Source organism: Solanum lycopersicum, chromosome 4, assembly GCF_036512215.1.
Source record: "Solanum lycopersicum chromosome 4, SLM_r2.1".
Classification (NCBI taxonomy): domain Eukaryota; kingdom Viridiplantae; phylum Streptophyta; class Magnoliopsida; order Solanales; family Solanaceae; genus Solanum; species Solanum lycopersicum.
In genome coordinates, this window is record NC_090803.1 from 44,378,032 (window position 1) to 44,450,120 (window position 72,089).

The 72,089-nt window shown below is 32.1% G+C and overlaps 3 protein-coding genes and 1 non-coding gene across 13 annotated transcripts; all 4 read left to right on the forward strand.

The window, feature by feature from the left end:
- Positions 1-1,315: 1,315 nt before the first annotated feature.
- LOC101252978 (membrane steroid-binding protein 2) lies at positions 1,316-12,939 on the forward strand. Of its 10 annotated transcripts, none has more exons than XR_011220691.1 (4): positions 1,406-1,839; positions 4,302-4,684; positions 11,784-12,551; positions 12,625-12,939. XR_011220691.1 is itself a non-coding variant. In XM_004237479.5 (2 exons), exons 1-2 carry the CDS (start codon positions 1,565-1,567, stop codon positions 4,513-4,515), a joined length of 489 nt encoding a protein of 162 aa, XP_004237527.1. In that variant the 5' UTR covers positions 1,316-1,564; the 3' UTR covers positions 4,516-4,859. The 10 variants fall into 10 exon arrangements, 1 of the variants encoding a protein (XP_004237527.1); XR_011220689.1 differs by having other exon boundaries at positions 11,784-12,263; positions 12,373-12,939; XR_011220688.1 differs by having other exon boundaries at positions 1,420-1,839; positions 10,721-12,263; positions 12,373-12,939.
- Positions 9,679-9,814, forward strand: MIR10541 (microRNA MIR10541). Its single transcript, NR_161784.1, has one exon. It is a non-coding gene; the product is annotated as a microRNA MIR10541 (primary transcript).
- A 10,858-nt stretch (positions 12,940-23,797) lies between the features above and the next one.
- On the forward strand, positions 23,798-24,999 carry LOC101253376 (uncharacterized). The gene is made up of 2 exons (XM_004237621.1): positions 23,798-23,941; positions 24,619-24,999. Exons 1-2 carry the CDS (start codon positions 23,798-23,800, stop codon positions 24,997-24,999), a joined length of 525 nt encoding a protein of 174 aa, XP_004237669.1.
- A 2,876-nt stretch (positions 25,000-27,875) lies between these two features.
- LOC138348122 (uncharacterized) lies at positions 27,876-28,372 on the forward strand. Its single transcript, XM_069296733.1, has 2 exons — positions 27,876-28,055; positions 28,130-28,372. The coding sequence occupies exons 1-2, from the start codon at positions 27,876-27,878 to the stop codon at positions 28,370-28,372; spliced, it is 423 nt and encodes a 140-aa protein (XP_069152834.1).
- Positions 28,373-72,089: the final 43,717 nt, after the last annotated feature.

The following is a 72,089-nucleotide window of genomic DNA, read 5'->3' on the forward strand; positions in this document are numbered from 1 at the left end:
TGGACTAATTATTTATATGTACTTCATAAATTTGCATTATAAGCACACTGTCATGGCTTTAAAAATCATCATATTTCCATGACACACCTCAACATCATTTTGAAAGATTAAGTGTACCATCACTTTATCTTCCTGTATCACGATAGAGGATTTATAAACTTGTCAAATTATTGGGTTGACAACATTCACAAGTCTAATGACCTTTCATACTATTTTGATAATAAAAATTGCCATCACATTTTGAAGGACTATTTGAAGAAGTCATAGTGTTCTTCCTTTTATCAGTACCACAATGATGACTATTATAATTCTGTCCTCCACGCCCTTATTCATATCATTAATTATTTGTCATCTTTCAGACTAATCATTCACTGCTACCACATTCATATGATTGAATGGAGCAAGTCAACAGGCATATTTCAGAGTTATTACATGTTGCTACCACATTCTTTTCAAGGAATGGAGCAAATTCAATATAATGAATTTCAAGACATTTATTCAAAAATATATTATTTTTCGTAGTCATCATTTTTTCATCGGTATGGTGCATTGGCTCAAACTCAATGTCTTACCCATATAAGGCGTGTTACGCCATAATTCTATGGGACTTGAACCCAATCACGATGCATCAAAACTCTAATTGATGTCTTACCCTTTTGGTGCGATAGAACTTGAATCTATCGTCTTATCCTCAAATATTTTTCATTATGGTGCATCCGGACTTTAACCTGATGTCTTACCCTTTTGGTGCGATGAAACTTGAATCCATCGTCTTACCCTTTACCAACGGTATAATAAATCGAAGTACAACATGATTTATTCTGAGTCTTTCAAAACAATCAAAATAATATTCAAACTCATGCTATTAAAATTTTTACCTTCTTCCATTTAAGAAGTTTTGTATAGCATGTCATATTCAACCAATAGTAGTATATGTCTGATTTTATGCATATAATACTTTGATCTTCATAACGAGATCAACCAAAATATGAGCTAAAGTAAAACAAAAACTCACTCTCAATTGGATAGAGTCTCGTGCTGATAACGTGTTATAAAATCAAGCTCATAAGAATATAATTATAAAGAGAAGAAGACAAGAGAAGTAGATTGAAGAAGAGGAATTTTCTTCTTATTCTAGTATATACAATGGTGAATGATATGTCTATTTATACTGTTGAAATATCATAGTCAAAGGTCACCTTGGAATTATACATAGTTATCATCAAGGTTCATATTACCTTGGAATCTTTATCACATTGAAAACATTAATACATGAATCCAATTAATTGTTGGATAACTCTAATGAATCATCCACATAACACAATAGATTTATAGCAGAATAGAATTAGTAAATATTGATTAATTATATGAACTCCTAACTTATTAACAAGACTTTAATTCCCATACAATAGATACAATAAGAGAGTTTGATTCTCCATATTGTAATGTTCCAGCTAGAAAGAATTTATTTAAACCTTTTTTTCTCATCTCTAGCTGTTGCGGGTAGCATCTTGGAGAAACGATCACCAACTACAAGTCCTTGACCGTTTTCTCCACCAAACTAATGGCGACGGTATGGGCAACGACGACCGAGATCATCTTCGAGTACACAGGGTTATCGGCGACGGCGTTCTTCACCATTTTAGCGATGATGCTGGTGACTTACAAAGTGGTTTGTTCCATGTTCCTCTCTCCTGATGACTTTGTCCCTGTCAAAAAACAGTCTCTCAATCTCGGCGACATGACGGAAGAGGAACTTAGGGCTTATAATGGTTCTGACTCAGAAAAACCTTTGCTGATGGCTATTAGAGGGCAGATCTACGACGTCTCTACCTCCAAGTTAGTCTCTCTCTCAGAAAAATTATTGGATTTGATTTGAGCGCATTTGCTTTGCTTTGATTGTTTATACACTTTCTGAAATTGATGATTTGAGTTAGGGTAAGACTTGCGAGAGAAAGAGGCAGTGTAGTTCTGTATATTATTAATATTAGAGGAATCTGAATTGGTTCCCAAACACAATTGGCTAACTGGTCTAACTCAAGCACAAAAAACTTATCATTAGAGATGGAGAGAGGTATTGGAAACACCAACTTGGCGTAGATTATTGTATTCATCTTCTACTTAACTAAGTAAACTAAATAACACCCCGATCAGCCACATGAGACATGACATATGAAGTGGTCTCAAACATTTGTAGGAGAATAAGGTCTTAATAAAAAGCTAAGAGAAGTGTTGAAAGCACTTCTAAACATGACGAGAATTTAGAGGTATATTTCATCATGTTGCAAGGATTGGGTCTATTTAAGTGCAGTAGACTGTCAATAGTTCGAGGATGAAACTAATAATTTGCATCGAGTTTAGGGGTGTTTTCAATACTTTTGTCTTAGAGATGTTGTATGCACTACCACTAAGCATCAACCTACTTCAAAGATTGATGCTCTGGTCCATGATTGGAATGTGCTAAAAGTTTGATGTTCTAATCCATGATTGGAATATGGTTCTTTAAGGACTTACAACAGGGAAAGTTACAAATACACTAATTCCAAGGCAAACTTCCTCTGATGATCAAATAGGGCAAGTGACCTAAATCTTTAATTTTGAATTGGGACCGCACGAAACACTGCATAGACTCTTGCACAAACATCATTTGCAGCTAACACAAGTCTCCTTAGTCATTCTTCGTCGTAAGAGAAAATAGTCATATAGGATATAGAGATGCATGCCATTGTGTTAAGACCCCTTGCGAAATCCCGTTAAGGGATTCTATCAATTTGCAAAGCAAGAAACGGTGGAAAACAGCGCGGTCTCATCTATGCTTAATCATCAAGAGACAATGTAAAAAAGTATTACTTGCGTCAGGTGAAAGAGAGGGCAAGATATTCTTGCTGTAACTTCCTGTGTTGTCAAAGACTCATTTAAGGAGCACTGAAGCTCAGAAAACTCAGCGAGGGTGTGTGACAAAGGGACTCACTCCCACATGCCTTTTCTATTACTTTGAACAGTCAAATAAAAAATAAAACTCAATTTAAATGACAATAGCTACTGCAGAATCTAAGTACTGGAATTGAGAATACAAGGATAGATAGAAGGGAGATGAAAAGCTTAGACTCGGAATGTGGATGAGAGGCACATCCTCAGAATGGTGAAGAGAGGAAACAAATACTTTACTCAACAATCTGCATATTCCTCTGCTTCCATAAACTGATAAATATAGTAACTATATTTCCTTTGTCTAGCAATGGTGTTTATCAAGAATGACTTGTGGATTCTAAGGAATGATGATTTTTAGCCGTACTTGGTGCCTTGTGTAGAAGAGAAGTATGTACTATACATCTAATGATGCAACTATAAAAACATTCAAAGAAATAAAATATCGTTGGAATAATGTATTTGTGTTGCACTTTCACAAGTAGAACGTTGTTTTATTGGCTTCTTGTTGTGTTCTCTTTATATATTTTAAGTTCCCTTAGTGAAACCCCTGCCTGCTTCCACCGATGGCATGTGTTCTTCCAGTCACATGCATCTACAGTTAAGAAAAGATACCTCCAAGTCCTTTCTTCCTGCTAATTTAACGAGGGAAATCTTAAAACTATGTTGCTTTGACTCTCTAAATGTTGTCACACTTGTGTCAGGTCCTCCAAAAATGCATTACTTTTGGCCTATCCGTCACAAACATATTGCTTACCTTAAGAAAGAGTCAACCACTTGCCTTAGTAGTCTCAAAAGAAGGCATGCGGGCCTGCCTAACCAACTTGTTTTCGATTACGATAAATTGGATCAAATTTGGCTTCTTTTGTTTTTCTTTGACATTTTTGATGTGTCTGAACAACAGTCTTAAAAGTATATGTCATTGCTAACCTTAGAAAAGGATCTGTTCTTTCTGCAGTAGCAGGATTTTGTTGGGCCTTAAATAAGTACACAAAATTCATCTAGGCTGATGTTTAAAAATCTGCAGCTTCTGTTATAGAATCTCATCCTATGTGTTTAAAGTTGCTTAGAGTTGACGGGATCCCATGTCTTTGAACACTAGATAGTCAAACACTGTATAGAAAGAATTAGTAAAGGGACCATGGTTGATTCTTCTGAAGTATAGCTCGGATATATTTCTGTTTTCTGATTCGCATCCATCAGTATACATTCTCTGAGTGTACTAATCACATGATAAACGAGATGCCTTCTACAGTTTTTTGGAACTTTGTTGTCAAGTTAAAGAACTAAATGAATGTTAGACTGGTTAGAGGCTTATTTTGTGCTTCTTGTCTGTAAAACCTACTTATTTATTTTCTTGGCTGTGCAAATAGGATGTTCTATGGTCCTGGTAGTTCATATGCAATGTTTGCTGGAAGAGATGCAAGCCGAGCCTTGGCTCTGTTATCATTCAAACCTGAAGATATTAATGGAAACCTTGAAGGCCTTGGTGATGCTGAACTTCAAATTCTGCTAGACTGGGAATGTAAATTTATGGAGAAGTACGACCGAGTGGGGCAGCTTGTTCTAAAGAAAACACTAACCTAGAATATAGAAGATGCAAGTACTTGTGGGATGGGATATAAGAAGTGCTGAAGGCAACGAAAGCAATTATGTTGCTGGAGAGTAAAGTTTTTGAAGAATATGGAGTAGAGCAATACAGCCACCTATGACTTCAAATTCTTGCTGCTCTTTTGTACAGACTTCAAAATGCGATGTAAGTAGTTTTTGCTTTCTTTAGTGGATACCTTCAAAAAGTATGTGCTTATACATTCAAATGTGTTAGAGACTGAATCATTTTAAGAATTGATCACCTCATATCCAACAACTGGATATGAGATACGTATCCAACAGTTTGCAAGCAGAAAATCCTTTGCGAGTTTCTTCAAGAAGAGGTATGTATCAGTCACTTAGATTTCATTAATAGATGAGAGAATGGATCAAAACTCTCCTAAACTAATAGATGAGAGAATGGATCAAAACTCTCCTAAACTATCACATTTATATTAGTTTCATACTTAAACTATGCCTGATTTACGTTATAACTTTCAGGTGCTAAATTTTCCTAAACTATCACATTTTATGTCTAGTTTACGCAACCCCTTAAACTGACTTTCAGGTGCTAAATCATCCTGCTCATTACGTGTTATGTACTTGTGTTCACCCTCCCAAATAGCTTTAAATGCTTTTTTTTTTTTTTCATATTTCGTTTAGATCAGTGATGGTTTTAATTACTACATAATTAAGTTAAACTGAAGAAAAACTAAAGTAAAAAGTAAAAATGAATTAAGTATCGTGAACAAAATATCCTAAACATTGAGAGTTTGCAGAGCATATCTTGATATTCACAAGTTCTTTCTTTTGTCTCCTTTCATTATTTTGCTAGTCCATGACTTTGACTTTTATTTGGTTTTTCATCTGGTGTTTAAAGCTCATATTGAAGCCCCGGCTGTATTCAGATCGCGCACCACAAAACTCATTTTGGGTGGCGCTTCAAACATTATTTTTTTATACTCAGAGCTTGAACCCAAGACCTTTGATTAAGTATTGAACAGTTTATCACTACACCACAATCTATGTTGTTAGTCCATAACTAAGAGTCTGTTTGGATTGACTTAAAAAGAGCGACTCTTAAAAATTAGTTTTTTTTTAAAGTGTTGGAACTTATTTATAAAATAAATAGTTATGTCTTTGGATAAAACTGTTGCAGTTGATAAAAAATTGATGTGTTTGGTAAATAAGTGCTGGTAAACACTTTTTTTTATCAAAATATTTGAAATACTATTAAAGCTGTTAACATGATAAAAAGTTTATTAATTCAAGATTTTTATACTTCAAAAAATTAAAATAAAATTAATTTATATTTTACATCCATAAGTAATAATATTTTTCTTTCATTCACATATTTCTTTATCATTACAAATTATTTATAAGAGGAATATAAAAATATCATTAAGTTAATTTTATATGTGCAACTTATTGTAAATTTTAAAAATATATAATTTGAATATGTCAAAGGAAAAATTTAAGATTTATTTTAGTTACATTCATAAGTAATAATAATTGTCTATCATTCACATGTTTCTTTATCATCACAAATTATTTATAAGAGAAATATAAATTTATTATTTAGATAATTTTATATGTGCAACTTATTTTAAATTTTAAAAATATATAGTTTGAATAGATCACTTGAAAAATTTAAGATTTATTTTAGTTTCATTCATAAGTAATAATAATTGCCTATCATTCACATGCTTTTTTATCACCACAAATTATTTTTAAGGGGAAATATAAATTCATATTTGAAAAATAAGTTATTTGATTCAAATACAAATATCAAAATGATAGAGAATACTTCACTAATATAAAAGTGAAAATACTAAAATAATACAAACATCAAACATTACCAATTTCATTAGAAACCATGTCATAAAGCCCCATCCATTAAGTATACCACTTTGTTCTTTCATATTTTCTTCTATATTGTTAGTGCTTGAACTTCTGTCAACTGATGGAATATATCTCTCATCCTCAGTCGTTTGGAAGGCATCATATATATTGAATTTTTGTTTAATATAATTGCGAATGACCATAGTAGCAAGTACAATGTCCTTTTGAGTGTCAATGTTATAACAAGACATACCTCACACAATAGACTACTTTGCTTTCCAAACACTTAATGTGTGCTCTACTATATTTCTACATGAATAATGCATATAATTAAATTTTTCAATGTGTCCTCTTGGCTCACACAATTGTCTTGTTGCTACACGACGATAGTCAGGAAGATGATATCTCACATTGTCTCCTTTGTATGAAGCCATATATCTCTTCATATGTGCATATCGTGCATCCACTAAATAATATTTGTTTCCTAGAGGATGTGAAAAGTTAAGTTCACTTCTACGAAGAGCTTACAAAATATACGACTATCATAAGCCGATCCTTCCAACCCAACCCATGCAAATATGAAACACATATTAAAATCCACAATAACAAGGATATTTTGAATCAGATAACTTTTACGTTCAATATAAGATATTTGTTGACCTTGTGGCAATCTAGCTTTGATATGTCTGGTATCAAGTGGCCCAATACAATAATATAAGCATGTGAGCTAAAAAAATATAGCGAGTCATACTAGAAAAGTATAGCAAACTAAAATTGTTACTTACCTGGCAAATATCGTTCATTACAATAATTTAAATGTGGTTTAATAATGTCTCTTGCAAGCTTAGAAACAACTTTAAAATACTATGAAAGTGTCTATGAACCGTCTCCTCGAATGTTGAAAGATATCTTGTATCCTTTGGTTTTCCGTTCCATGTGAACAAGTCATTAAGAACATGCCTAACATTTCATGTATAGACATTCCACGAGTAGGCTTAAGTCCATTTTTTCGTTTAAATTTTTGGATAGATCAACAAATACCACCTTCTTCAATTGCAAATTTTCATAATAACGAGTTTCATTTTCTTGTAATATCTCTTAAACAAATATATACCCAAAACGCCTTGATATACGACAATGTTCTTTGAATATGTATTTTTCATAATACATTAAAATGTATTTAACTGCTATCCGATATAGAGTCATCCATTCTTTTTTGTTTTGCTCTCTCCTACTTTGTTGTAGTTCTTCATCTAACAAAATCACTTAATGGGGTGATATGGTAAAGTCCAAATCCTCCTTTTATAAAAATATCTCCAATTAAAAATATTAAGTGTACAAAAGTTTCATTATTTCACATGTGACACATATTTTACTTACAACATTTTTGAATCCACAATAATTATTTCAATTCTACCACTTTGTATTAGTAAAGACATTTGTATAAATTCAATCACAACATGCATTTTTCTATAAATTTACACAGTGAACACTTATATATAAATGTACACACAAACACATATATAAATTCAACACAAAAACACATATGTATAAATTTAATAAAATGAATACCTATTTTTAAATTCAACACAACAAATACATTTACATAAATTCAACATAACAAAATCAAAGATAATAAATAGAGTTCATGCGTACAAGCATAATATCAAACATAAAATAATGTAACTACTTTTTCCATTCTTCACACTTTCTTACGGTACTACTGATAGTTATATACTACTGATAGTTATACTGTATCTAAAACTTTCGAGCTTCATCCGTAGGCATCTTAAGAAACACTAGTCAAATGTCTTTTTTAAGGAACATATTCACAAAATATTTGTACATGTCAATCTTTTCAAAAATATCACGAGTGTTCGCCGAAAAATCCATACACTTATCAATGGTGGGATCATCTACTGTTTGAGATGTAGTAGTACTTTTGTTAGACATTAACTCTACTAAAGACTGCATATTATCTTTTAGTGATGCAACTGTAGATTTTGTCGTACTTTTTTCCCACTTGATTACTAGTTTCAATACCATCAATTGAAATTGATCATTTTAATGATGATTTAGGAAACACAGTAAAATTCATATCTTGTGGATCATCACTTTTATCACCCCCTTCACTATTAGTATTAGTAAAGTGTTCCATATAATCATTATCAGTATCATTTGGTCTTTCTTCGTTAGAATCTATCTCAATTAAAAAATTGCGATTGATTTGAGGCACGTGCTCTTGCCCCTGTAGTAACAATATCAGAAAATAATATTTCATAAGGAAACCATATGAGTGAAAGATCATTATTTTTAAATTTTCTAAATCGAACATCCTCCTGTAACAAAAGATGAAGCAACAAATATAAGTAAATTAAAATGTAACAATAACAGAAATAAAAAGACACATAAAACAATGTCATAAGTGTACCTTAATTTTTCCGCTTTCACCAATCATCATCTGCTATAATTGCATTTTTGGTGGAATCTCATCCTATACTTGTATCTTCTCTCATCAATTGCTTAGTTTGAGTTCACTCGGCTTTCATGCCATTCCAATGATTTTTCATTTGTTTTTTATAGCGTCTTTCCGTTTTTTATTGAATGCTTTAATCGTATTTTCCATCCATCTCTAGATAAATGAGTGTTTGGTCTATTTCCTTTCCTAATCTCTAATTCACATAATTCTATAAATTTGAGATGAGCATCATCCTCCCACTTAGCATTGATATTAGTTTGTTTCTAACATGGTGTAACTGATCTAAAGATGAGAATTGATAAGAATATTGAAAATAACTACGTTAATGATTTTATATAGATGATAAATATATACTAAACACAATCAAATTATATATACATAATCTAAAAATAATAATAAATAAATAAAAAATGCACAAAACAAAATCATCTATAGAAGATGCACAAAAAAATACATGATAAAAAAATATAAATAAACAGATAATCAAGAAAACTTCAAATTTCATGCTGATTTCGTTTTTCCTACATCTGATATTATTGCCATCAATCGAGAAAAAAGGAAGAAAACTAATAGAAAGATAACTTACTTCAGGCTTAAGATCTTCACCCTTGAAATTGGGAGAAAAGAAAGAAGAAGCTCAGCAGCCGCACTATGTGAAAAAGAAAATTGGGAAAATTGACGTTAGGGGTTAATTCAATATGTGCAATTTGAGAATTGTGTAAAAGAATTCAGGGCAAAAAGGTGATATACTTGGTCAATATAAAATGACTTTTAAGTTAAAAAAAATACCCTTCTCCCTACTTTTAACTGTTAGCTTAAAATAAGTCATTTTTGACTTACAATAAGTCACTTTGATGATTGTCAAACACTATAATAAGTGAAAAACTGATTTTTAAGTCAGTTTAACCAACTTAAAAGCCAATTCAAACGAACACATATTAAAATGTTTGACAATTATCAGAGTGACTTGTTTTAAGTCAAAAACACCTATTTTAAATCAAAAGTTAAAAGTAGGGCTCGGGGTACTTTTTTTTTTTTGCAACTTAAAAATCATTCTATGTTAGTCATGTATATTATCTTTTTGCCCTTAATTCTTTTATACAATTTCCAAATTGTGTATATTGAATTAACCCTAATATTTCTCTCCCCAATTTTCTTTTTCACGTAGTACGACGGCTAATCTTCTTCTTCTTTTTCTCGTAATTTGAAGGATGAAGATCTAAAGCTGATAACAACAATATCAGATGTAGGAAAAATTAAATCAGCGTGAAACTATAAGTTTTCTTGATCATTTTTCGATTCTTGTTTCTTTTTCTTGTGTATTTTTTTATGCTTCTTCTATAGATAATTTCGTTTTGTGTGTTTTTTTTGAATTTATGTATATATAATTTGATTGTGTGTAGTATATATTTTTCATTAATATAGAATTATGAAAGTAGTTATTTTCAATTTTCTTATCAATTGTCATCTTTAAATAAGTTACACCATGTCGGAAACACAAACTAATGCTAATGCTAGGTGGAGTGATTATACTCATCTCATATTTATAGAGGTACGTGAATTAGAGATTTGGAAAGAAAATAGACCAAACACTCATTATCTAGAGTTCGGTGAAAAATATGATTTAAGCATTCAATGAAAAAAGGAAAGATTTCATAAATAAAAAATAAAAAAAATCATTGAAATAGCATGAAAGCTGAGTTGACTCTTTTTAAGCAATTGATGTGAGGAGATACATGTATATGATGAGATGCCATCAAAAATACAATTATGATAAATGATGATTGGTGGAAGTGAAACTAAGATACATTTTTATGTCTTTATTTCTTTTATTTTTACATTTTTATATACTTAAATTTATTGTTTCATCTTTTGTTACAGGAGGATGTTCGATATAGAAAATTTAGGGATAAGGATTTTTCATATATATGATTTTGCTATGATGCATTAATTTCGAAATTGTTGCTATGGGGGAAAGAGCATGTTCCTCAAATCAAACCCCAATTTTTTGAAACTAAGGTAGATTCTGACGAAGAAAGATCAAAAGGTATTGATAATGATGATATGGAACACTTTATTTAATACTAATAATGAAGGGGATGATGAAGGTGATGATCCATACGATATGAATTCTACTATGTTTCCTAAATCATCATTAAAAAGACCAATTTCATCTGATGGTATTGAAACTAGTAATCAAGTGAAAAAAAGTAAGACAAAATCTATAGCTGCATTAATGAAAGAAGATATACAATCTTCAGTAGAGTTAATGTCTAACAAAAGTACTGCTACATCTCACGCGGTAGATTATTTCGTCATTAATAAGTGTACGAATTTTTCGGCAAACATTTTCGATATATTTGAAAGGGGTGTTATGTACAACTATTTTATGAACATGTTTCTTAAAAAAGCATTCAACAAATGCTTCTTACAATGACTACAGATTAAGCTCGAAAGCTTTGGATGGAGAGTTATACATTAAGAAAGTGTTGAAGAATGTGTTCTTATGGAAAAAACAATTTTATTATTTTAAGTTTGACATTATGCTTGTACTCATAAACTTCATTTATTATCTTTAATTTGTTCAGATATTATGATTAAACTTTTTAAAGTTGTCGTAATTTTATATAAATATTTTTATTATGCTGAATTTATATATAGATATTTATTTTATTCGATTTATAAATACGCATTTGTTGTGTTGAATTTATATATAGATGTTTGTTGTGTAAATTTATATATAAGTGCTTATTGTGTAGGATTTATATAAAAATGTATGCTGTGATTGAATTTATATTAATGTCTTTACTAATATAAAGTGGTAAAATTGAAATATTTATTGTGGATTAAAAAATGTTGTAAGTAAAATATATGTGTCACATATGAAATAATCAAACTTTTACACTCTTGCTTCGTTTTTAATTGGAGATATTTTTATTTCTAGTTAAATGGAGGATTTGGACTTTACCATATCACCCCATTTATGTGATTTGTTAGATGAAGAACTAGAACAAAGTAGGAGAGAGCAAAACGAGAAAGAACGGATGGCTATGCCGGATAACAGGTAAATACATTTAAATGTATTATGAAAAATACTTATTCAAAGAACCTTGTTGTACATCACGACATTCCGTATACGTATTTATTCAAGAGATATTACATGAAAATGAAACTCGTTATAAAAATTCTCGATTAAAGAAAGTGGTGTTTGTTGATCTATCCAAATATTTAAATGAAAAATATGGATTTAAGCCCACACAGAATGTCTATACATGAAATGCTAGTCTTAATGACTTGTGCACATGGAGCGGAAAATCGAATGATACAAGATATCATTCAACATTCGCCAGAGACGGTTCGTAGACACTTTCATAGTGTTTTGAAAGTCGTTTTTAAGCTTGCAGTATTGGAGCTCATAAGCCAGGTAATGAACAATATTCGCTTTTCTTTAAAGTAAGTAAGAACTTTTAGTTTACTATACATTTTTAGTATTACTTGTTATGTATATTTTTAGCTTATGCCTATATTTTTAGGATTGTGTTGGAGCACTTGATGACACACATGTCAAAGCTAGATTGTCACAAGGTCAACAAATACTTTATACCGGATGTAAAGGTTATCCAACTCAAAATATTTTTGCCGTTGTGAAATTTGATATGTGTTTACATTTGCATCGGCTGGGAAGAAGCGACTCATGATAGCCCTATATTTGGTGAGGCTCTTCGTAGAAGTGAATTTAACTTTTCACATTCTTTAGGAAACAAATATTATTTTAGTGGATGCAGGATATGCATATATGAAGGGATAAATGATTCAATACAAAGGAGACAATGTGAGATATCTTCTTGACTTTTGTCGTGGTGCAACAAGACAATTGCGTGAGCCAAGTGGACACATTAAAAAATTTATAATATAAATTCTTCATGTAGAAATCTAGTAGAGCGCACATTTGGTGTTTGGAAAGCAAGGTGGTCTATTTTTCGAGATATGTCTTGTTATAACATTGATACTCAAAGCCTATCCAAACGGGCACTTAGAGTTCGTTTGGATTGACTTAAAAATAACTTTTAATAAGTAACTTTTCAAAGTTGACCTTAAAATACATCTAAATCAAGTATCAAGAGTTTTGTTTTTAATTTCAAACTTATTTTAAGTTATTTTTAAACCTACCAACCGCTCCTGAAAGTTAAAAATACCTTAAAGTAGATTTAATTGATTTAATACCAATTCAAAGAAGCTCTTAATTGGTCGTAACAAAAGCCACGTAGTTGACATTTTTTTGCCCCTCAAGTGCCTCTAAGGAGGTGGTTAAACGCACTTTGTCCTCTGTCAAACCAAGACGATTTCAGCACCTGAAATATATAAATCAAGGGGCAACATAAATTATGCATAGTTAATGAAACTAATAAAAATTTGATCATTTTGGGGGCTTAAATATTTAAAAGGGAAATTAGACAAAATGTTCATAGTAAAATTTCTTACGCAAAAAATGTGGCAAATGGTCATTACCACCATTCACCACTATACGAAATATCGTTAACATGAATTGTCTTGAATGAATTATATATCAAGACTCTATAGTAGTCATTCTCATAACTTCAGATTCATTATTAGCTTTTTATCGATATAATCGATCTTCTTAATAGAAATGGGCATCACTTATGCAATTGGGTTAACTAATAAAGAAGAAGTAATCTTTTTTAAGGGTTGTTCTAAAGGGTTGTAGGAGGATTTATGGGAGAATTTGTGGTGGCTAGAGGATACAGGAGTAGCAATTGGGATGAAGAATCAATGGATTTTGCTTTGGATGTTAAAAGAATATGAAAATCGTCGAATCAACTGAATATAATCATATTGAACTGTTTTATATAGTTTTTAAAAATAAATTTATGGACTTTTGTTTAAGAGTATTGTTAACCATTGGGATGGTCCTATAATTTGTTAAACGTTTTTGAATCAAATCGAACTGAAAATGCAAATTTTTTTTTTTATATTAACGATATGCTAAATTTTATTAAAAATATATTTTGTAACATTTTTCAAGTATGAATAAAACCTAGGTTCTAGATATCTGGTGACAAATTTTGATCGTCTGCCCTTTTATTAACTTTTAATTAATTACGTTTAAAATTAAAAGATACTATAATCGAAATATCAAATAATATGACAAAATTTTTAGTATAACTTTCATAAATCTCATCGTGTAAGAGATACATTCTATCCCTACCTTTTTCTATTTTACAAAATTTCATAAAATATCCATCATCTCGATACATAAGTTTTACTCGGATAAATTATTAAGCTGGTTTATTGCGCCTAATATGAATATTAACGTAAAATTTATTTTATTTCTCATATCAATCCATTCTAATCTGAACAACTTCACAAAATTCAAAATTCTGATTTCTCCATAAATTCGAAATTACAAAAGCTCCACAAGAGGAATTTCAAAAGAGATGATGACTACTGAATTAGGTAACTTTCAAATCTACTAGCAATGATTTGGTCCTTGATAGAGTACCTTACAAAAATTTATTTCCCGACTTAAAGGAATATTGACTAGAATCGTCAATATGAGCTAGGCCTGTTGGGCCAGCCTGACCTAACCCGGGATAGAATAGGGCTAAACTACGATTTTTGAAGCTCATTTGAGAAAATGAATTTTTAGCCCGGCCTGAGTAAGCCTGTTGATTTGTGGGGCTTGAGAAATATCGGTTGGGCCGGTCCGTCGATGGCCACTGTCTGTTGCACCTTTAGATTTTCTGAATAACTTATTTTTGGTCTATTTTGGATACGGGGTGCTACAATCATATTGTATGAGTGTTTATGTATCAAGATTATCATGGGTAATATGTAGAAATACATCGCATTCTAGGTTGGATAACACTGAACAAACATTAAAGAGTGTAGATACATAACACAAATTGATTTGTCATTGTGCATATAGCCTTTTAATTTTGAATAAAATTTTAATGATATATTGAAAAACTTGATACATGCAAATTATACATTGGGAAGTGTTTATGTATCAAGTATATTTATATTGAACATAATAAAATTAATAGAAGGTTCAACAATATTAGGATTATGTATCAAAATTTTAATTATGAATACGATACATTGTATAAAACAAGGATGAATGGAGAATTATATGTATCTGGGAAAAAGGATAAAAACAAACGACAATTGAAAAAAAAATGACCATTGAGAATATTAAAAGTACCTTATTTAGTGGTTTAAATTTGATTGACTAGAGAAAGACTCTTTTAGAAATTTAAAGTAAGACAAAAATTGTAACTTATAAGAATGTGGAGTGAAGTTATGAGAGATTAAAGGAGTGAAAAATGGATGGAAATGAGACTCTTTTTGAAAATGGTTGGATTGAGAGAGAAACATTTGAAAATAAAAAAAAAAAGATAATGATTTGTAACTGAAAAGATAATGAAGTGAATCTAGGGAAGAAAAAAAAGGAGTGACATGGGAAGTGGTGAGACGTGTGAGGTAAAAGATAATGGAAAAATAACTTAAATACACAACTATAAGTTTATTATTCTCTAATTTTTCCTTCATTTTTTAAATATTATATAATTCCCTTTGTTTTAATTTTAGTAGAAGTTTAGAGATACATAACCTTCTCTCTCCTATAACACACACTTCTCCAATATCATGCCGATTTTTTCTCCACTAAAACACTTTTTGAATTTTGAATTATTAATTTTAATTAAAAACGTTTCACAACATTTAATATGAAACTTTGGATTTCAAAATTCAAAAAATTTGAAATTTCTGAAAGTTGGACCATTGTTCTCTGGTTCTTCTTCTTACTCCATCATCCGTCTATAGTTCTTCTTCTTCTTAATCCATCATCTGTTCTTATTTTCTTCTTTTTTTCTTCTTGTTCACTGCTATATTACATCAGCCGTCTCTAGGTCTTTTTTTCTTCTTACTCCATCATCCGTTCTTCTTTTCTTTTCTTTTCTTTTCTTTGTTTTTGTTCATTGTTCTATTACATTATATTAATGGATCCTTTTACTAATAGAAGAATTTATGATTCGGACGATAAAAATTGGAAATAAAATATAAAAAAGTCTTTGCATGATCCTATGAATGTTCGGAAGGATTCAAACAAAGATTTTGGCGAATCATCTAAATCAAAGGTTGACAAAATACACCAAAAAAAAAAAGAGAAAAGAAGCAGCAACCATTGTTGTTGAAATTAGTTAAAATTTTAGTAAAGGAATCCCATATGTATCATGAATTTTTGAAATTTTTTATCATGTATCAGACAATAAGTTTAATACACAAGTACTCAGTGTGTTATAGTGTGTTAGTCGATGCATTGGTTCATGAATTAGATGTGTATCATATGATTTCCTATGTATCAAGAGTTTTTGAAAATTGTTATCATGTATCAATCAATAAGTTTAATAACTGCGCCATCAAGTGTGCTTGCTGATACATATCGACTCAGTGTGTTATAGTGTTTAGACAATGCATTGATACATGAATTTGATGTGTATCATATGATTTTCTATGTATCACGAGTTTTTGACAATTGTTATCATGTATCAGTCAATAAGTTTAATAACTGGATGTTCATAAAAATGTCTTCAAACTAGATGATATAATCTTGGATTTTCAAAATTTGAAATTGTTATCCAATTACGTGCTGAATTAATGCTTATTAATGAACTGTTACCGCAATTTAAGTTGATTTAGAGAACAAATTTAAATGTTCCATTTTTTCTCCCTTTTAATCTTAACAGTTTTAAGTTAATGTGTATCATTTACCATGTATCACAACATACTAATGTATCACGCCACAACAATTTTAACGGATTATTAGTAAATACTAAATTTGTCGGGACAGAATGTAATTATTGTATTGCACTATGGAATTCCTTAAATTTATATGTATCTGACAGATTTGTTATTTAAGTGAAATAAGAGATTTAAGTAATTTTTTTTTTAAAAAAGTAGATAAAAATAGACAATAAAGCACTTAAAGTTATGTGTTTAAGTTATTTTTTCCAAATTATTATAAGCAAACACCCCTATTAAAAAGTTTAAGGTCAAACAATGTTAGAGGCGGATCTAGGATTGCCATATCATCTAAATGGTAAACGGATTGGTTCTTTATTTTAAGTTATGATTAAGGTTATTTAGTTTTCTCGATATTTATAAATATATTGATCAAATATACATCTTCTCTTTTAAATATTCTAATATTAAAGATATACACCCATATAGTGTTTTTTTAATGTTTGTTTAGGAATAAGAGACTTTATTCTTTATAACTTTGAGAAAACAAGAGATTTTTTACATTAAAATTTAAATTTATATACATCATCTAGTATCATATAGTTGAGAAAAAAATAAAAATTATAGTTTCAATCCAATTATCTGCACTTAATGTGAGGGTTTTAAAGATATAAAGAATCTTTAGATTCAAAAGGCTTAACATGATTATATCCATCATTTTGAAAAAAAATTAATTTAAAAAAAGCTATTTAAATATTTTTTATTAATATCCTATGTGACGTTCAAAATTTAATATTAATCTATAATTAATATATAATATTAGACAACACTCGAATCAATTAAAGATAAGTAAATAAATAAGAAGTAGCAAATAAAGGAACTAATTAAGGGGAGCGAGAGACTCAAACAAAGACAAAAGAAAAAAATAAAGAAAAAAAGGAAGCTGAAAGCCCCGCAGATAAAAAAAAATAGTGTTATCATGAAAATTTGAACCCTCAATGCCCTGTTGGAAAGATGTACCCTTTGTCAGCTCGCCATTCAACATATAGTTCACTAGGTGGCAGGTATATTATATATACAACTTCTCATACTTATATACATGTACATACAAAATTTCAAGCGAGGCCCGTGAATGCCGTGACACGCCCCTGAACAATACAATCACAAGAGTTTAGCTTCTTGTTGAAGCATTATGTTGAAGTACTTTTTCAAGAAACACTTACAGAAGAAATATTTTAATAATGGTGTATTCTGAGATGATACAATATAAAAAAAATTAAAAAATATTAATCTAATCATGTCAATATCAAAGAAAAATTAATATAATTGATGAAATAATTTTAAAAAATAAATGGTATATTATAAAATTCCTAAAAAGTTTAAATTACATAATTATTTTTAAAAAATAACCGCTCAAATCGTTCTATTATATTATAACTTTTTAAAAAAGGAAATGGGGAGAGTTTGTGAAAGGAGGGGAAATAGCCACGTCTAAGGCATTAAAACCTCGTATCCTATCCTTGCCGACAAACTATGCCCTCTTCATTAAAAAATTTAGTATCTATTTTACTACTTGCACCAATATAGTATTATTTTTTATTTTAAGAATATCTTTACAAAATATATTTTTTAAAGGGAAAACAAAATAATTGAACAACATATGTTATTTTATTTAGGGAAATTCATGATAAATTAAAACCCCACTTTGAAAGCTAAGGTTGCTTTAGAAAAAATCAAATGCATATGATTGACTAAATAAGAAAATATGTGGCTTGCAACTCTTCGTCTTCATATCAGCCCATCATTTTGGTTTTTCTTTCCAAGAGTGTAAATGGTACCGCAAAATCTTACTAAATTAATATATGTGAAATTATTAAATACTGGAGAATTACTTTTTAGAGGTATTATTTAATTAATAATTAATATTTCATTAATTTAAAGAGAGTTTAAGATTTAATAAAGGCTAATTTTGATTATATTGTTCATTATAACTTACTAATTTATTTATCCTATTTATTGAATTCGCATTTAAAAAATTATTATATATAAAATACAATGAGCACATCAAATTATTGTATTTTACTAACTTATGTATCATATTATTAAATAAACGTAAAAAAATAAAATTATTACACTTAAAGTACAACGTGTGTATGATTTATTGTAAAATAGTTTTTGAAGATGATACAAATGTTGGAACTAATTATGCATAAGAAAACACTTATCGCATCAAGAACTCTTCATAATTTTATTGTACATTCCAAAAAAATAACATGCAAACTTTTGAATGTAATAAGAAAAGTTAGAAATAAGCTTTAACTATATTTAAGTGAGAAAATGGTCAAATGATCCCTCGGCTTATTACTGATTTTTCAACTACACTCTTATTCTTTGTGGGAGTCCTATCACCCTCTTGACCAACTTTATATGGAATAAATAACCCCTTAAGTGTTGAGTTGGCCTAGAGAGTGTATTTCACCCTATCTGAGAGAGCGAGTTGCCTTTTTTTTTCTTTTCTATTTTTCCCTCTTTTTTTTTCTTATTTATCTATACAACTATATTTTTTCACCATTATCATTATTGAAGATTTTTCGATGGATGTTTGGTATAAAAATTATCAACTAATACATTTTATGAATAATTTTTTTTAATAGACTTATTTAGAACATATCTAACAAATTATTTTTTTTCAAAAAAATATACCCATTAATTTTTTTTAATGTCATGAACTCAAGAGTAACAAAGTTAAAGTGTAGTAATTGTATATTTAAAAAATATTTTCAAACATAGAAGGAACTAAAACAAAATAATTGCTTCTACATTTGAAAAAAAAAGGGTCCTACCTGTTCTCATAAAATCCATGAAGAATCAAAATCAGAAACTCAAATCATAAATTAATCATAAATATTTTAGAGGGAGAAAGAATAAATTAAGAATGGGAAGAGAGAGAGAGATAAGTATTTCTCAAATTGTGCCAGAAATTAGTCTCAAATTGATCTTTTTATCCACGATGATTTTGAGCTGTCGATGGAATCTTAGCTGTCGATGGAATCTTTAGGGGATGAATCTGATCTTGAATGGTCATGACTCATTTAATGTGTAAATGAAATTGTCTAAGGAAGGAGATCGAACGAAATGTAAAAAATAGAAAAAAATTGTTGAATAGATTAAATGAAATATTTGATTAGGACACTATTCTCTTAGCTCTAGAGATTCGGAGTATATGAAAAATGCCTTGAATTTTATTTTTCTAAATTGTTAGAGATATAGAAATTTATTGAGGTAAAAATGATGTTTATTATAGTCAGACTGAAGAAATGATTGGGAAATAAAGGAAGTGGAAGGTGTAGAACTTTTCTGTTTATTTTTTTTAATTAAATGGTGAAATACATGTGTCAAGTGCATGTATTTCACCACAAGACACATGTCTGGTAATGACATTTCAGGGAAGAAATAATTCCACTTTAAAATAGGCCAGGGGAGTAATAGGACCACCGTGAAATATAAGTGTGTAGTTTAAAATTTGATGTAGATTGGGGGTCATTTGACCATCTTGTCAAATTTAAGTTTTAACAAAAAAAACAAAAACATGGCGGAATCATATTTCATTACCTTTTCATATATATGTTTTTACTTTATATTTAAAAGAATTATAATTTATAATATTAATGAGTCCATATCGTAGACAAAAAAATTCACTTTAGATAAAACAATAATCAAGAATGAAAATGTATTGCAACAATCATATTTATTATTTCAAAGTGTGAGTATTACAATCTCTATGATTCTCTTGAATTCACTTTTTCGGATATAATTCAAGGGCTTTTGTACTTGATCATGAATTTTTAATTTGTTCATGGACTTAATCTTGGATTTAAGGGTCTTTGGGGCTTATTCTTGAATCTTTGATGAATTAGAACTTGAACTTGATCTTGACTTTATTCTTGAACTCAAGGATTTCTAGCTTGATCTTGAATTGTGGATTTGATGAACTTGGCTAGACTTTGGACTTGATGATCTTGATCTTAGATTCAAGGGCTTTGGAGCTTATTTTGAATCTTTAATGAATTTGAAATTTATCTTCATCTTGACTTTTAGTTGAATTCAAGGATTTCGAGCTTATTCTTAAATCCGGTGGTTTTAATCTTGATCGTTCTTGAACTCTTGAATTTTGAAACTTGTAGAGAAATCTATGATTTTTTATCCACGGGCTTTCTCTAGCTTCTTTTTAAATTTTATTATTCCTTTTCTAGATTATAATGACCTACATTTATAGTTTAGAATAGAGGAGTTGTGATACTTTTAGAATTTTCTTCGCCCAATCAGATTTAGGTGATATGACATATGACCTTTAAGAAGCGGACATTAGTTAACTACATATTTATTGGATTTAAAAAATTACTCAATTATATGAATTCATAAAATTTATTTGGAATAATATATTCATGAATTAAATATAATCTTAATCATTTTATAATTTTTTATTTAATAAATTTTAAATGATTACAAATGCGCTTCAAGTCTTGTCGAGATATTTTTATCTTTCAAAGACTAGGCTTGAAAAATTTGAAGATTTCAACTTGTATACTTGGAGTATTTGAAGACTTCAACTTGCAGGCTCGAAGATTTGAAGACTTCAATTTGTAGACTTGGAGTATTTGAAGACTTCAAATGACAGGATTGAACAATTTGAAGATTTCAGCTTGCATACTCCTTAATTTGTAGTCTTGAAGAATTTGAAAACTTTAACTTGCAGATTTAGAGATTTTAGAGGTTTCAAGATTTGAAACAAGTCATATTCATATGAGTTTTCCCCATCGAGTCACCACCATTTGGTGCAAGTTTGAAGTTTGATGAAAGATTACTCATAGTTTTTACTTTCATGAGATAGATCAAGTGAGAAGTTTTGATATGTTGACACTTATAAAACTGAACTTAGAATATGGTTCTTAGCGTCTATGTACCTCAGTGAAAAGGATCAAATCACAACATAGTTCATAGGTGAGTATATGATTTATTTTTGTTTTATTTATTTATTATTATTATTATGTCGTACATTGTTTATACTCTTGTGCACCAGGAGTGTCATGCAATTTAGGCTTATACAATAAGGAGCATTTCAACTTAAATATTTTATTCTAATTTGAAGAACTTTGTGACATATAATTTAAGCTCTTGTTTCAAAGAATATTTCAACTTAAATATTTAACTCAAATTTAAAGCGCTAGATGACATACAATTTAAGCTCATACTTTGAGAAGTATTTTAGCTTAAAGATTTAGCTCAAATTTGAAGAGCTTTGTTGAATACAATTTAAGCTCGTATTTCAAGGTGCTTTTTAACTTGAAGATTTAGCGCAAATTGAAAGAGATTTGTGACATACAATTTAAGCTCGTATTTCATCGAGTATTTCAACTTGAAGATTTAACTTAAATTTGAAGAGATCTTAAACTTAGGAGATTTATTACAAATTTGAAGAACTTTATGACATATTGTCTAGGCTCATGTGACTAGGAGCACTTTAACTTACAATTTAGGCTTATGCGATGGAGAGCATTGTAAGTTGTAGTTTGAGCTCATGTGTTGAGAAGTATTTTAACTTGCAGTTTGAGCTCATGTGATAAGGAGCGTTGTAACTTGCGGTTGCATCTCATGTGTTAATAAGCATTGTAACTTGTAGTCTAAGTTCATGCATTAAGGAGTGTTGTTACATGCAGTTTAAGCTCATGGGGTGAGTAGCATTGCAGCTTCCAGTTTAAGTTGATGTGTTAAGGACCGTTGTAACTTGCAATTTAAGCTCATGTGTTATCGAACGTCTAGATATACATCGACTCTTCAAAGTCACCTTCGGATACAGACTTGCCCCCAATTTTGAGTTCTTTTATATATTCATCTTCACAAGGTCCATAGTAAGGAGATGATTAATCTTTTCTTAAAGTCATGCTTAATTTCATGTCATGTGCATGAGTTACTAACTTTTCGAATGTATTAGGCTTTAATTCTTGCAAAATGTAGTGAAGACCCTAATTCATGACTTGGATGTTGTAACATCTCGCAGCTAAAAAGAGCTAGAAAAGAGTTTAAAATCTAAAAATACTTATTTTTTGAAAGAATAATACAAATCTGGAAAATTTGTCTAAGTCAAAAAGTGAGTTTTTGTTCAACTTCAAACGACCATAACTCTTAGCTTAGGATGAGTTAGAAGAAGTTCCTGATATATTTGTAAATACCTTAGAATAATCTTTCAAATGCCGCTGCGTTTGCGCAGTTTAGATATCGGATGAGTGAGTTATGCCTTTTGAAAGTTGGATTTTTGGACTAAGAAAAGTCCAATCCGAATTTGGGAAGGGAAAAGTTGTCTTTTCCTTACCTAAAAAAATTAATTCATCTTTAGGGATTAATTAGGGTAAATTAAGACTTCGTTCAGTTTTGAAAGATTTAGAATTCAAGATAGGGCTTTGAGAAGAGAGAAAAGAATATGAAAGAAGAGAAAACCAAGAATTAGCCAAAAGCATTCAAGCCTTGCGTGTGGAATTCGTCTGGGGTGATCCCTAAAAAGGAATTTGAGATCACATAGTGTTGCGTTAGTTCACTCACACGCCAATCTTGTTTAGTTTAGGGAATATAAGCTATTTGAATGTTAAGAAATTGAGTTCTTGAAGAACATTGTTGAAGTTATCCTTTAATTCTTGATAGTTGTGTTGTTGAAGTTTTGATTCATGTTTTAGGGTGTGATTTTGTATTGAATCTATTGAGTATTGATATTACTAACGATCATAAGTATTTGGAGAAATAACCATGAAAGTTTATAGCGTTTAGAGATGAAAAACAAATGACAAAAGTTGAGAACACCTACGGATAGGGGTTGGGGAGCTGCACCTTCATAGTCCGTAGGGACTTGGGGAGCCGCACCAGCCAGAGTGACCTAGCAAGGATCTTCAAGTGCCGGCCATGCCCAAGGTGTAGGCTCGGGGCATGACAAACTTGTGATCAAAGCACAGATTTTAAGAGTTCTAGAGAGTCTATGAAACCGTGTATGTAGAGTCCTTGTTATTGGTGTGAAACGCACCACATCTATAATTAGGAGGCTGCAACACTTAGGAAATCATCTCATTTCTTTCACCCTCTTTTTGTGCGTTAAAGTTTATCTCTAAAGAAATACCCTCTAATTTGTGCTTGCGCGTGTTTCATATAACTATGCCTACACGAAGAGCAGCAAGAGGTCGTCCCGCTAGAAGGAATGTAGAGGAACCAGAGTTGCCCAATGCACCTGAAGTGCAACCTCAAGGGGAAGTTATTAACGCTGAGTTCCACGAAGCCATTAGGATGTTAAGACAAGAGGTGACTAACCAAGTAAGGCAACAACAAGGAGATTGACAATAAGGGGATGACCCTCGAGGATTCGTGAATTCTTGTGAATGAATCATCCAAGTTTCACCGGTTCAAGCACTACTGAGGATCCGGAGAATTTCATTGAGGAACTTAAGAAGGTGTTGATGTCATGCATGTTACGAAAGCTGAGAGAGTTGAGCTAGCTGCATATCAATTAAAAAATGTTGCTAGAACTTGGTTTGATCAGTGGAAGGCGGGTAGAGATACGGATGCACCACATTCAAGTTAGGACTATTTTGAAGAAGCTTTTTAGAGGCCTTTTTTCCCCTGAGAATTTAAAGAGGCTAAGGTAAGAGAATTTCTTACACTTAAGCAGGATTCTCTCAGTGTGTATGAGTATGGGTGGAAGTTCACCCAACTATCATGATATGATTCAAAAATGATTAAGGACATGAGAAGTAGAATGGGTTTGTTTGTTGCTGAATTAGGTCGTTTATCAAGTAAAGAGGGCAGGGCAACGATGCTAATAGGGTGACATGGACATATCTAGGTTGATGGTCGATGTGCAGCAAGTTTAGGAATAAAAGCTAATGGAAAGGAAAAAGTTTAGGAATAATGAAGCTAAGATAGCGAATGAGTCTGGGCAGCATAAAGGTTGTTTGAATGGTTTTTCCTTTCAGAAATAGAAGGGACCTGCACCATCATTTGGTAGTGCACCTGCACCAAGAAACAAAGGTGATTATCATGGACAGTATTTGCAAAACTTCAAAGCTAGACTAGCAAAATCTGAAGGTAGTGTGGCACAAGGAGGTTTATGGGCTCCTGCATGTGTTAAGTGTGGTAGGACCCACAAAGGTAAGTGTCGGGATCGCCAGACAGGTTGTTTCAAGTGTGGTGAAAAAGGCCATTTCATGAAAGAATGCCCTAAGAATAACCAAGGTAGTGGAAATTATGGAAATAGAGACCAATCATCATCAGTTGCTTCAGTAGACAGGGCTGCACCAATAGGATCTACTTCCGGTACTAGCGGAGGAGAAAACTGCCTCTATGCGATCACTAGTTGCTAAGAGAAAGAGAACTCCCCAGATGTGGTCACTGGTATGATCAAAGTCTTTATTTTTTATGCTTATGCTTTGCTAGACTCAGGAGTAACTTTATCTTTTGTAACCCCTTATGTTGCAAATAATTTTGATATTCTCCTTGAGAAACTTTGTGAATCTTTTGGTGTTTCTATACCTATTGGGGAGTTCATTCTAGCAGAAAGAGTCTATTGTGATTGTCATGTTTCCATCAATCAAAAGAACACCATGGTTGATTTAGTTGAGTTAGACATGATAAATTTTGATGTCATTCTAGATATGGACTAGCTTCATGTCTGTTATGCATCAATAGATTATAGAACTCGAGTTGTCAAGTTTCAGATTTCTAATGATCTAGTCATAGAGTCGAGTAGCAGTTCAGTAGGGCCTAAGAATCATTCCATTTCATACCTTTAAGGCGAGAAAGTTAGTTTCAAAGGGTTGTACCTATCACTTAGTTTGACTTAATGACTCAAGTGTTGAGGTACCTCTCATTGAGTCAGTTCCTATAGTAAAATAGTTTCCAAGAGTCTTTCTAGATGATATACCTGGAGTCCCTCCTGAGAAAAAAATTGACTTTGACATAAACATCATTCCAGATACTCGTCCTATCTCTATTCCGCTATATAGAATGACTTCATCACAGTTGAAAAGTTGAAAGAACAGTTGAAAGATCTGTTAGATAGGGTTTCATTCGACCAAGTATCTCACCTTGGGGTGCTCCACCTTGTTTGTGAGAAAGAAATATGGTTCCCTTAGGATGTCTATCGATTACCACCAATTTAACAAGGTTAACCATCAAGAATAAATATCCTCTTCCAAATATTGATGATCTTTTCGACCAACTTCAAGGTGTTTCCTGCTTCTCGAAAATTGATCTTAGATCAGGCTACTATCAGTTAAAAATTAGAGAATATGATATTCCAAAGAAAATTTTTAGAACCAAATATAGGCATTATGAATTTTTTTCATGTCATTTTGGATTGATCAATGTGCTTGCAACATTCATGGATCTTATGAATATTATCTTCAAATATTTATATATATGTATTATCATCTTCATTAATGACATACTAAATTATTTAAGGAATGAAGAGGATCATGCTAGTCATCTCAAAATAGTTCTTCACACTTAGAAGGATAAGGAGTTATATGCTAAGTTCTCAAAATGTGAATTTTGGCTTAAGTCAGTTGCATTTTCGGGCCACATAGTTCCTGGTGATGGAATTAGAGTTGATACCCAAAACATAGAAGCAATTCAGAGTTGTCCTAGACCCACATCTCCAAATTAGGAGTTTCTTGGGTTTGGATAGCTACTATAGATGTTTGTTGAGAAGTTTTCGTGTATTTCATATCGTTTGACCATGTTAACTCAAAAGACAGTTAAGTATCAATGGTTTGAATCTTGTGAGAAAAGCTTTTAGAAATTGAAAAAGAAGTTGACTACTGCCCCCTATTTTGACTTTACCAGAAGCTACTAAAGGTTTTGTAGTGTATTGTGAAGCATCTATAATTGGTTTGGGTTGTGTTAGAATATATAATGGCAAGATTGTAGCATATGCCTCCAGATAGTTGAAAGTTCATGAGAAGAACTACCCAACCCATGATTTAGAGTTAGATATTGTAGTTTTTTCCTTGAAAATATGACGTCACTATTTATATGGCGTTCATGTTAATATATTCACGTATTAGAAGAGACTACAATATGTGATCACTCAAAAAGAGTTTAATATCAAACATAGGAGATTGTTAGAATTTCTCAAGGATTATGACATGAGCATTCATTACCACCAAGGTAAGGCTAATGTGGTTTTCGATACCTTAAGCAGGTTGTCTATGGATAGTACCGCCCAACTTGATGAAGAGAAGAAAGACTTACCAAAAGATGTACATAGACTTGTACGCTTATGAGTCCGACTAATGGATTCCACAGAAGGAAGTGACAAATGGGGATGAGTCATCGTTAGTGTCAGAAGTGAAAGAGATGCAAGACCAAGATACCCTTTTACTTGAATTGAAGCCAAATGTTTATAAGCAAAGAGTATTAGCTTTTTAACAAGGGGGATATGGTGTTTTGAGATATCAAGGAAGATTGTGTGCACCAATGGTGGATGGAATCCAAGAGAGGATCATGGAGGAAGCTCATAGCTCTAGATATTCCATTCATCCCAGTTCCACAAATATGTATCGTGATTTGAGAGAAGTATATTGGTGGGAAGGTATGAAGAAGGGCATTGTTGAGTTTGTTGTCAGGTTCCCGAATTGTCAACAAGTTAAAGTAGAGAACCAAAGGACCTGGAGGTTTGGCTCAGAATATAGAACTTCTAGGATTAAAGTGGGACTTGATTAACATAGACTTCATCATAGGATTAACAAGGTCTTGCAGGCAGATTGATTCTATTTAGGTGATAGTCAACAGAATGACAAAATCAACCCACTTTTTATGGGTAAAGACTACCCATTTGGTAGAAGATTATGCTAAGTTGTACACTCAAGAGGTGGTAAGACTTCACGGAGTTCCGTTCTCTATCATTTTGATAGAGGTGCACAATTTACGGCATAGTTCTGAAAATCTTTTCAGAAAGGTTTGGGTTCAAAGATGAACTTAAATATCATCTTTGATTGAGGATTGATGGGAAAGCATATTGTACTGTTTAGACCGTAGAAGATATTTTGAGGGCTTTTGTGATTGATTTCAAGGGAGATTGGGATGATCACTTACGTCTCATTGAGGTTGCTTACAACAGTTACCACTCTATCATCCAAATGGCTCCATATAAAGCTCTTTATGGTTTGAGGTTGGTGAAACAAGGTTGATAGGACCAGAACTAGTCCATCAAGCTATGGAAAAGGTGAGTTTGAAAATGGCCCAGAGTCATCAGAAATCCTATACCGATGTTAGGAGAAGAGATTTTGAGTGTGAGATAGATGATTGGGATTACCTAAAAGTTTTGCCTATGAAGGGTGTAATGAGGTTTGGTAAGAAGGGAAAACTTAGTCCCCGGTATATTGGATCTTATAGAATATCCAAGAGGATTGACAATGTAGCTTATGAGTTGGAGCTACCACAAGAGTTGGCAGCGATTCATCTGATTTTTATGTCTCTCTGTTAAAAAAGTGCATAGGTGATTCTTCATTGATCATTCCAACTGAGAAGGTTGGGATCAAATATAACTTGTCTTGTGAGGAGATTCCGGTGCAAATCCTAGATCCCCAAGTTTGGAAGTTGAGAACAAAAGAGGTAGCATCAGTTAAGGTCCTTTGGAGGAACCAATTTGTTGAAGAAGCTACTTGGGAAGCTGAAGAGGACATGAAGATGAGTTATCCACATCTCTTTGAATCTAGAGAAAATACAGACTAAGGTACTAATTTTCCCTTTACTACTATCTAAAACTTTAGTAAGCATGTTGTTTGTTGCAATTGCTTGTGGGTTTTTGAACTTGATGTTGCTACCCTAAGTCTAGTAATTGTAACCTATTTTGAGGATAAAAGTTTCCAAGGAGGAGATATTATAACATCTCGCAACTAGAAAGAACTAGAGAAGAGTTTAGAATTTGAAAATTCTAATTTTTGGAAAGAATAGTAAAATCTAGAAAATTTAAGTAAGCTAATAAAAGAAGTTTTTGGTCAACTTAAAACGACCATAAATCCTAGATCAAAATTAATCAAGAGTAGTTCCATATATGGTCGGAAATCCCTTAGAATACTCTTTTCAACGCCACCGAGTTTGCGCGATTTCAATATTGCATGAGTTAGTTATGCCTTTTGGAAGTTGGGTTTTTGGATTAAGAAAATTCCAATCTAGATTTGTGAAGGCAAAGTTGTATTTTCCTTACCTAATTATATTAATTTGTTTTTAGGGATTAAATGGGTTAAAATAAGACTACATTAAGTTTAGAAAGATTTAGAATTCACGCTAGGGCTTGGTGAAAAGGAGAAAAGAGGAAAAACCAAGATTTTGCCAAGAACATTCAAGTTTTGTGTATCGAATTTGTCAGAGGTGATCCCTAAAAAGGTATGTGAGATAACATAGTGTTGTTTTAGTTCACCCAAACACCAATCTTATTTGAATTCAGTAAATCTAAGTTATTTGAATGTTAAGAAATTAAGTTCTTGTAGAACATTGTTGAAGTTCTCGTTGAATTCTTGATGGTTGTGTTGTTGAAGTTTTGATTCATATTTTTGGTGTAATTTTGGGTTGAATATATTGTATATTGATAGTACTAATGATCCTAAGTGTTTGGGGAAAGAACCATGAATATTTAGAGGGTTTAAATGTAAAAAACAAAAAAGAGAAGTCGAGAACACCTGGGAACAGGGTTGGGTGTTGCGTCTCCCAGAGCCCCACAAGATATTTTCTATCCGTAGGGACTACAGGCGCCGCCCCAGCCTTCTCTCTGTAAGATGAGGGTTGGCGCCCCACGCCTCTCAAAGTGCGAGGGATGCCAATTGTCCCCATTCTATCCCCACCTTTTCATACTAGTTCCTAAGTGATGTACCTATGTTTCTTAGTTGATTCCAACACCCTTAGGTATATCTAAACATCATGAAATCATCCATAACCTTGAATCCATAATCGAATTTAAGGAAAGTTAAGATCAAAGTCAAAGAAGTTAAGAGTCAAGTCTAAACGTTAAGAAGCAAGTCGAAGCAAAGTTCTTAAAAGTTTTCAAGAGTCTTTAGAAATATTTTAACTTTGTTTTTAAGACTCAAGATTCAAGTTAAGTAAAAAGTAAAGAGTTGAGTTCATCTCTTACTAAGAGTTTATAAATGTTTTCACAAATAAGATAAAAGGACACTAAGATTTCCAAAAGATTTTTGAGCAAGAAAAGGGAACATTGATTCCAAGAGAGCTTTTAAAGCTAAGTGTTTAGCAATTATCTCAACCCAAAGAAAGAATTTTTTTGTAAATACACATGAGCTAAGTATATTTTTTGGGAGTAGTATTGATAACCGATATGGGGATCCAAGTTTATAATAACTGAAGTCTCCATATACCATGTACCATCATGAGTATTAATGGGTCATACTTTTTAGATGATCAAATAAGTTCAGCTAGTGGATCCACTAAGTTAAGTAATTCTATGCGGCGACAAAGTATAAGTAGCTATAGCAGCGTGGTCAAGATGTTGTATCACCACTTATGCTCATACTGATGGTTTTCGGTTAGAGAATCTCCCACAGAAACTATATTACTTATTATAAAACTAAAGTTAATTTTTTATTGCATTTCTTTAACGAACTAAGTTGTTTACGTTGTTTTACAAGCTTTATATCTATATCTATATATTGCATGTGTCTTATTACTTTATGTTGAGTTAATTTATTAATGAGTTGAGCAGAGTCAAGGTAATTGTTCCTTCTTACTTCTTTCAAGATTAAGTTTTTTTTGTAGCATTCCAACTAGAATACTCGTATATTCCATGTATAGATGTCAGTTGACGTGCATCGTCTTATAATGTTGATACAAGTAACTAGGATCAACATTCGACGTACCATTGATCCAATGAGCAGCTCAGAGTATGTTGGTGAGTCTCCGTTCATTTTGGAGGACATCTTTATCATTCATTTATATTTTTTAGTTTACAGTTGTTAGAATGATTAGGGATCCTGTCCCAACATCCCACTTTGTTTAGAAGCTTCATGGACAGGTAGTATCAGCTCTTTAGTCTTTTCCTTTAACTTGTAAACAAGTAAGACTTGAGTTTCTATGTACGCTAAGTGATTTTCTTTTAGTTATTCCTTGAGTTATATCCTCTTGTTTTTAAGTCTACCGATGAGTAAGTAAGTCATGCCAAGGGTCCGCTCGTGGCCAACAATGGACTTCAAGTGCCTGACACGCATAGAGTGTCGGTTCGGGGTGTGACACCTTTTATTTATCATGCCCGAGGGTTTTGCTTCAAATCATAAAATACCTTTTTAGATTGTAGACCTTTGTTTCATCACCCTTCTTTATGAAACCTTCTGGTTGTGCTACATGTAGTCTCCATTGAGAAATGATGACTTGACATCAAATTGATAAACTAACTATTGTGATTGTGCATCCAATCCTAGGACAAGCCTAACAGTTTCAAATCTAGTAACCGGAGAAAATTGTTCAAAATCAATACCATATTGTTGTCCATATCCTTTTGCCACAAGACTACACTTATGTTTATGTAGTATCCCATTAGCTGCAAATTTTATCTTAAACACCCACTTCAAACCAATTGCATTTTTGTCCTTTGGTAATTCCACCATATCCCATGTGTCATTCTTTTCTTTTCTATAGATTTCATCTCTTCTAACATCAATGTCCGCCACTCTTCCTTTTCAGCTGCTTCTCCATAATGTATTGAGTCTGAAACATCAATAGTAAATTGACAAGTTGTATGCATGTGATTAACATATTTGGAGTTTGACTTTTTAAGCCTCGTTGGTCTTCTTAATAGAATTATCTCATGTGAAGACTCTTTAAGAGTATTAGATAAAGAGTTTCTGCTCCCTGAAGTTGAAGAAGATAAATCTGGAGAAGTGGTATAAGAACCAATGTTGTAGCGATAGGAGATAGCTACTAAATTGCATCAAAAAGGATTTCCATGGGCATAGGAATCTGTTCTTGCATCTTATCATTGTTTTCACTCCAATTCCAGCTTGTCATTTCATGAAATACTACATTCTTTCTAGTTAAAGTCTTTTTGTTAAGAGGGTTATGCAGTCTATATGCTTTAGATTGTGTGCAGTAACCAATAAATGTATATTTTTCAGATTTTTCAGCCAACTTATGATGAAATTGGGAATTTACCAAAGCACAAGCAATATAACCAGAAATTCTTAAATAACTTACAAATGTTTTTTTACCCTTCCAGGCTTCAAATGGAGTTTGAAACATAACAAGCTTTGTGGGAGACGGATTCAATAAATAGACTAATGTTGCCATAGCTTCAACCCAAAATTAATTCGAAACTCCCTTTGCTTGTAACATACTTCTTGGCATCTCCACAACACTGTAATTTTTTCGCTCAGCTACACAATTTTGCTCCGAAGTATAAGCTGATCAGCTCCCTATGGATACCACTTTCTTCACAAAGAGATTAAATTCATTGGATAAGAACTCGCTGCCTTAATTTGTGCGAAATATTTTGAAGAACATACCACTTTGCTTCTCAACCTTGATTTTGAAGTTCTTCAAATTCTTAAATGTTTATGATTTGTTTTCCAAAAAATAGACCCAACTCACGTGACTAATTTTATCTGTTAAGAGTAGAACATAACGACCCCCACTAAAAGATGTAGTATGCATAGGTCCACATGAATTCACATGAATTAATTCAAGATACTTTGAAGCCCTCCAAGCTTTTTCCATCAAGAAAATACTTTCTAGTTTGTTTTCCATAACTACACCCTTCACACAATTCAATTGAAACATTTTTGGAAGTCCAAGAACCATACCTTTGTCAACCAACAATCGGAAACCTTTTATATCAAGGTAACCATACCTCAAATGCCATAACTTCAACTCATTCTTTGCATTTGCAACAAGCATAAAACTTTTCATGTTAGAAATATCTAGTGAAAACATTTTTTTTGGCGTCACAGTGAGGGGAACCTTTTTGTTTGATTTCTTATTTGTAATCATCATCTAACCAAAGAGAATGTCCATCGATCATTAATTGTCCAACATACAAAAAATTGTATCCTACATTAGTTACAAATTGATCGTTGTCCAATGCTTTACTTTGTCGTGGCTAGTGTCGATGTACACAATGCATTTTACTTCGATCTGCATCTGTTTTATGTTGCCAAGCTACACCTTTCTATTTTTCTTCTCATCTAACTCCTGAAACAGAGATTTGGTGTATGTCATATGATTTGAAAAATCACTATCTACAAATCATATACCATTTGGCTAATAGTTTGTATTAGCGCATGCCATGAAGATATAATTCTCTTCCTTCTCTTCCTCATTTTCTCCTACTGCAAAATTTAATTTCTGATCTCTATACCAGCTGTTAGCCCTTATATGTCAGTACCATTGGAAATGATGACATTGAATGTCATTGTTTGTGTTACCTTGATCACTGGATTGTATATGGCCATCATCTCTTCCTTGCCTCTTTCATAACCATGATCTCGACAACCGCGGAATCCTCTTTTTCCTGGACCTATGCTTGCTGGACTACTATTTTCTCCATATTTAGTGGTTGAATCTTTCACTTGGAATGCTTTCTCTTTATTATTTTCTATAGGTTAATTGATTCTCGCATCGTGAGCTTGGAGATATCCCATTAGTTTATCGAAAGAAAAAATATATATATATCCTTCGACTCTTCTTTAGAAGCAACTACATGATCAAAATTTGGAGTCAAGTTTCACAATATCTTTTTCATAATGGTCTGATCAGTAACTTTCTCGCCATAGAATCTCATTTTGCAGACTATTGAACTGCTCTGGATAAAAAAATCTGCAATAGATTCTCCACTTTTCATCATCAAGGTTTCAGAGTCACACCAAAGTAATGATAATCTCACCACAATGACCTTCGAATCATCTTTAAATTTCTTTCGCAGAATGGACCAAGCTTGTTTTGATGTGGCTGTTGTCACAATCCGTGAAAAGATGCTATCATGGACGGACTGCTGGATAAACACCATCACCTAGCATCTTTTTGCTTGTTGTTTCACAGTCTATTTCCTTCATTGGGATCTACAAATCCACTTTCTATCAAGTTTCAAAGAGTTGGATATGCAAGTATAGTTTTCATACGAATACTCCAAAAGTCGTAGATTTCTCTCTTAAAGATGGGAATGAGTGATTGTGCCAAAGTCATTGGAGTGTTTCTACTTGCCATAACTTTGATAATAGTGATGTTGGAAAAAGAGACAGAAAAAGACAACAAAATTTTAAGATCAAAGGTTGGAAGTAAAAAATCTCAATGTGCTGAAATCTTAGTTTTTTTGTAAATTTTAAATCAATACAAAGTAAAGTATTGTCTTTCAAATAGACTTACAAATAAAGAAACCACTAATTCACTAAGTTGAACACTACTCCACTAACTAAGTAATAACTATCTTCTATCAGAAATTAGAAAATAATGCAACATGACAGCTAACACACGGTTTTTTTTTATAATGGCAGAGGTCCAATCAACAATAATTGTGTGAGACTCCATTCTTCTTTTGACACTTGGATAGTGGACCCATTTTTTTACTTTAACTATTCTTCTTCCACTCACTATTCTTTTCTTTCATTTTTTTAAATTCTTTTTACTCGAATCATAATAAATATCTAACTCCCAACTATATAAGTAAATAATAGATAAAATTCATAAAATACTAATAAATATTTTTTGTCAAATAAAAACGTTTTCATGACGGAATATTAAAAAAATCTTATTATTCAATATTGTTAGTAGTATAAAATTAACTAAAAAAATTTAATTTCTTAATTATTAGCATTTTTAAAAATTAAAATAATTCAAATTTATTTGACAACTCTTTTTGTTTTGTCTTAGACTTTAGTTCATATATGTGCAATCATTATCTTGACATAGATTATCATTTTTTTTTTTTGAAAAAAATTGGTTACAATCTTTTAAAATACTTAATGAATAAACTCTAAAGAAAGAAAATTGTAAGTGAATGTCTTGATATATAGAAAACATAAAATGATGATGATGATGATGATATAATGAATAGTTAACTTAAACATTGTCGAAACCAATTGATTCTTGAAGAACAAATTAAGTATTTAAAGTTTTAATTTAAAAGACTAAAATTTCACTATATGATTTGCTTTATTCTGCACAATTTTTTAAAATTGTTTATAAATTTGTCCCACGTGTCCTTTTCATCTCGTTAGTATTTTTATTTTAAATTATTATTAAGATGAGAAAATATATATAATTTTTAAACATGATAAAAAATTGGCTTATCTTATTAAAAAATACAAGATAAGAAATTGACTTATTATCTTTAAAATATTGAGCAACGAGTTTATTTTTAAAATTAACAGCTCTAAAAGTTTTTAAATAATTTAACATACAATATTTTGATCTATATTTTCTTGTCAGATGTAATAATTATTGGGAAAATAACTTAAATACATAATTTTAAGTTTCTTATTATCTACTTTTTCATACTTTTTGAAAAATATTCTTAAATTCCTGTTTTAAGTTGTAACTTAAATATAGCAGATACGTAACTCTATCTTTCCTCCCCCCAGATTTCACCACTCCCTATGTCACTCCTTTTTTTTCTCCCTAATTTCACTCAATAATCTTTTTAGTTACAATCATTACACAAATAGATTTTCAAATTTTTTTCTCTCTCAAACAAACAAATTTCAAACATCACTGTTCACTTTTGAATTTTAGGTTTTCTCTCACAAATTTGTTTGATACTTCGATTCATGGTCTTCTCCTTACTCTCTCCTAAAGTTTGACATCTTTTTTCTTCGATTTTTATTTTGATTCATCGTTTTCTGTTTGATACATATGGATCCTGATACAAATCGAAAATTATACTATTCTGATGACGAAGGTTGGCAGAAAATAGAAAAAAAAATGAATGACCCTTTGAACTTAAGGAAGGATCCGAACAAAGATGTTCCGGAATCCTCTAAACCAAAGGTTGCAATTCCCACCACCACCACCCCACCCCACCACCCCTAAAAAATAAGAAAAGAGCAACACCCGTTATTTTCAGACCCACATTGGTGTTATTTTCAGACCCACATTGGTGTTATTTTCAGACCCACATTGCTTAGGGTATGCCTTTTTAATCTTCATTAAAATTGTCTGAGATTTATAGTGTGTTTGATATCTTAAACTGAATGATACATGAAGTAAATGTGTTATAGTGTTTGGTGAATTTTGGTTAAAAATTGATACATGCAAAAATCCTATATTAGTTTGATATATATCGATTTTAGATTTAGTCTACACTTATAAAACCCTTGTTTTATATGTTTATTTAAAAAAATGTATCATGAAAAAGATTTTTGTCAAATATAACAAAAGAAATAGTTGATGTATCAGACATGGACACATTTTGTATAATGTATCGTGTTTTGTAATAAGTTTTACTAACATTTATGTATCAAACAGTTGAAATTTGATATTCTTTAAGTTATTTGTGTATGAATATTTTTGTGTTATGTATCATTAATTGTTGTGTAGATAGTTGAAATTTGTTATCCTTTAATTTATTTGTGTATCAGAATATTTTTGTTATGTATCATTAATTGTCATGCAGTGTGATTTGGTGTTTTAAATATTTTTGTTATGTATCATTAATTGTCATGCAGTGTGATTTGGTGTTTTATTTATGTATCATGAATATCATTACAAATTGTATGTTTTTTAAAAATCTTTTTGCAGTCACTCAAGTAAAAGATAAAGAAGATATCAACATATGCCATAAGGTATGGTGATCATTTTAACAACAATTGTTAGAAGGATTTTCAAGTGTCTATAGGGGAGCATGTAATTTAACTAGTTAGGACTACAATATTTGGACTCTTTTTAGATATTCCTAAATGTAATTTTCAGGGCCAAATCACTAAGTGTTTGCTGTTGTTAGAGTTGGAACAAGGCAACTCTAATGTGTTGCATATTAGACATGCAAATTGGGATATCCTAAATTTGGTATGAATAAAGTTGCAATAATAATTGTTCTTAAAGTTAAAGTCAACACCAAATATTTTGAATACCCAGAATAAACTCCCTTTATGTTATTCCAAAAGTAATTTTTTCGTTGCAGTGAATAGTGTTAGCAAGAATCATCTAGTCTAATGATTTAAGATGGGCAATTGTGAGAAGAATCAGAATGCACTCCAAATGTCTATATTGTACTTTATTCATACATCCGTTTTAGCTCAAACTAATAATACATCTAAATCTATTGTCAATTTTTTAATGTTTGAAGATGGTAAATATCAAGATTATCCTTGGGGACAAATTTCATTCTCGAAGCTCATCATTTCACTTAGACATGATTTCAATCTTAACAAACAGTTATATCGATTATATGGAATTCCTTTGCACTTAATGTATGAATATACAAATATGCATCCCAAATACATTCTGAAATTGATGTCAAAGAACGGGATGTCATCCCAATAATGTGCAATTGGAGGGTTCTAGCTGATAAGGAAAGATTGAAATGCTTGTGTCTAGCATTTTTCAAAAAGGTAACATTGAATCCTTGTGATAATTAAAGCTTGCAAGTTTGTCTTTTTAATTTCATTATTTTCTATGTTGTGATACATTATTTCCTGTCTTAATTATTTTATGTGTTATGATACATTATTTTATGTTTTAATATTTAAATTATTGTGTTATTCCAGAATGCATATTTAAACATTGTCCTAACAACATAGGAACTTGAACTTTTGACTTACTTGAAGTTGAACATGCTCTTCCTTCTTCATTCCCGTTATCAGCTATAAATCCAAATGTAGTACAATTGAATGACGAAGCTAACTTTGATGATTTATCCCCCAGACCTCCCAAATAGTTCTTGAGGAGATCATCTAGAGTGTATAATACATCATTCCCGCCTTCCCAAAAAGAAGAAAGAAAGGGGATACACATAAAACAAAGGTATCATTACCCAGTCAGTCGGATCAATCAAATGTGTTATTAAATCAGTCATTTTCAACTTTAGATTTGCCTCCGACCCTGACTGTTGATGTACATGATTCTACATATGTTCAAAAAGTCAACTATGTAATTTAAGATATTAAAGAATTGAAAGATCATTTGAAAAATTACGTAAGTGCAGTATTTTGATTTTTTTACTCTAATGTAATTTATATTGACTCTAAATGTATTTTCTTTTCACAGGTTAACAGGAAATTTGAGGAACTAGTAATCTTGGTAAAGGAAAATCACTATCAGTAAATGCAATCTCTACACAAACAAAACATCAATGTTGATCCAAAATCAAGCACATTTCAGTTTAAAAAACAACCATCTCCACCAATATAGATTGATCTTGCTGGTGTGGGAGGTGTAGCTAAGGATGATGTTGGTGTTCCTGTTAATGAGGGTGAACATCAAGTCATTGACAATGTGGGGGATGTAGTTGATGATGATTTTGGTTTTTCTGTTAATGAGGGTGATACCAAGTCAATGTCAAACTTAAATATCAAAGTATTAATGTTGATACTGAAATCAATGATCTTAACAAGGTATCAGTTCCTAAAAATTTTTACATTATAATTTTTTTGATATATTATCATTTTTTTTATATATGATACATTGTTTAAATATTATACATCTGATACATATAGCCTGCTTACATTTTGTGTAGTGAAGCACATCAAGATCGTCAAGATTTAAATGAACCAATCATGAATCAAGATGGTGCTGACATAGTTCAACACAACATTCATCGTTTATGCCTGATAAAAGAACAATGAATACATCAATAGATTTTTCATATATGCTTTATGACACAGACATTCATTATATGCAGATTTACTAAAAAAAATATTATATAATATAATACAAGATTCTTCCACATCAACAATAATATTGCCATCAACTCAAGCAGCAATAGATGCACAAATCACAGATCTGGAAAAAGATCTTATTCCTGCTAGACCATTGTTTGTTTACGATGCACATAATTTAATTGACAGCCAGAATTTGTTGTCACCCATTGATATTCCAACAACCAATGTTGTTGTTAGAATCGATTCAAAGACTCATGCGCCTAAAAACAGAATGCCTTCAAGAATTATTGAATCTTCATATTGTACTTCTTTTGGATCAAGCGAGAAGGGAAAAGAGAAATTGAATGATGATCTTCGTCTCTATTTCCCATTTGAAGGATGTGAGATTACAAATCAACTTTCGTCGAATCTTATTGATGATTATATGTAGTGGTTATCCATGGGGCTTTTCAAAAATCATGACAAAATGTTTAGATTAACCTATTTTGATATAACCAATTCATACCCCGAACATTATCACAGGAACCCATCATAGGACAATACAAATCAAAATCCTCTTCTTTAAAATTTAAGTTGATGAACTTTGGTGTTGCTTTTCCAATAACAAGAATTGATTTTATGTCATGTCACAACTAAACAAATGTTGGTGTTGAGGTAAAGTTCTTAAAGAAACTATTAAATGTGTATCAGATGCACTTATATTAGTGTAACATGATACATAATATCATTCAGAAATTTAATGTATCTATTCTATCACCGGACCTTTTTTATAACAGATACACTCAAATAAAGTATTAAAATATTTAATTAGTATTTGTTAAGATTATTTAGTGTATCATATCTATCATTATATCTTGTTTAGAAGTTTCTGATTTCTATTTTTTAATCATTTTTTTTATTGCACATCGATGTGATTTTTTACTACCTCCATAAAAAATCAAACTTTGTAGCATGGATCAATACAGATACACAATAGTCCACTGCTTGTTAATATCACACGTCAAAAATGGTTATGATACGTATTATATGGCTAATGATGATGATCATATTAGTACCCAAGAACACATTGATCGCGCTTCAGTTGTATTTGTATATGAAAGGTTAATAACTAACATCATCAAATGATTTGGAATTCCAACTGCTTTACCATGACATCTTGTAGATAAGGTCTACATCCCAGTTAACTACGACCAAGAATTTCATTGGGTGCTGGTAGTTGTTGAATTTAAAAATAAACTATTTTGATTCTCTATTAACCAATAATGTAAAACTATTAACGTGGTTAAAACAAACTGTTTGAAAAGGGTGATAAGAGTGTTTGACTCATCATTAGGCTCAAGGAAAAAAGTAGTTCCGCTCGAGATAAAAATATTGTCTAAAATGCTTCTTTCTTACCTACTGCACAGTGGATTCTTAAAAGAAACTGAATGAACAAATTTTGGTGATTTTCATGTGTATAAGGACAATATTACTGGTTCACTTTTGGAGACAAATGTTCCTTCCATGATTGAATTTGCGCAAGATATTGTACCACAAAAGAGTGGTAGCATGTAAGTATTTTGATTTTTTTTAATCATGTATGATTAAGTTTATATTTTATATTATGAATTTTGTAGAGACTGTGGGGTATATGTTGTTACATTTATGAAGTATCTGAGCGACCAAATCGAAATATCATTTATTGATTTTCGTCCTGAATATCTATGCAAAAGATATGGAGCTTTGTTGTGGAGTTATGGTAGCGAGAAGTCTAACTGTGGATACGTTAGTGAGAATGATGATCCACCAAAACCTAAAGTCATAGTCACATCACCACCAGAAGAAGATTTGATTCACATAGGTAGTATTTTTGCATACACAATGTTTCTTGTTTTTTCCCTCCTTTTGACAATTTCACTAAAACTTTATTGTGTTTTGATACATTATAGAACAAGTATTTTGCTTATAAAAGTTTAAATTTTAGAAATTTTATGACATTACATAAAGAAAAAGTGCAGTACAAGTTTTATTAATTAGATATAATAAACAGTAGTTAATAGTAAATAGATTTTTGAAAACGTAGTTTATATGATTCATTATTAATAGTGAATATTATAGTTGTGCTAAATTCAATAGTTGTGACAAAAATAGTTATTTAATGTATGTAAATAAATTATAACACATGATACTTAATATACATTACATGATACATGATATGTAGTTATTGTAAATGATACAATAACCTTAACAAAGGTATCAAATTTTAATGTACATGATACATTAGCATGTACGTTACCCAAAAATTTATTTGTAATTATAAGTGCATAAAAAATTTATTTAACAAAATTAATATTGATACAAAAAAAATTATTTTCAGCACAAATCATAACAAAGTATTTATAAATATAAGTGCAAATTAAAATTTATTTAACACAAATTATAATAAAGTATTTTTTTAACACCAATACTGTTTAATAACAAATATAAACAATACTTAAAATGATAATTATTTACATGAAAAAATAATTTTAAGAAAACATTAATGTCTTAGAAACATTAAGATAATTTCACTTTTTTGGGGAGAAGAAAGTACAAGTTTTTCTGTTGTGTCCTTCTTGTCCATGTTGTCCACAAGAATTTGTGTTCACTGTAATCTTTTAATCTTCTTCTTTTTTCTTATTTTACTTGGTCAACCAGATAATCGTCTGTATCTAGGTGGATACACTGTTTCAGCTACCATATCCTCAAGAGCTGACCAATCTTCATTATCTTACATCGGTACCATCTGAATCTCATATGTTTTTGCTAATGCATCTGGTTTGTAGTATCAGAGCAATATGAATGCATATCTTTGACATTATTTTCTTTTAAAAAAATGATTGCATGTGTACAAGGTATCTCATCTACTTGAAATCTTTCACAAGAACATACTTTTCGCTAAATAAAAACAATGTATCTTTTTCCAACTTTATAAATCGAGAAAATAAATTCAGACGATGAAACAACCTGTGTACATTAAAAAAGTCAAATATACAATTATTTCAAAGAAATCATGTTCAAACTGCAGAATGATACAATGAATTAGATACATATAATATAAAATAATATCATGATACATGCCTCCATCTTTGAACTTTAGACGTGTTTATAATCAATGCCTCCTTAAATCTTCTCTCTAATGTGTCCTTTGCAATGACAAGACCAAATAGAATTCTAAATTCTTTTGAGAATTCTAATATAGACAATTGTAATGCTTCAACAAGACAAACATTGATACAGTCCGCAATGTTCGAAGTTATCATTCTACCCCTATTTACTGTTGACGCTCGACCACTTCCCATACCCTGCATCCTCAAGGTACTCCTTAACCCTGAACAACTTTATCAACCTTAGCCATCAATTTATCAAAATTCTCCTTTCTGCTCTTTTTAAAGTTGCCACAACATTCTTTCAAAGATGTCATATGCATGCATAATGAGATATATTTAGGAACAAAATTCTTATATTCTTCATAATACTCTCTTTCCTATCTGATATAACACATATATCTTTTCGCTCGCCAAATACATTTTTGATTTATTCAAAAAAATATGTCCACGAATGATCATTTTCTGTGTCAACAACACCATATGCCAATGAAAATATACAACCTGATTACAGACACAAATTATATTATATGATACATAACATTTACAAATGTATCACAACTACAAAAAATACATACATGTCCCATCAAGTGTGTTTGCTGATACAAATGTCTCTTTGTTAGCTCAGCTCAGATATGCACCATCGACAACAACTATTGGTCTGCAATAATCGAACTCCCTAATCAATGGTCTTAAGGCTATGAACAGATACATAAACTCATCTTCCTCAGTCTTCTGCATTCTTATATAAGAATTTGGATACACGATATTTAACATGTATATGCATCTTGGCATCTATCTATATCCTGGAGATGATTTTTTCCTTATCATTTCTAGTGTGTGTTCTTTAGCACGCCATGTTTGCTGGAAAGATATTTGAACTCCATATAACTCTCTTGTATCATCAATTATATCTTTCGAAGTATGAGTCCATTTATGGTTGGCCAATTTGGGAGCAGTCACAACACTTACAAACCCAACTGTTGCTTGGACTTTGGTAAGTATCTTATCCCTCATTGGACACGTATGTTCACTATTGAAGCTTCTAACTATGAAAACATCATTTTTTTCCTACAAAAAACCTTCATTGTCCAGTTACATATGTCAGAAGAAGCATATCAACACATAATTGTACAATTTTTTTCATCATATTAATATATATAGCAGTTACATCTTATAATATATACAAAATTAATATTTAAAGTAATCAAAGAATGATGTACATGAAGGTATCAACAGTTTTCAAAGACCAACATAATAATTTAGTGTGTTTTTTGTATCATGTTCAAAGAAAATTATTTATACACGATCACAATATTTTGTAATGTATTAGTTTTATGTTTGTTGGAATTACTAAAGCATTTACTATTTCAGGAGTACTATATTAAAGTATCAATGGAGTTAACTTAATTTATCAATAATATTAATGAACTAATGAATCGTCTATTAAAATAAATTTAACTCAATGTATCAACGAACTAACGAACTAATACTGCATGACTATTGCTGTAAAATTCAGAAATGTTTCAACAACTATTATTTCAACTTTACAATCATATTCACTTAATGTATCAACAAATACTCTATATATCAAAAATCATATTCAAAATCTACGCAAAAAAACATAATTATAGGCTTTTTAATTCCTATGCCCACATTATCGAATAATAGAATTGCTTTGTAATTTGTAACTTTCAATTCTAGAATATCATACGAATCAGAAATTCTTGATTCAACCATCGCTGGAGCTTGTTTATCCTGTATTGTGCCTTCTATACACGTAATTTCTCCATATGTACCATCAAAATTATGTAAATTACCTCCAATCTTTTCACTTGTGTCAATGCATAATGGATATATTGCAAATTCTGGCTCATTGTTTTTCACTTCTAAATATAGTTTAACACCCATGTCTTTCTTAACTTTCATTTGAGACGAGTTACCTTCTAAGATGTAATGAATTTCAATGTTTTTTCTTAATACATTGATATCCAGTTTGGCTGCTATTGCTGCTTTGAGATTCAAAAACTAAATTGATTGTCCAACAATAATTTCATCGCTTTTGTAACTTTCATATTGACACTTCGTTGACCTAGATTTCTGAATGCCATTCATCATGTAGCAGAAAAAAAACAGAAATTTTATTCATATTTCTCGTTGTTTCAATAGATGTTCATAAACTTTTCTTCAATGCAAATGATACAATTTCAAAATTTTAAATTTGTAACATGTGAATCAATTACCTATAAAGATATGAAGTCTTTAGGATCAAATAGTCGTAACTTAAGCTAATTGACATAACAGAATTAATTATTACATTTCCTCCCTTTTTTTATCTCAACATTTATTTATTCATCGTTATCCAATAATTATGTATCAGATGATAGTCATGTATCAAACACCATCCTTTTTAAAAGATTTTCTATAAAATGTAAATTAGATGGGATAGGTTGTAATTCTTATCTTACACTATGGGATTCCTTTAATTTTTACATTATTATTTAATTATGCATTTATAAATTAGATATTAAAAGAAGAAAATAAAAGAAGAGAGGAGTGAGTGGAAGAGAATTGGTGGATAACATGCAAAAAGTAAAAAAAAAAATAATAAATAAATGGATCCGCTATCCAATTGTCTAAAGAAAAAGGCAAATTGGTCCAATAAACTTTTATATTTGTATTAGATTGTAATGTGAACCATTTTACTTATGACTTTGTCAACTGAACACTTAAACTTAATGAAACATAATATATTTAACCCTTTTTTTCATTTGAAGATGATGCATGTATTACAACCAAATACACCTAGAATCCACATCATTTTTTTAAATGATAAGTCAGAAATTAAATATTAAAAAATAAATAACTTTTTTTTTAAAAAAAGCTAATTTTCCTCTCTAGTATGTTGCACCTCCTTTCCCATCTCTTTCAATAAACCCTAGCCGCCCGCAAAATTCAAACACACGTCCCACTTACATCCTTTTCCATATGCCTTAAGCACAAAACATACACCTGTTGCCATAACTATAACTTGAAAATTGGGTTTTCTCATTTGTCAAGTTTCAAAAAAATATGAAATTTCTCTTATTTAACCATTGCTTGCAAAACTACACATGTATTTTATTTTTTCAGATCTCTTCGAAATTCAAGAATTCTTAGAAAATCGTTGAGAATATATAAATCTCCAGGAAAGATTTTAATTTGAACTTTCAAATTAAAAGCTTAAATTACGTGATCGATTTTAAATTTGAAGACAAATAAATCAGCCCAAAAATCATTGAAACAAAAAAGTTATTCTTCTTTTCAATTTGTATGTTTGTTGTGGGATGTTTGAAGGATGGGTATTTCTTTTAGAAATGAAGTGAAATTACAAAAAGAATTAATGGTAGAAAAAAACGGACAGTTATGACCTAATTTTCTCTCTACAGAAAAAGAGAAGAAGGGGATATTTTTGTTTTTCCTGTGTGTGCGTGCATGCCTGAGTCGTGCATCTGTGCGTGCGTGTGTGTATTTTAATGAAAAAACAATAATTTTACGCTCTTAACTTGTGTGTGCCTCACACCGTTTTCCAACTAATCAATTCTACTGCCACATAAATTTAGTCAATGATCAGAGGTTTTTAATATATAGTGTTTCATTGAATTTAAGGGTTTACTTGACAAATTCATAAGTAGAAGGGTTCACTTTACAATTCGATACGAGTATAAGGGCCTATCAAACTATTCTGCCATAGAAGAATGAAGCCTCACACAACTATTGTTGGTTGAGTCTCTACCATTGTAAAAATTTTCGTAACAGCCCAAGAAAATAAGAAACTACTAACAAATTAAATATAAACAGGTCATACTTTGAACCAATCTTAAATAAGACTTAATATATAAAATATAATTTACGCATATTATTTGGTATGATACTGGTTCGATATATTTTAGTTGATTTTAGAAAATAAAGAGTCTATCTAATAATTCATTTTTTAGTTATAAATTTATATAATAGCCATCGTCTAAAAATCAATTCAATTTGATATGATTTAATTGGTAGTCTATTTTTTAGAAATTATGATAACCCTAATTTGTGCTAAGTGGTTCAGCCTATATAAACTCTTTGAAAATACGAAAAATGATTTTCCTGATAAAAACAAGGAAAATAAGTTGCACTAGCAAGTGATATTTCAGATTGATTATGTACTCCCCAACATCCTACATACCGCATCTTCACCTCCATCCCTCGTACCCTTTATCCCTATCTTCCCACACCCCTACCTCCCAACCGCACCTTCCATAGTATTTGTCTAAATATTTTTGACTTACCTACTAAATGCACAAAAATAAATAAGAAATCCACTTATTTTCTTATAAAAACATTATCCATCTAACACACTATTTATATTGTGTAATTTTAATTTCCAATAAAAGATGTCTTTTGTTGGACATTTGAACTATTAGCTAGCTTAAGCTTATGTGATGGCTACATAGTGTTTGGAAAGCCTAGTAAACTTATTTGGATTAATTCTCTATTAAAACATCTATCAGCTTTATTTTGAGTCTATTAGTTACAGGTTTGGCTCCTATTAAATAGGATTTTAATGATTCTGATGGCCTAAGTAGCTAGTAACCTTAGTTGGATAATCTATATAACTACTTTTTCATGAACTTCCTAAAGAGTCTATCTACAATAGGTTTGGCTCCTTTTCTACGAGAAAATGCTCTATGGCGGTTTATTTATGGAAATTCTTTTGAAAAATTTTGGTTTATTTTTGGAAGTTCGTAAGAAAATTACTATCAAGTCATTTTGTGACATTTGTTCTAAATCCACAATAAAAATCTTTTATAACAATTTTATTATGAAGATCAGTAAATCTCCATTGTTCAATATAATATGTGCTGACTTCCACAAATTTGTTAATTTTAAAAATTAGATATTATTATATTATATAATATGATATATAACAACTAATGTTGAAAGTTAACTCATTGTTACAGTAATCTTTAAATATACATTTTATTAGGGTGTACAAATTAAATTGAAAATTGAATATCGCAAATAAAGAAAAAAATTCTGATTACTGGTTTGGTTTGACTTGGTTTGGTTTTGGAAGATAAACTCGACTATATTTGGGTTGGGTTGATTTCAACTAGACAAAATTAATCCGAGACCAAACCAATCCAACATTATATAAATAATTTTAAAATTTTATTTCATACGTAAAAATACTTACTTTGATATAATTTTTAAATATATCTTATACTTTTTCATAGTTTTTGTCTTTTAATATACTTATTTCATGTTTGGAAGTTAGAATTCTGGATGATTTAATAAAGATTATATCCATATATGTTGGTAATTACAATAAAGTTTAAATAAAAATCAAAGTAATACAAATGCAAAAAAAAAAAAAATCAGTTCAACACTAAGAATGACAATAATATAGAATATTTGTTTTTTTACTTTTACATAGATTTAGATAACTAAAATACATGATTTAATTTTATTTTCTTTTAATATTTAGTCATGTAACTAATACTTACTACACTTATTTTAGCATGATTTAGTACTTTAAATCTTGATCAATTTCATTATGACTTATTAATTTGCAATATTTGCTTTACGCGATTTTATTATTTTTTTTGTTGGATATTTTAGTATCATTAACCATATCATATTGTGTGTTATTTTCTTGAGAAATAACTTAGATAGTTGTATTTTGATAGGAGTAAAGAAACATTTGAAGTACAAGTAAATTATATATTTGTATGAATACTTTACAGAAAAATTCGAAAATCTGAAAAAATTCCAAAGTTGAAAACCCCGAGTTTTATTAGTTTTGTTTGGATTGTAAATTCAAAAATTTGATAAATAATTTGATTTGATATTTGAAAAATTGAACCAATCATGTTGACCCCTACTTTTTACTTTGTCTAATACCCAAATTCATTTCAATGTTTTATTTTCCTAGATATTTTTTGGTATTCGACATTTGTGTTATTTAGTGCTTTTGTTTGTTCCATACCACAAAACATTAAATTTCATAACAATTCAAGACTCAAGCTAAGAATTTTTTTATTTAATTAATTGATGTCTTTAGCTGAAATATATCATATTTATATATATGAACTTTTCAAAAAAAAAAAATAGAAATTAAGATACCAAATCAGTAATTTTTTTTTTTTGGATGATCCAAGTCAATAGTCATATTCTCATTATATTTGTTATTGTGTACATTTAAACTTTATTTAAGCTCTTGTAATAGTTGATTTTTAAGGTCAAAAACATTTTAACTAATAGCTACTATTAAACTGTCAAAAATGAAAAAGAAAAGTCAATAAAGGAAAATTGAGTCGTGAGAAGTTTGAAAAAACTTTCCCTACTCTTGATTTTGTGCATGTGGGAGAACGCGTTATAAATTCAGCTAGTCACTCCAAATTGTGTAATTAAAAGTTATCTTTAATTTGTTGGACATTTGGACTATTAGCTAGCTTAAGCTTATAATGTGATGGTACCAATATGACTTTGTGGTGATAATGACTTTGTGGTGCAATAGTGAGATTGCTCCAGTTACATCTTTAAGTTTTAAATATGAAAAAATTCTTTTTAGAAGTGTCATCATGAACGCTCATTAATGAGTGATTTAAATTTAATCAAAATTCTAATAAGAATTTCAATAGTCCGGTGTAAATCAATAAAAAAAAAAGCAGCTTATGTGATGGCTACATAAAAGAGTTATGAGATTTGGAATGTCTAGTAAACTAGTTGGATGCTCTATTTGTTAAGTTTATAAGGAGTCTATCTATCTATTATTATATACATAAGTTAGGCTCCTAATTGAGCAAATAGTTATATATATATATATATATATATATATATATATATATATAAATTAGGTCTGGCTCCTATACTATTGGATAATGCTTAAATCATGACGATTTATTTGTGAAAATTTTAAGACTCATACAAATTTTCACTAAATTTTTTTTAGTATCAACGTTGTGTTCATATATATATATATATATATATATCTCTTTCTCTCTCTATATATATACACACATATGTATGTGTGTGTATATATATATATATATATGCATATATATATATATATATATATATATATACATACATACATATGTGTATATATCTATATATATATATATACATACATATGTGTATATATCTATCTATCTATCTATCTATCTATCTATCTATATATATATATATATATATATATATAGCTTCATAGTAATATTGCCAATATATATATATATATATATATATATATATATATATATATATATATATATATATATATATATATATATATATATGGGCAATATTACTATGAAGCTTAGATAATTATCACAGTCCACTATAATTTGTAGCGACTGATGACCACAAATTTGTTAAATTTGATACATTTAAAAAATTAGATATTATATATAAATATCATGAGATATAACAATTAATGTTGAAACTTAACTCATAACACACAAAATACACATCATCTCCATTTTAGTAGCATTGTAACTTTTGATACTCTACTTTTATTCACCAGTGAAATTGTTCACGTTTTGTATAATTATAAGAAATATTTATTAAACAATGATATATAATATTTATATTAATTATTATTAGATATTATAGACAATAAATATTGATGTTCTCTTCATCTGCAAGAAGATGCACTTTTTCATCCTTTTTAAACTAAATGGTTTTTTTATATATCTTTTAAGTGTAAATTGCTCATATGCGTATAATAGAATAAAATAACAGATTATATGTTGAAATAATAATATATTATATTACATATTATTTTATAATCCTCTATACAAATTCTAATTTCGTAAAAAACGTTTTGAAGTGTTTTGTTTTGTCTTTATTATTAAATTTTTTATCATAGTTTTTAAAATATTTATTAAAATTATGGGAAAAAAAACATCAAAAAGTTATAACACTATCTAAGAGTAGAAGTTACAAGTAAAATGAAAAGATATGAGTTATGAATTTTATTAGACACTAATAGCATTAATAAATTATTTATTAAATTTATTTGTAAAAAATAAGAGATAGAAATACACTAATGTATTTAAAAAATATTAAAACTTACCCTTTCATTTTTAAAAAAAGTTAAACATAAATCTCAAAAGACCTAAATTTGGGAAAGGGTTAATGATTTTGCGCGAACAAATTCGAAGAGTAAATGAATAAATAAAAAGTTGTGGCAGTGACCTTGTTTGTTGATGCTATTATAGTAAGAAAATGAAGGTTAATTTGTGTAAGAATAAAAGATGTGTTATAATTCGTAAATAAAGTTATATAGTATATTATTTATATAAATTATCCATATCTAATTGTAGTAAGTCTACATTTTTATTTTGACTCATATTAGTAATTTATGACTTTAGTGGAACTTTGCTAACTACTAATCAAAATTTATAATTTATAATTCATAGTAAGTTCCTAAAAAGAAATAAATTCCAAACATTAAAATATGTTACCATTAATGTTTCTTATCAAACTTAAAAAAATTAATTTGCAATTATTGCATTTCTTTACACATTATGCATATAATTTTGTAGAAGGTTAATCATTCTAATAAATGTATTAAAATTTTCATGGGACAGAAGAGTAATACGTATGTCCAGAAACTAGTATACAGATGTATAACACATATATCTAGAAACTAGTATATGTATGCATAGAAGCTAGTATGTGCGTGAAACACATATTTAAAAACTTGTGTATGTGTGTGTATTTTCAGTCTAATGTGAAAATTGCACTTAATACACCTCATCAACTAACAAATTGAGTGACAATAACTCGAATCACAGAGCAAATAATCAATATTTTGGCATGCTTTTTGATGTGCAACTATTTTAGATTTTAAGGATCTAAAATTATATAATGTTCAAGTTATAATAATACATTCATTTGTATCACTTTAATCTGACATGAATTAGGACTTGTGAAACTTAGCTTGTTGAGATGGATTTCTTTAATGAAATTTGATTTACATTAGATGTGTTATTTATATAAATTATATTCATACTGTTTTGAAGGCCCGATGTAACGACCTGTTTAGTCGTTTGAGCAGCAGATTTTATTTCTGGAAAAACAGGCTGAGGCGACGAACCCAACAACGGACCGTCATGGGCACGACGGACCGTCGCAGGGTCTCGTTTCAAAACACTTAGAAAATCTGAAATTGGGTACTGAAAATCGACTCTCTGAACTTCGTGACGGAATGGCAGGACGGACCGTCACAGGCGTGACGGATCGTCATAGATTGTTTAGTGGAAATTGACTCTCTGACCCTTGCGACGACCTGCAGGACGGACCGTCGCAGGCACGACGGCCCGTCACAGGTTGCGCAATCCCAGTCTGGGTCGGATTTCTTGATACGTTTTAAGGGACGTTTTTGACTATTCTTGCCTTAATTATAAAGTTAGAGGGTTAAGGATTATAAGTCTAATTACTTGGGGTTAAAAGAGTTAACCTTAAGTTAATTAGTGGAGTATTATTGCCATCTTTTATTCTTAATTATATACTAATTAGGGTAAAAGAAAGAGGGTTTGAATAAAGAAAATAGAAAGACCAAGAGAAAGTTGAGAGAGAGAGAGAGAATCGAACGAGAAGGGAGAAACAAGCTTTGGGAAAATTCTTGCTTGATTCAATTCTTCGGTGGAGGTAGGTTATGGTTTCATGCTTTCATAAGTAAACTCTTAATAGTGAATGATATGTATTGGTAGTATTGTAAACCCTACTATATGCTTAATGGTATGTTTGCATGAATATGATTATGTGATTGTGATAAGATAAGCATGATGAAAATATTGAATCCCAAATCTTGAAAAGAAACTTTAATTGTACATTATTAATGATGAGGCCTTGGTATAGAAGAAGGCTTGATGAATTAAAGAAATGGGATTGATGATGCCTTGGTATAGAGAAGGCTTGATGATTTACAGAATGGTATTAGTGGATCGGAGTGTCACGTTCCGACACATAGTATTAGTGGATCGGAGTGTCACGTTTCGACACATAGTATTAGTGGATCGGAGTGTCACGTTTCGACACGTAGAGTTAGGGGATCGGAGTGTCACGTACCGACACATATAGGGGATCAGAGTGTCACGTACCGACACATATAGGGGATCGGAGTGTCACGTACCGACACATATAGGGGATCAGGTGTCACGAACCGACACGTAGAATTAGGGGATCGGAGTGTCACGTACCGACACATAGTAGTAGGGGATCAGAGTGTCACGTACCGACACAAGAGGAAGAAAGATAATGAATCTTGAAAGATGATAATATACTCAACTTAATAAACTTAATTCCCAAATGAGTATGGTATTGAGGCTTGAGCCTTCATGGATGAACTTGATGGTGCTTATTGATGATTATAGTACTTGTTGTTGCTACATGTTGAGTTTTATAGTTGATTTATGATATTATTTGATATATACTGTTCCCTATTTTGAGTTGGCCGATGATATCTACTCAGTACCCGTGTTTTGTACTGACCCCTACTTTTATGTTTTCTTCTTGTTTATTTGTGGAGTGCAGCAAACGTGCCATCGTCTTCAACTCAACAGTAATTCAAGCCAGTCTTACTACATCGGAAATTCAGGGTGAGCTAATGCTTCTAGCTTGGACTGGATCTTCTTCTTCAAGTCTTGATGCCTTGAACCTCCGGCATGGACTAGCTTCTTATGTATTTTTAGCTTTTAGAATACTCTTAGTTTAGTCATTTGATCGTAGATGTTCTTGTGATGATGACTTCCAGGTTTTGGGAATAATAGATGTTGAATATTGATAGTTATTGAATTGGTTCTTATTAATGAGTTTAAGTCTTCCGCATTACTTTCTGTTGTTATTACATTAAAATGTTAAGGTTTAGATTGGTTGGTTCGCTCACATAGGAGGGTAAGTGTGGGTGCCAGTCGCGATCCGATTTGGGTCGTGACAAACTTGGTATCAGAGCATTAGGTTCGTTGGTCTCATCACACAAGAACAGGTCTAGTAGAGTCTTAAGGAACGGTAGGGGGACGCCTTTACTTTTCCTTGAGAGGCTATAAGACTTTAGGAAAATTTCACTCTTTCATTCTTTCTTTCGTGCTACTACTTGAGTCCAATTGGTATCTAGGCGATACGAATTGGTATCTGACCATCTTCACTCTCTTTCGCAGATGGTTAGAACTAGAGCAACGACTACGCCAACACCAACACCAGCACCGGTGGGACAGGATGCGTCTGAGCCAGCCACTGGGGCTGTAGCTCGAGGAAGAGCAGCGGCAAGAAGCCGTGGTAGAGGTCGTGGGAGGACGTCCTCTAGGGGAAGAGGACGAGCACCTAGCCCATCTGATACTAGGGCAGTGACTCCTCCACCGACTGAGGAAGTAATAAGAGAAGGGGAGGATGGGAAAACTGAACAAGTGCAGAATGAGGGATTGCCACCCCAACCTACCCCAGAGATGATCAATCAGGTTCTGGCTTATCTTAGCGGGTTATCTGATCTGGGCCAGACACTCCCAGTGTTTTCTGCACCAGCACCTCAGGCTCCGGAGGTACAACATGCGGCTACTATGGCTCCCCGCATGGATGTTCCATTGGAAATAAGCACATTTCCTCGTCTGACTACAGGGCCTGTAATGACAAATGATCAGCATGAACTTTTCAGTAAGTTCTTGAAATTGAAACCTCCAGTCTTCAAGGGTGCTGAATCGGAGGATGCTTATGATTTTCTGGTTGACTGTCACAAGCTACTACACAAGATGGGTATAGTAGAACGGTTTGGTGTTGAGTTCGTGAGTTATCAGTTTCAAGGGAACGCCAAAATATGGTGGCGATCCCATGTTGAGTGTCAACCGACAGAGGCACCACCTATGACTTGGGCCTCATTCTCTAGCTTGTTTATGGAGAAGTATATCCCCCGGACTTTGAGGGATAAGAAAAGGGATGAGTTCCTGAGCCTAGAGCAAGGTAGGATGTCGGTTAATGCTTATGAGGCTAAGTTCCGTGCACTATCCAGATATGCCACTCAACTCTGTTTCAGTCCTCAAGAGTGGATTCACCGGTTTGTGAAGGGGTTGAGGTCAGAATTGCGGATTTCGGCCTTACAGATAGCGGCAACGGCAAAATCCTTCCAAGAAGTGGTAGACTTTGTGATAGAAGTGGAAGGAGTGAAGTCAGACGACTTCACCACAACATCGACATCAAAAAGGTTTCGAAAGGGAGGTGAGTTTAATGGTTCTTACACTAGAGGACAGGGTTCGGGAAGTTACTCAGTCCAACCAATTTAGTCTTCACTACAGACTGTAGTTGGGGGACCACCTCAGACCGGTCAACACTTCTCCGAGGGGCCTATGCTTGACTCCAGAGAATGTTATGGATGTGGGGAGATTGGACATATTAGGAAAAATTGTCCCAGACAAAGTTATAGACCCCCAATAGCTAGAGGTAGAGGTGGTCATGGTAGAGGCCGTTATTCTGGAGGACGTGGTGGTCGAGGTAATGGTGGTCACCAAAACGGCAGAGGTAATGGGCAAACTGGGGCCACTACATCACAACATGGTAGGGGCAACGGACAGACGAACGATAGGGCCCATTGTTACGCTTTCCCTGGGCGGTCTGAAGCGGAGGCATCTGATGCTGTCATCACAGGTAATCTTTTGGTTTGTGATTGCATCGCTTCTGTATTATTTGATCCCGGATCCACATTTTCTTATGTATCTTCCGCATTTGATAATGGTCTTAATTTACATTGTGAATTGCTTGACATACCTATTCGTGTTTCTACTCCGGTGGGTGAGTCTGTGATAGTTGAAAAGGTGTATAGGTCTTGTCTTGTAACTTTTGTGGGGAGCAATACTTATGTAGACTTGGTTATCTTAGAAATGGTTGATTTTGATGTAATTCTGGGTATGACTTGGCTTTCTCCGCAATTTGCGATCTTGGATTGTAATGCTAAAACGGTGACGTTAGCCAAGCCTGGGACAGATCCGTTAGTGTGGGAGGGCGACTACACTTCCAATCCGATGCGTATCATCTCCTTTCTTCGTGCTAAGAAAATGGTTAGTAAAGGGTGTTTAGCTTTCTTGGCACATCTCAAGGATGACACTACCCAAGTACCCTCGATTGAGTCGGTTTTGGTGGTCCGTGAGTTTTTGGATGTGTTCCCTGTAGATCTTCCTGGTATGCCACCAGATAGGGATATTGACTTCTGTATCGATCTTGAACCGGGTACTCGCCCCATTTCTATACCCCCTTATAGAATGGCTCCTGCGGAGTTAAGAGAGTTAAAAGCCCAACTTCAAGAGTTGTTAAACAAAGGCTTTATTAGACCAAGTGCATCTCCTTGGGGTGCTCCGGTTTTGTTTGTAAAGAAGAAGGATCGGAGTTTTCGAATGTGTATAAACTACAGACAACTAAACAAGGTAACCATAAAGAACAAGTATCCTCTTCCCCGCATTGATGACTTGTTCGATCAGTTACAAGGTGCTTGTGTCTTCTCGAAGATTGACTTGAGATCCGGTTATCATCAGTTGAAAATACGGGCAACGGATGTGCCAAAGACTGCTTTTCGAACGAGGTATGGGCATTACGAATTTGTAGTGATGTCTTTTGGTCTTATGAATGCCCCTGCTGCGTTCATGAGCTTGATGAATGGTATTTTTAAGCCATATTTGGATCTCTTCGTGATCGTATTTATTGATGATATATTGGTATACTCAAAGAGCAAGAAGGAACATGAAGAGCATTTGAGAATGGTATTGGAAATGTTGAGGGAGAAAAAGCTTTATGCAGAGTTCTCTAAGTGTGAATTTTGGCTAGATGCAGTGTCCTTCTTGGGACACGTGGTTTCTAAGGATGGAGTGATGGTGGATCCTTCTAAGATTGAGACAGTGAAGAATTGGGTAAGACCTACTAATGTATCGGAAATAAGGAGCTTTGTTGGGTTAGCAAGCTACTACCGCCGATTTGTCAAGGGATTCTCTTCTATTGCTTCCCAACTGACGAACTTGACTAAGAAAAATGTTCCATTTGTATGGTCGGACGAATGTGAGGAAAGCTTTCAGAAGCTCAAGACTTTGTTGACTACCGCACCTATCCTTACCTTGCCAGTAGAGGGTAAGAACTTCATTGTTTATTGTGATGCATCCTATTCGGGTTTGGGTGCAGTGCTAATGCAAGAGAAGAATGTGATTGCTTATGCTTCAAGACAATTAAAAGTGCATGAACGTAACTATCCAACTCATGATTTGGAATTGGCTGCCGTAGTGTTTGCATTAAAGCAATGGAGACACTATTTATATGGGGTTAAGTGTGAGGTCTACACGGATCATCGTAGCCTTCAGTATGTCTTTACTCAGAAGGATTTGAACTTGAGGCAACGGAGATGGATGGAGCTACTAAAGGACTACGATATCACTATCTTGTATCATCCGGGAAAGGCGAATGTTGTAGCGGATGCTCTAAGTAGAAAGGCGGGAAGCATGGGAAGTCTAGCTCACTTGCAAGCTTCTAGACGCCCACTGGCTAGAGAGGTTCAGACTCTAGCTAATGACTTGATGAGATTAGAAGTAAACAAGAAGGGAGGATTGTTGGCTTCTGTGGAGGCAAGATCTTCCTTTCTTGACAAGATTAAGGGAAGACAGTCTGATGATGAGAAACTGCGCAGAATTCAAGATAAGGTATTGCGAGGAGAGGCTAAGGAAGCACAAATCAATGGGGAAGGTGTTTTGAGGATCAAGGGAAGGGTATGCGTACCCCGCGTCGATGATTTGATCAACGCTATTCTGACAGAGGCTCATAGTTCGAGGTATTCGATACATCCGGGTGCAACCAAGATGTACCGTGACCTAAAGCAACACTTTTGGTGGAGTAGAATGAAGCGTGACATTGTGGATTTTATTGTCAAATGTCCAAACTGTCAACAAGTAAAGTATGAACACCAAAGGCCCGGAGGAACACTTCAGAGAATGCCCATTCCGGAATGGAAGTGGGAAAGAATTGCAATGGATTTTGTGGTTGGTCTTCCGAAGACAATGGGTAAGTATGACTCCATTTGGGTGATTGTTGATAGGTTAACTAAATCTGCTCATTTCATTCTGGTAAAGGTGACTTACAATGCAGAGAAGTTAGCCAAGATCTATATCTCAGAAATTGTTCGATTGCATGGGGTTCCACTATCCATCATATCAGATAGAGGTACGCAGTTTACTTCTAAGTTTTGGAAAACACTGCATGCGGAATTGGGTACTAGGTTTGACCTTAGTACTGCGTTCCATCCTCAGACCGATGGTCAGTCTGAGCGAACGATTCAAGTATTGGAGGATATGCTTCGTGCATGTGTGATAGAGTTTGGTGGCCATTGGGATAGCTTCCTACCCTTAGCGAAGTTTTCATACAATAATAGCTATCACTCAAGTATTGATATGACTCCATTTGAAGCATTGTATGGTAGGAGATGTAGGTCTCCCATTGGTTGGTTTGATGCGTTCGAGGTTAGACCTTGGGGTACTGATCTCTTGAGGGATTCGATAGAGAAAGTGAAGTCTATTCAAGAAAAGCTTCTAGCGGCGCAAAGTAGACAAAAAGAATATGCAGATCGAAAGGTTAGAGACTTAGAGTTCATGGAGGGTGAACAAGTCTTGTTGAAGGTTTCACCAATGAAAGGGGTGATGCGGTTTGGTAAAAGGGGTAAACTAAGTCCAAGGTACATTGGACCATTTGAAGTACTTAAGCGAGTAGGAGAGGTGGCTTATGAGTTAGCCTTGCCTCCAGGGCTATCCGGAGTGCATCCGGTATTCCATGTGTCGATGTTGAAAAGATACCATGGGGATGGAAACTACATTATCCGTTGGGATTCAATTTTGCTTGATGAGAACTTGTCTTATGAGGAGGAGCCTGTTGCTATCTTAGATATAGAAGTTCGCAAGTTGAGGTCAAGAGAGATTGCATCCATCAAGGTGCAATGGAAGAATCGACTGGTTGAAGAAGCCACTTGGGAGAAGCAGGCAGATATGCAAGAAAGATACCCACATCTGTTTAAAGATTCAGGTACTCCTTCTCGCCCTTGTTTTTCTTCTTGTGATCCTTCGGGGACGAACGATGGGTAAATTGGTATCTATTGTAACGACCTGTTTAGTAGTTTGAGCAGCAGATTTTATTTCTGGAAAAACAGGCTGAGGCGACGAACCCAACGACGGACCGTCATGGGCACGACGGACCGTCGCAGGGTCTCATTTCAAAACACTTAGAAAATCTGAAATTGGGTACTGAAAATCGACTCTCTGAACTTCGTGACGGAATGGCAGGACGGACCGTCACAGGCGTGACGGACCGTCATAGATTGTTCAGTGGAAATTGACTCTCTGACCCTTGCGACGACCTGCAGGATGGACCGTCGCAGGCACGACGGCCTGTCACAGGTTGCGCAATCCCAGTCTGGGTCAGATTTCTTGATACGTTTTAAGGGACGTTTTTGACTATTCTTGCCTTAATTATAAAGTTACAAGGTTAAGGATTATAAGTCTAATTACTTAGGGGTTAAAAGAGTTAACCTTAAGTTAATTAGTGGGGTATTATTGCCATCTTTTATTCTTAATTATATACTAATTAGGGTAAAAGAAAGAGGGTTTGAATAAAGAAAATAGAAAGACCAAGAGAAAGAGAGAGAAAGTTTGAGAGAGAGAGAGAGAATCGAACGAGAAGGGAGAAACAAGCTTTGGGAAAATTCTTGCTTGATTCAATTCTTCGGTGGAGGTAGGTTATGGTTTGATGCTTTCATAAGTAAACTCTTAATAGTGAATGATATGTATTGGTAGTATTGTAAACCCTACTATATGCTTAATGGTATGTTTGCATGAATATGATTATGTGATTGTGATAAGATAAGCATGATGAAAATATTGAATCCCAAATCTTGAAAAGAAACTTTAATATACATTATTAATGATGAGGCCTTGGTATAGAAGAAGGCTTGATGAATTAAAGAAATGGGATTGATGATACCTTGGTATAGAGAAGGCTTGATGATTTACAGAATGGTATTAGTGGATCGGAGTGTCACGTTCCGACACATAGTATTAGTGGATCGGAGTGTCACGTTCTGACACATAGTATTAGTGGATCAGAGTGTCACATTCTGACACATAGAATTAGGGGATCGGAGTGTCATGTACCGACACATATAGAGGATCGGAGTGTCACATACCGACACATATAGGGGATCAGAGTGTCACGTACCGACACATATAGGGAATCGGGTGTCACGAACCGACACGTAGAATTAGGGGATCAGAGTGTCACGTACCGACACATAGCAGTAGGGGATTAGAGTGTCACGTACCAACACAAGAGGAAGAAAGATAATGAATCTTGAAAGATGATAATATACTCAACTTAATAAACTTAATTCCCAAATGAGTATGGTATTGAGGCTTGAGCCCTCATGGATGAACTTGATGGTACTTATTGATGATTATAGTACTTGTTGTTGCTACATGTTGAGTTTTATAGTTGATTTATGATATTATTTGATATATACTGTTCCCTATTTTGAGTTGGCCGATGATATCTACTCAGTACCCGTGTTTTGTACTGACCCCTACTTTTATGTTTTCTTCTTGTTTATTTGTGGAGTGCAGCAAACGTGCCATCGTCTTCAACTCAACAGTAATTCAAGTCAGTCTTACTACATCGGAAATTCAGGGTGAGCTAATGCTTCTAGCTTGGACTGGATCTTCTTCTTCAAGTCTTGATGCCTTGAACTTCCGGCATGGACTAGCTTCTTATGTATTTTTAGCTTTTAGAATACTCTTAGTTTAGTCATTTGATCGTAGATGTTCTTGTGATGATGACTTCCAGGTTTTGGGAATAATAGATGTTGAATATTGATAGTTATTGAATTGGTTCTTATTAATGAGTTTAAGTCTTCCGCATTACTTTCTGTTGTTATTACATTGAAATGTTAAGGTTTAGATTGGTTGGTTCGCTCACATAGGAGGGTAAGTGTGGGTGCCAGTCGCGATCCGATTTGGGTCGTGACACCCGATGAAATCAAATTCAATATTTTCTTATTAAAGAAATAATACTTTTTGTGATAGTAGTGAGCCTCTAATCTACAAATCAAATTATTGAATATTGATCATTTTAAATCCACATATATTTAGTTTTCAGTTTTAAGTTGTTATATATTGATATGAAGATCTCCACGAATTTATAAGTTATTTATTAATGATTGTTGTGGAGGTTTATTAAAATCATCACAAGTATGCTCATAACCAACATAAATATAGATTATTTTTTTTAAAATTATCGCAATTCAATCTATGGGAGCCATAATCCCCACAAATTGATAAAATAATTCCCATAAATTGAACATGATGAGAATATGAAGTGTTAAGTCAGTTAGTTAATTCAGCTATGTACAGTTTTCATTAGTTTGTTTTGTGCAGTAAAAATTAGTTAGCATTAAGTTGTTAGAAGTAAAGTTGTTAGTAAGTTTACATTCTGTTAGTAGCATTATATATATAGGTTCATATTGTAACTTTTCTTCTTCAATTCACATTCAATACAACAACAATTTTCTCTCTCAATTCAGTTATTCTCTAGTTGAGTTCATTATCATTAACAGAGGAATAAAGTTCATCAATGGTATTGATTTCATCATGGTATCAGAGCACTGGTTGATTGATTGTAGTTCTTCTTGTTTTTGAAATTGTTTCTTAAGCTTCTCCTTTGCATTTTTTGCAGAAACTCTTCTGTGCTGATTTAGATTGATTTCTATTAGCTAATTGAGAGATTGCGTTGTGAATTCTATGTTTCTGCCATTTTTTCTCTCTGATTGAGGAACCGTATTGAAATTCTCTACTTCTATCGATATTTTTTTTTCGATTTCGTGTTTGGAAATTAGCAAATTTCTCTGGTTGTTTTTGTGTTGGATTTTCTCACAAATACTCGAACACAATGACTGATACTCAAACTGATTCCGCTCTAGTTCAACTACATTTTGATTGGATTTTGCTAGTCCTTTTTACCTGCATCCCTCAGAGAATGCAGAATCATCTTTGTTACCAGGAGTTTTTGAAGGTATTGGTTATAGATCTTGGCGAAGGGCAGTTTTCAAAGCACTGTCAGTTAAGAGCAAAACAGGTTTCATTAATGGAGCAATTATGAAACATGTTCCTACTGATCCTAATTTCATGCAATGGGAAAGATGTGACGACATGGTCACATCTTGAATCTTAAATTCCTTGTCTCAAGAATTGCGTGATAGCTTGCAATACGTGAATAATGCCAATGAGTTATAGGCAGAGTTAGAGGAAAGATACGATCAGACCAATGGGTGCAAATTGTATCAATTGCAGAAGGAGATAATGAACTTGTTCAAGGCACTTTAGACATCACTAAGTATTACACAACAATGAAAAAATTGTGGGAGGAGATGAGCACCATCGATGTCAATTCTCAGTGCACCTGTTTATGTTCTTGTATGGATAAAGCAAAATTGCACAACGCTGAACAAGATAGAAGACTAATATACTTTCAAATGGGGTTGAATGAAATGTATACTACTGCTAGAGGCAACATTCTCATGATGAGCACTCTTCTTAGCATGGCTCAAGCTTTTGCAATTTTATGCCAAGAAGATAAACAAAGAGAGGTAAAGCCTCATAATCATACAACTTTAGATTCTACTTCTCTCAATGCCTATGGACAGAACAACAATAATACATGTTACAAGGGATTCAAAACATATTATAGTTCATCTAAAGGAGCTTGAACTAGTTCTGATAATACAAGAAATAACAATGTGTTTATAGGCAATTTGAGTACCAACAGGTCTTCTTTAGTCTGCGACTACTGCAAGAAATCAGGACACACGAGATATAGATGTTACAAACTTCATGGATAACCATCAAACCCAAAGTTTCAAAAAGGAAAAGGAACAAGTTCTGCAGCAAATATGTGTGCCTCTGATATGAATACACAGCAAGCTGAGGAAGAGTCTGAAATGGGGAAGCAGATGCAATTGAACCTATCCAAAGATCAATATGAACAACTATTTAACATCCTGGGAACTATACAAGCTGGAAATGGAGGTTTAATTTCAGATAATTCAAACAACATGCTGAGTGGAGCTGTGAACTTGGCACGTATACTTGCTTGTTATTCCTCTATCACTGATATAGATGATCTTTCTTGTAGTGCTAAACTGACTGCTAGCTCTTGGATCATAGATTCAGGAGCATCACATCATATGACATATGATAAAACCACTCTCACAAACATTAGAACACTTATATATCTTTTCTTAATTTCACTCTCAAATGGTTATAAGGTTAAAGTGACTCAAATTGGTGATGCTTGTTTAAATCCAGCCTTAACTCTGAGCAAAGTATTATTTGTGCGTAGCTTCATGTTTAATCTCATTTCTATTCATTGTTCAGCATTGCAACTCAATGGAGTAATCAATTTTGATAAGTTTTCTTATTTGTTGCAGGGCCCTTCTCTGAAGAGCCCTCTAGAACTTGGTAAACCCAAGAATGGTATGTACTTCTTGTGTCAAAAATGCCACTGTTGCTGCAAATCTACAGGGAAAAAGTCACCTCATTCTAATTGTCATCTTGTCTCTTAAATTTACAATGCATCTTCTATAAAACAATCTCTCATTTCTACTACAAATAAAGCAGATTGTAATGTTGTTCCTTCTTCTTGTTCTACTAATAAATGTTTTTCATTTGCTAATGTCTCTAGTCACACTCATAATGATGAACTTCTGTGGCATGCTAGATTAGGCCATGTACCTTTTGTAAAGATGAGGAATATATCAGCCATACTTGTGAATTTTTCTCCTAAACAACTTTTTACATGCAATATATGTCCTCTGGCTACGCAAACTAGGATGCCTTTTCCAGAAAGCACCTCTATCACTACCACAATTTTTGAATTTCTACATGTAGATCTATGGGGACCATATCACATTCCTACTCATGATGGTTACCAACATTTTCTTACTATGGTGGATGACTACAATAGGTCCACATGGACACACTTACTAAGGTGCAAAAGTAATTTTTTCAAACTATCAAAGGTTTCATATCTCTCATAGAAAACCAATTTCAAACTAAGTTGAAAGCCAGAAGATCAGACAATGATTTAGAATTCACCTCATATGAAGCTATATGTTTCTTTCAAACCAAAGGTATCATACACCAAAGTACTTGTCCATATACACCTCAACAAAATGGAGTGGTAGAAAGGAAACATAAATACCTATTTGAAACAGCAATAACACTCTATTTCAATCAAAATTGCCTATGAGATACTGGGGAGAATGTGTATTGACTGCCACCTACATAATAAACAAATTCGCCTACTAAATTCCTTCAAAACAAATCTCCATATGAGATATTGTACCATAAACAACCTACATATTCTCATCTTAAGAGTTTTAGTTGTCTTTGTTTTCCAACTGTCTTAAAAACTCACAAGGATAAAGTTGAACCAAGAACCACACGTCATGTTTTGTTGGCTACAATACAAAAGGCTACAAAGTTTTGAATCTAGCTACCAAGAAAGTTCACATATCTAGAGATGTTATTTTCCATGAAAAGATTTTTCCTTTTGTTCTTGCTCCTGATGGCTCTAGTTTCAATTCTGTTTTACAAATGCTCATTTATCCTGTTAACATGCCTTGTATGCTTGGTTAAATAAACATTTTTGTTAGTGATGAAAGGCTGGACAATCTTACACCACATGAAGTCACTGACAATCAAGTAACCAATATTACACCATCTGTTGATATACATGATCTTGCAACATAGAGTACTTTACTTGATACAAATACTTCTGTGATCAATGATACTTTATCAATACCTACACCACAAGAACCTAGAAGAATTTCCAGGACAATAAACACTCGTAGTTACCTAAAGGATTACAACTATATCCTACATAAGTTACACTCCCTCAATACTTTTATGTCTCCTAATAACCATGTATGTTTCAATAGTCTTTGTTCTGATAGCCAGCAACTACTCACAACCATTTCACATAAATGTGAACCTAATTCTTTTGAAGAGGCAATAATGCGCCATGCTTGGCAGCAAGCCATGACACATGAGTTTGAAGCTTTGTATGCTAATGATATTTGGGATATGGTTGTAAATGGGTGTACAAAATAAATCATAAGGCTGATGGAAGTGTAGAGAAGTTCAAGGCTAGGCTGGTAGTGAAAGGTTATACACATCAAGCTGGAGTAGATTACACTGAAAGGTTTTCACCTGTGGTGAAAATGACTACTGTTATAACACTGCTTTCATTAACAGTTAAGAAAGGTTGGAATTTGTATTAACTGGATGTCAATAATGCATTTTTACATGGTGATTTACACGAGGAAGTTTACATGCAAGGTCGTACAAAAGGTTGTGATAACATGGTGTGCAGATCAAAGAAATCCTTGTTATAACCTAAAACAGGCAAGTAGGCAATGGTATGAGGAGCTGGCAAATAGTTTGTGTTCAAGAGGGTATCAATATTCAGATAGTGACCATTCATTGTTTTATAAAAATAATGGGTTCTCTTTGATATATTTTGCTATATATGTGGATGATATAATCATGACTGGTACTGATATTGCTGAAATTTAATTCTTTGAAGTGCTTCCTACATAACCAGTTCAGGATAAAAGATTTGGGTAAATCACACTATTTTTTAGGCCTAGAAATCTTGTACAAACATTATGGTGTTCTTATTTCTCAAAGGAAATTCACTTCTGATCTCTTGAAGAATTTTTATGTGTTGAGTTACAAAACTACTTCATCACCACTTGACTGCACTTAGAAGTTAACAGCCACAGATGGTAAACTCTTAACTGATCCCACTCAATATAGGAAGTTGGTTGGCAAGCTTAATTTTTTAACTAATACTAGAATGGACATAGCCTATAGTTTCCAACATCTGAGTAAATTCATGCAATCATCCAGGGTACCACATTTGAAAGCAGCATACCATGTACTCAAATATTTGAAACAAGATCCAACCATGGTATTTTTGTTTTAAATAAGCCTGATCTCACTGTCAGTGCCTAGTGTTACTCTGATTGGGCTGCTTGTCCTGAATCAAGAAGGTCTGTTAGTGGCTACCTAGTACTTATGGGAGACAGTCATATCAGTTGGAAATCTAAGAAGCAAGCAATAGTATCCTAATCATCTGCTGAAGCTGAATATAGAGCAGCGAAACAAGTTGTGGGAGAGCTAGTGCGTCTTGAAAGGCTTCTAGGTGAATTGGTTCTGCAATGTTCCTTGCCTATACATTTTCATTGTGACAGTCAAGCAGCAGTTCACATTGCCAAGAATTCAGTTTTTCATGAACGACAAAACATATTGAAATTGACTGCCATTTTGTAAGAACTAAACTTCAGCAAGGTTTAATCACACTCCACCATATATCTACTTATTCACAGTTGGCAGACAATTTCACCAAGGCCTTGACTGGGGTTAAACATACTTCTCTATTACACAAGTTGTCGGTAATTACATCACCTCCAACTTGAGGGGGTGATGAGAATATGAAGTGTAAAGTCAGTTAGTTAATTCTGTTATGTACAATTTTCATTAGTTAGTTTTGTGAAGTAAAAATTAGTTAGCATTAAATTGTTAGAAGTAAGGTTGTTAGTAAGTTTACATTTTGTTAGTAACATTATATATATAGATTCATATTGTAACTTTTCTTCTTCAATTCACATTCAATACAAACACAATTTTTCTCTCTCAGTTCAGTTACTCTCTTGTTGAGTTTATCTTCATTAACAGAGGAATAAAGTTCATCAATGTTGTTGATTTCATCAGAACATCTCCTTGTATTATTTATTTCGACCTATATATGCAATTATAATATGATCCTCTACTGATAAAAATTGATAAGGTCTTTTAAAATATAATGTTCCCTGATTAAGACAAACTAGCTTGTTTTGTCAAATAAAATTAAACATATTCCTATAGCAAGAATAGAAAATAATAATGCTACTAATTAGTAAAACTAATTGTTATTTTATTTTATAATGATAAGGGAATCCATGACTGCTATTATTTGATCACATATAAAGTAAATCATGTTTTAATATAATAGTCTGCAGGTAAATTTTATTAGGTAAATTTAATGCGATCAGCTCGATCGAATAAGAGGTTTATGTTAATTTAGTAGATTTTGAATATTAACAGGAAATCAAGAAGCAAGACATATGGATCAACGCACCCCCACAGAGAAGACAAATCCAATAAATTATGGAGAAATCACGACACAAGAAATTCGAGAGTATGCAACACCACCACATGAGGTAGATTCACTATGGATACTGAATCAATCAGATATCTATACCCAAGAAATATTAAAGGAAAATCGAACTATCAAAGAAAGTTGAATCAACCACTCAAGATTGCAATGATACTCAACAATGATCAATTCAGTGATCACGGAAATCAATCTTATAATGGCAAGGAAAACTGCACCAACAAAGGAAGCATATTCAGACACTCGAGAAGGCAATGAAAATAAACAAAAATCACGAAAAATCAGCAGAATCTTGAGCGAAACAACTATTAACTGGCCAAATTTCGATTCAAGGCAGAAATCAATTTGGCATCCCAAATCAAGGATCAAATCCATCTCAATGAAGGAATCAATATAAAACCTTGATTGAAGGAAACTCCCTTAGTTTTCCTAATAGAGCTAAAATACATCTCAATGAAAACGTCACAAGACTGAGAAGATTATAAAATCTCACTTGAACTTATAATTTTAACCTTCTGTCATCTTTCATAATGTTTTGTACACGCGAGTGAACCATTGTAAAAGAAAAAGAGAAGGAAAAACTCTGAGTGTATGTTATACAAGTAGAGGCAGTGTCAACATAGAAACTTTGATTTGCATATCAGATAGGACTTGAAGATTACACCTTTTGTACAACCAAGTCCTCAATAAGCTCAGGAAACCCTTGAAACATAAGGGGACTGAACTAGGCACCTCATTGGTGATTCGAATCAATATAAAAACATCTCGTATGATTTTACTTTTCGTATCTTATCTTGTTTTATACTGTGGAACTAATTTGCAGGTGAGTCGACTACAGCTCAATGGAAGTTGATTGAAAGAATTTTAATTTCACCCTCATCCCCCTCTCAATTAACTCAATCATCAAATTTATGATAAAGTAAAACTATCTTTTTTGACTATAATATTATATTATTTGTGTAATTCAATTATTTTTAGCTATATAACAATTATATTATTTTCAGTCATAACAATTGTATTTGTATAATTCATATAAAATTAGTATGCTCCAAAAAATTCTTTTTCTGTAGAAAGAATCCATGACCCATAAAGAATAGTGTCATATATCTGGAAGGAGCTAATTGTAGAATTTAGGGTAAAAGGTAAACTTTTCCGTAATGGGAAAGGTTCTGCACAAAAAGTAATTTTTTTAGCATATTTAATAAAAATATCTATAAATTTATATTTTCGATTTATAATGAATATATTTCACGAAATGCCTTACAATGAATATGATTAATAGGAATCTAAAATAGAGAAGAAATAAAAGAAAAATATAATTAATTTGTAAGGAAAAACTATTATTACTATTAGTAATTGAAAGTACATTATGGGAGAACGTTCGAATAGAAGCTATTGTATAAAATATGTATATAACTGTATATATCTTACAACTGAATTGGAATATAAATTTAGTCCATAAATATATATGATAGATAATTCTACAAAATATAACCTTTTTGGATAATTCTTAAATTCTTAAAAATTCTCAAATAAATTTTTTTGGCTCAGATACAAGTTTATTTTTCTAGTATTTAGAAATTGGCATGTTTGCCAAAGACATTTGCTAAATAGTGGCAAGTTTGACTTTATCTGATAATAATTTCGGCAAACAATTAAGCTTTGAAAATATTATTTCAATCATACAATTTGTTATTAGTTAATAATTTTAAACAAACGATTTAACTTCCTAAATAGTTATAAAAGTTAATATCTGAATCAAATGCTGTTATTTGATTTGATTTTTAAAAATTCTTAAGATTATCTCAAATTTATATTTTCTGAAAACACTCATTTTAATAATTTTAGATCATTGTACAAAGTTTATACAATGATATTGTACATATTTTATATAATTTTTGTTCGAGTTCTCTCCAAGGTCACTTTCGATTATAATTAGTAATAGTAATTTTCTACACAAATCAATGGTACTTTTCTTTCTTTTCTTCCTTTTTTTTTTAAGAAAAATTATATATATATATATATATATTGTATTTGTTGTCATGACTTTTTATGAGAAAATATTTATTATAAAATGATCTTACAAATTGATAAATATTTTAAATAATTTTCAAAACATCAATTTTTAAATATTATATATATTTTTTTAAAATATTGAAATTTATAATCAAACACATAGCAATACTTTACTAAATAATTTGATCAAAAAAAATTTAAAATTTATAACCAAACCCGATTTTCTTTTATGAGGAGTATCTGTTTTTGGATTTTGATTTGATGCATCAACTTTTACTATTATTGGCTTTTTGTGATTTGGAGGGAACCAAACAATTATAGAGGTCAAGATATTATTTTAATAATCTTTTATTCCTCTTTTGGGTTTGATAGTGATACCCCTTGTTGTTTTTTCTTATTTTGATCATAGAAATAGAATAAACAATGAAATTTGTCCCCTCACTCCCACCCCACCCTGTCTCCATTAAGGTTTCTCTCTCTTCATTTGTTATTCTCATTGATGCCTCTCCGCTCATCTTGGATTCTTCAAATGACTATATTACCCTCTTCATATGACATCATGCATGATGTTTTATGTACCTTTATAAATATTTAGGGGTCCTTTTAATAATGAGATATTTTAATATTAAATTTACAACAACAAAAAAAAAAAGGTTGAAAATCCACCTTTCAACAGCAAGTGGTTTTGAAAAATGAAATTCAAAAAATTGATTTGCTTTTCTTAAAAATATTTTTTTAAAATTGCGATATCAGCTAGAAATTGTCAGGCTAAAATATATAGTGACTACTCTATCCTATGCACTTTAAGACAATGCCTTCAAAAGCTTTAGCTTCTTTGCTTATATCACATTTTCTTTCAACCTATATGTTTAATTTTCCCTCAACTTTCCATTAGTTTTTAATTTCTTTTCAATATACTAATTTCTCACGAGGATTTTTCTTTTCATTTTTTCTCTATATTCAATTTTTTTTTTTGGGCATTTCAACTATATTATAGCTAGATGTCTAATATAGAAGAATATACAGAAACACCCACACACACGCGCGCACACACACATATATATATATAATAATAGTTCAAACATTTATAGCTCGCTAAGATATCAATTTTGTTAGAGTAGTCATGTTTGAAAGTTTCTATCATCTTATGTATGAATTTCCCAGGAGGTACATCAATTTCTAAATCAACTGTAATGGGTTTAATTTGCTAATGACTAGTCATCCATCGCTCATAGGAAAAAGTCACTATCTATGAAATCCTAAAAATAGTATAATAATAAAAAGCTAGTTAACTTAAAAAGGGAAAAAATTATCAAAAACAAAAATTCAAAATTTGTCTTAACAAGCCAATATAATAAACAAACAAACAACAGTACAACTCAATAACGATGAAAAAGAGAAATGAGAGAGAGAGAGAGAGATACTACTAATGACACCTATCAAATACAATACTTGGAGAGTTTTGACACTCATCGAGTAATCCTCATTCAATTACAACATCTCAAGCCACCACCATATTGCAGTTGGAGCATAGCTATACTATACTATATATATGGTAGCGATAGTATTTTGATCAAAAAGTGTAAGAGCAGGCCCATAGTGAGTGTCTGGCTTCTTCGACTTGGTAAAATCCACTCCACACATTCTAAAGTATATATAGGAGTCTCAGGCATTTTTAGGACATGTGGTGTGCAACAATTAATGAGATTATGGTGGATCTGGTGAAGATAGAGCTAGTTCATAGTTTTGTCAGGCGGATCACCAAGTATGTTTGGCGATGCACACCTTTCCATCTTAAGCTCTTTTCTTCGTTTTGCACCTAAGTGTCCATGCTTCGAGCATTTGTTAATGATTTCGAAGGTCGATGGGACCACTTCTTGGCTTTGGTAGATTTTGCGTATAATAATTGTTACCAGTTAGTATCCAGATGGCTCCATTCAAGCATTATCAGGCAGGAGGTTTGGTGGGCTGGTTTGATGCTTTGGAGGTTAGGTCGTAGAGAACCGACTTGTTGTGGAATTCTATGAATCGTGTCTATGTGACATAGGATCGACTCTGCAATGCCCAAAGTAGGTAGAAGAGATATACAAATCAGAGAGTTCGGGCCTTGAAGTTCATGGTTGGTGACCAGTGTTTCTGTGAGTGTCGCCCAATTAGGGTGTGATTAAGTTTTGGAGGAAAGACAACCTTAGCCCTAGATTCTTTCGCCCTTTGAGATTTTGAGTCGGATTAGAGAGTTAGACTAACCTCCATGTCTTTCAGGTGTTCACCCTATTTTTCATGTATCTATATTGAGATGTTTCATGGCCCGAGATTACACCCTCGAATAGTCATCACTCAGAACCATTATTGGTCTCAAGCATATCCTTTCCTAGCTTACTACTATAATGAAGCCTATAACACATATGTGGAAGCTTTTAAAAATGACAATGTAAGAACTTTAGAAACAAACTTAAATACTTCATAGTAAAATAAATATAAAATCCGTATAATACGCATATGTGTTTAAAATAATTAAGATGGTAGCTCAACTGAATCATCTATGAAGCCTCTAACATACTAAAGATTGATTACCGGAACCATAACTCAAGCTACTTAAATACTCTACTAAAAAAATAGATAAAGTACGAATACTTAAGATGAATTTAAGCTCTCCGAATGTAAGGAGGTCTCGCCAAAGATGGATGAAAATAGTCTTAATGATGCATATGCTGTCATGAGTATCTATATCTACGTCATAAGATAATGCAGTGCCGAATGATGTCAGCACATGAAATATTTGATATGTAAAATAGTTGAATGACATTTGTCTAAAACTAAATGTGTTGAACTAAAATGAGTAACTCTGAATATAAATTGAAACAAAATCAACTGAATAATAAAAAATGTATGTGTTTTTAACATAAAAACATGAAAAGTGAATATATGTAATAATAGCAAATACTCACAATAATATAACTTTACTTTTGTTGGGGAGTTTCTTACAATTGACATATATGACATGAACTCATGATGTCAAACATATAACCTAGACGGGAGGGCGGTCTTATACCTTGTCAAAGTGTAGATCCTATCTATCTATGTGGATCAACCTATCTAAGCCTCTCAAGGCTAAATTGAGTTATTTGACAAAATGGTACACTTAAATTCTAAAGTGACACATGTTATAAGATTTAGATTTTAAATCCAGCATAATCTCGGTGTTAAATAATCTTCCAAAAATAATCTATATATGCCATGATATATCATGAAAACTATAACTAAAATCATATTGTGAGTCTTTGCTCGGATATGTAGAACTTAAGTAAAATCATATTGTAAATCTTTGCTCGAATATGTAGAACTTTACTATTGGTGAGACTAAGCCCACAGTTATCTGAAACATGCTTATATCATGGTTTTCATGATAAAAGACTATTCCCTTTTGAAATTTATATTTATCTTAATGAAAAGTTGTCAACTTTCATAATGAATCCTTCAAGTGACTAAACATTATTTGAAACATAATTTTTAAAATAGGTAAAAATAGGGGCAGAGCTACGGTGTATCTTAGGTGTCCAAGTGGACACCCTCATCGAAAAATTACACTATATATATAGTTAAAGTCAAATTCTATATGGATGCATACAATATTTTGACATCTTTAAAATCAAAAGATTCTTGTATTGTAGTGGTAAAAGCTCCCATTAAGCCAGAGGGTGCTCTGGTTCGACTCCTCGCATGCACATATTTTTTTTAAAAAAATATTATTACACCTACTTGAAATAATAATTAATTGAAACATCTGTAAATTTGACATGAATATCCAATAGCTTAGTGGTTAATGGTTCAAATCTGTGTAGGATGTCCAAAGGAGATTTCCATCTCTTACTATGATTTTCTTTGTTACTTTAAATCATCAATTTTTCTTATCGTTTACTATCGAATGTTTGGACATCCTTTATGAAATTTTTAACTACTCTATCTGAAGATATTCGACATGAGACATGGATACATTGGCCATGGAACATGAACATAACTACTATGACCTAAACAATATGACTGATAGCTTTTAAGCTTAGACACACATCTCACTATGCTCGTCCTCTGTACGGACTACTATCTCAAGGAAACTACTTTTGACAAACTCATTCAACAAACCTGAAGTTCTAATTAATGAGTACTTACTATTTTATCCACATGTATATCAACACCTTACTT

Bases quoted from the DNA above. Each gene is read 5' to 3' on its own strand.
- LOC138348122 (XM_069296733.1), top strand. From the start codon at position 27,876: ATGGCCCAGAGTCATCAGAAATCCTATACCGATGTTAGGAGAAGAGAT. The intron at 28,056-28,129 runs GTAGCTTATGAG...CTGTTAAAAAAG, and splicing joins TATCCAAGAGGATTGACAAT to TGCATAGGTGATTCTTCATT.
- LOC101252978 (XM_004237479.5), top strand. From the start codon at position 1,565: ATGGCGACGGTATGGGCAACGACGACCGAGATCATCTTCGAGTACACA. The intron at 1,840-4,301 runs GTTAGTCTCTCT...CTGTGCAAATAG, and splicing joins TACGACGTCTCTACCTCCAA to GATGTTCTATGGTCCTGGTA.
- LOC101253376 (XM_004237621.1), top strand. From the start codon at position 23,798: ATGCCTACACGAAGAGCAGCAAGAGGTCGTCCCGCTAGAAGGAATGTA. The intron at 23,942-24,618 runs GTGACTAACCAA...TTTCAGAAATAG, and splicing joins TTAGGATGTTAAGACAAGAG to AAGGGACCTGCACCATCATT.